Source organism: Miscanthus floridulus, chromosome 9 (genome assembly GCF_019320115.1).
Source record: "Miscanthus floridulus cultivar M001 chromosome 9, ASM1932011v1, whole genome shotgun sequence".
Lineage (NCBI taxonomy): Eukaryota > Viridiplantae > Streptophyta > Magnoliopsida > Poales > Poaceae > Miscanthus > Miscanthus floridulus.
The window spans coordinates 61,280,208-61,352,067 of record NC_089588.1 but is presented as its reverse complement, the minus strand read 5'-3'; the positions used below and the strand labels follow the sequence as shown (position 1 = coordinate 61,352,067).

The 71,860-nt window shown below is 49.6% G+C and overlaps 1 protein-coding gene and 1 pseudogene across 3 annotated transcripts; one reads left to right on the top strand and one right to left on the bottom strand.

Annotated features, from left to right (window-relative positions):
* Positions 1-13,442: 13,442 nt before the first annotated feature.
* LOC136480005 (uncharacterized) lies at positions 13,443-36,539 on the top strand (annotated as a pseudogene).
* Positions 36,540-37,312: 773 nt separating this feature from the next.
* Positions 37,313-59,302, bottom strand: LOC136483748 (putative squamosa promoter-binding-like protein 19). 3 transcript variants are annotated; one of them, XM_066480907.1, is made up of 5 exons: positions 59,023-59,154; positions 58,509-58,906; positions 38,374-38,504; positions 37,951-38,018; positions 37,313-37,884 (listed from the first exon to the last, which is right to left on the bottom strand). In XM_066480907.1, exons 1-5 carry the CDS (start codon positions 59,086-59,088, stop codon positions 37,543-37,545), a joined length of 1,005 nt encoding a protein of 334 aa, XP_066337004.1. In that variant the 5' UTR covers positions 59,089-59,154; the 3' UTR covers positions 37,313-37,542. The 3 variants fall into 3 exon arrangements, with proteins under 3 accessions (XP_066337004.1, XP_066337005.1, XP_066337003.1); XM_066480908.1 differs by lacking the exon at positions 59,023-59,154 and adding an exon at positions 59,168-59,302 and having other exon boundaries at positions 37,313-38,018; XM_066480906.1 differs by having other exon boundaries at positions 37,313-38,018.
* Between the last annotated feature and the right edge of the window lie 12,558 nt (positions 59,303-71,860).

The following is a 71,860-nucleotide window of genomic DNA, read 5'->3' as shown; positions in this document are numbered from 1 at the left end:
TCTCCACTGGTCCTACACTCTTCCTGCTACGCCATACCAAACAGCAATCACAAGGAGCACGAGCACCGAGCTACCACAGACTGCTGTGTTGCGTTCATCGCCGATCGATCGCCAATTCGCCATGGCGGACTGGGGGCCGGTGCTGATCGGGCTGGTGCTCTTCATCCTGCTGTCGCCGGGCCTGCTCTTCCAGATCCCCGGCAAGGGCCGGATCATCGAGTTCGGCAACTTCCAGACCAGCGGCCTCTCCATCCTCATCCACGCCGTCATCTACTTCGCCCTCCTGGCCATCTTCCTCCTCGCCGTCGGCGTCCACATTTACCTCGGCTAGCCGGCCGTCGTCACCGGCGCCGGCGGCGCGGCCGAGCGAGGCTGGCGCGCGGCGGCGTGCATGGCGGCCTAGCTCCTCTTTGACATCTGGTGGGTGGATTAGGAGGTACTGTGGTGGAGTGGTGCGGAGGCATATACATGCATGTTCATCTCGCTGCTTTCTATAGCTGTTGGTTTATTTAGCATACATACATATATATTATATATATATACTGCTGTAGTATGCACGGCATGGGATTGGGAGGCAATGCTATATATGCTGATGTTCTTTGATTTGGGAATCTGTCAGTCTGATCTGCTACTAGATGATTATATATATTCGCTACTATTTCATCAATATCGAGATATAATATAATCCAATTAATCTCTTATATATGAGCATGCTCTACTGCTTCTGATGGCCATTTCACGGGTCGGCAATCTCATGTTTTAAGTTCTGAACCTGTCAGATCAGCTAATAAGGACATTCGATTTGGTCTGCTTTTCATAGTTTGGTTTGTTTTTCTTTTCGAAAAGCCGCTTTTAATTTATTTTCAAAGTTGCATCGGCCCAGCAAGTACACTAGCGTAGCTTCATACAATTTTGTACTGTATGGCATTCTAAAGAAGTTGACGTTTCGCCAAAACTTTTGCCCATTGATTTGATTTGATTTGATTTGACGCCCATATATAGTCATACAGTAATAACGACTGATCGCCATGTTTCTAGCTCTCATCAGTCCTGCAAATCGTCCTCTTTTTATTTGATAAGGTCCTGCAAATCGTCCTGAAAGGCTGAAACGCAATTCGATCTATTTGAAACTCGTTCCAAGCGTATCCGTGGGTGTATACGTACGTGTAGTACGTATTTGCGTACGCACTTAGTAATTTAATGATCATGCCATGCTTTAGGGCATGTTTATTTTAGTTTTTCCCTGACTTCTGTCCGATAAAAGCTGAAATAAATAGACCAGCTGTTGAGCTAGCTTTTAAAAAAGTTTGGAAAGCTCCTTTTTAAGAAAATGAACTAAAAGCTGAAAAGCACGCTAAAATTAGTTTTTTTTTGTCCTGAAAAGCTAAAAATATATTATAAAAATCAATAGCAAGTGGTTAACATCTAGAACCAAAAGCCAGCTACAGCTCAAACAAACAGCCCTTTAAATACTACTAATGAGAATACACAAGTACATGATGCAAGGTACCAATGCTAAGCTAATAATGTGAAAATAAAGAACGTTGACTAGTGGACCAAAGAAAGTGCACGCTTCTTTGATGAGAAAAATAGCTGCAGAACAAGTCGTGTTGGATGGACATGATGGGGTTAGTTGGAGAGAGACAGAGAGTTGTTGGCGTGTCCGTGTTGTACGTGTACCCATCTCCGATCTCCGACTCAGGCACATGCACCTACTCATGCTCTGCCACCCTAATTTCCCATGCTGGCCGTCTCCTGAGTGATCTGAGCCGTCCGGCTCGGCTCGATCCAAGCGTCCAGGATGCGCCAAATCCTTTCGAATGCGAGCATTTTGTTTTCTTCGTTTTTTTAATAAAATAAATTGCTTTGTCTGGATTTCTACGTTCCATATGACCTAGTTGCGTAGTTGGCGTGCTTTGTGTTCTGGTTCTGGCTCGCTAGGATCCCCTGCACTTCACTCCACACAACGGTCGTATGGAGCCACACTGTCCATCTTGGCCTTTTCCTTGTATTTTTTTTTGCCCCCTCCACTAATCCTGTTGGCCCACAAGATCACCGGCTCAGGTGAATGAACCACTCATCAGTCTTGCCAAGCACCCGCTAGTATTACCGAGCACCCACTAACCGTGCCGACCACGAACCAGCGTTGTCCGTCCCCACACACTATGGCTTGAGCTAGAAGAAGAAGGGAGAACAGAGCATGCACACACAATATAAAGACACCAGCGTTGGACGAAGCACTGTCTGAGAGATGGCAAATCTAAACTCTCTTTAGTGAGTTGCCGTGGTAGTCTATTTATACAACTCTATCTATCTAGTCTTAGTACAATCCACATGATGTAACAGTAACTAGATAACATACAGGGCTGACTCTGCGTCGGCCTCTGCATGTGGCTACAATGCGGCAGGTGAGCCGTGCGGCGCCTGCACCTGCAGCGGCTACAGTATCACAGCAGGGGGCCTTTCGGCGCTGCCTTCCCTTGCTGTGTTCACACAAGGAAAGCAGTAGTTTATTCTAACAATTCTTCCCCTAAACCTACTGCTATCCCTTGTACCCCCTCCATGCCGATCATCTCCTTCAGCTCCGTGAGTCGAAGACGTCCGAGCGGCTTGGTGAGGACGTCCGCGAGTTGCCGACCAGTTTCGACGAACTCGATGACGATTTGCCCTCCGTCGACATAGTCCCTGAGAAAGTGGAACTTCACGTCGATGTGTTTGCTCTAGTCATGTAGAACCGGATTCTTCGCGAGGGCGATGGCGGGCTGGTTGTCCACCATCAGTGCTGGTGGGTGAGCTTCCACACCGGTCAGCTCACCCAATAGCCGGCGTAGCCACACAACTTTGCACGCCGCTGTGGCCGCCGCTACGTACTCTGCTTCGCACGTAGATAGCGCTGCCATCTTCTGTTTCAGCGACAGCCATGAAATTGGGGTCGATCCGAGGAAGACGAGCACTCTAGAGGTGTTCCGTCGTCCGTCGATGTCCTCCGCCATGTCTGCATCACTGAACATAGTGAGTTACAACCTACTCCCGCCGGTCTTTGGGAAGATGATCCCATGATCCACCATCTCCTTGACGTAGCGCATTAGCCGCTTTACCGCAACCTAGTGATCCTCTCTGGGATCCTCCATGAAGCGACTGACGTAGCCCACGGCGAACGCAATGTCCGGCCTCGTGTGGACTAGGTAGCGCAGACCATCGACGATGCTCTGGTAGAGTGTTGCATCCACCTTCACCGTAGTGCTGGCCTTCGTCAGCTTCAGCCGCTCCTCCATCGAAGTCACACATGGCTTCCACTCAGCCATACCACTCCTCTCCAACAGCTTGGAGGCATACGCACTCTGACCGAGCGTGAGTTCCTCCTTCCCTGTCTCACCTCGATGCCGAGGTAGTAGGAGAGTGCGCCGAGATCGCTCATTCGAAAACGAGCCACCATCTCACGCTAGAAGCTGTTGATGTCCTCCATGCGCGCGCCAGTGATGATCAAGTCATCCACATACACGCCAACGATGAGCTCCTCCTTCCCCCCGTCATCGCGTGTAGAGCATGTGCTCGTTTGCGCACCGTTGAAACCCAAGCTCGCCCAGCGTGGCATCAAGATTGGCGTTCTAAGCTTGTGGGGCCTACCGTAGACCGTAGAGTGCCTTGCGCAGTCGGAGCACCCTGTGCTCCTCTCCCTTGATGGCGAAACCTAGAGGTTGCCTGACGAAGACCGTCTCCACCAGCTCACCGTTGAGGAAGGCCGATTTAATGTCCAAGTGATGGATGTGCCAGTCCTTTGCTGCTGCCAAGGCTAGTAGCAAACAGACCAACTCCATGCGCACTACTAGCGTAAAGACCTCCTCAAAGTCTATGCCCTCACGCTAAACAAAGCCTCGGGCGATGAGGCACGCCTTGTGCTTGACAATGGCATCGAGCTCGTTCCGTTTGACCTTGTACACCCACTTCTAGCTGATCAGATGACATCCTAGAGGTGGATCAACAAGCTGCCATGTCTCGTTTTCCTCGATCGCCTTCATCTCCTCTAGCATTGCCCATCGCTAGTTTTCGTCCCGCTCAGCTAGCACGAAAGCGGGTGGTTCCTCTGCACTGATAAGCAGCAGCTCTGCATCATTGAGCAGCCGACCAGCCAGTCCTGAGGGTCCTGTGCCGCCAATGATGTCATCCAGCCTGCGGAACCGCACCTCTTCACCTTCATGGTAGGCGTCCATGAACTCAGTGATGTCACTTGGAGGTGAGGTGAACTCGATCAGCGTTGATGGAGTTCCCTGTTCCATTAGAGTGCTCGGCACCCCGGTTGCAGTGCTCAGCACTACTTCTGGACAGCTCATCATAACTCCTGTAGTATTCAGCCACACTGTAGGAGTGCCCAATCTTAGTCTTAGAGTTGTTGGCACCACTACAAGACACCTTGGCTCCGCCATGGGAGTGCTCAGCACCCGTCCTGGAGTGGTCGCCACCACTGCAGAACCTCTTGGCGCCACTCCTAGCGTGCTCGGCATCCCTCCAGGAGTGCTCGGCACTCCTCCCTAAGTGCTCAGCATCCCTCCCGAAGTGCTCGGCACTACCCCAAGAGTGCTCGACTCTACCGCCAGAGTGCTCGGCACTCCTCCAGGAGTGCTCGGCACCTCTTCCCTAGCGTCTCCACCACCGTGGATGACCAAGTGCTCGATGACGAAGGTGTTGGTGAAGCCGCCGGTTTCCCACATGCTCGGACTGCTCTAGTCCCAAGCCGCCTCCTCATCAAACACGATGTCGCGCAAGACAAACACCTTGTCTCCACGTGGGTCATAGAGTCGGTACGCCTTGGTACCCTTCGCGTAGCCCAGGAACACCATGGGCGTGCTCCTGTCCTCCATCTTGGTGAGGTTCGACTTCATCTTCCTGACTTGTCCAATGTAGCTGAATGTCCGGAGGAAGGACACGCTTGGCTTGCGCCCATACCAAGCTTCAAACAGCGTCTTACCGTCAGGGCCTTAGTCAGAGCACGGTTGAGGATGAACCCCGCTGTGGTCACCGCCTCCCCCCAGAACCTTGCTGGCATGCCTTTGGCCTTCATCATAGATCGGTCCATGCCGACCACCATCTGGTTCCGTCGCTCTAGCATGCCATTCTGTTGTGGCGAGTACGGTGTGGTGTGGTGTCGCTCCATACCCTGATCCGCGCAGTACGCAGCGAACTCCACCGAAGTGAATTCGCCGCCACGATCAATCCTCAGCACGTGGAGCTTCTTCCCGCTCTTGGCCTTCGCGCACATCTTGAACTTCTTGATTATCGTCGCTACTTCATCCTTGCTCGTCAAGAGTTGTAGCCACATGTAGCGACTATAATCGTCCATGAGCAGGAGGAAGTACCGTCAACCACTGCATGTAGCTAACATGATCGGCCCATAGAGGTCACCGTGGACGAGCTCAAGAGCGTCCTTCGTGCGATACTTGGCTGCCTTTGGGAATGGTAGCCTCATCTGCTTCCTGGCCAGGTAGCTATCACATAGCTTGTCTCTGTGCTTGATGTGGGGTAGCCCTCGGACCATCTTCTCTAGCCGACCAAGCGCGTCGAAGCTGAGATGTCCAAACTGGGCATGCCACATCCACGGTTGCTCGGAGTGCCTTGCCGCCAGGCACACCAGCTGCTCTACCTTCAGGTCGAGCAGGTGAAAGGTCCTAATATGGCTAGAGGGGGGGTGAATAGCCTATTTAAAAATCTACAAATCAACTAGAGCAATTTTATTAGTATGACAAATAGCGAAATGCAAACTTGCTCTAGCTCTATAAGGGTTGCAAGCCACCTATCCAACAATTCTAGTTGCAATGATTACTAGGCACACAACTTGCAAAGATACTACTCACTAAGAGCTCTCAAACTTCCTACTCTAAAGAGCTCCACTAGATGAACTTAAAATAACAAAGCAAGCTCTCAATTCTAATTACACTAAAGAGCTTGCCACAACTAGTTTGCCAGAATATAAATGAGTGAGTAGGGTGATTATACCGCTGTGTAGAGGGATGAACCAATCACAAGATGAAGATTAAGCCAATCACCGGGAGAATACAAATGACAAGAGATGACCGATTTTCTCCCGAGGTTCACGTGCTTGCCAAGACGCTACATCCCCGTTGTGTTGACCAACACTTGGTGGTTCAGCGGCTAAGAGGTGTTTCACAAGCCTCATCCACATGATTGGACACCATAAGAACCTACCCACAAGTGAGGTAACTCAATGACACGAGCAATTTACTAGAGTTACCTTTCGGCACTCCGCCGGGGAAGGTACAACTCCCCTCACAATCACCGGAGACGGCCACGAACAATCACCAACTCATGTCGATCCTCCACTGCTGCACCAAGCCGTCTAGGTGGTGGCAACCACCAAGAGTTACAAGAAAAATCCACAGCACAATACGAATACCAGGTGCCACTAGATGCAATCACTCAAGCAATGCACTTGGATTCTCTCCCAATCTCACAAAGATGATGAATCAATGATGGAGATGAGTGGGAGTGCTTTGGCTAAGCTCACAAGGTTGCCATGTCAATGAAAATGTGCACGAGAGTGAGCTTGAGCCAACCATGGGGCATAAATAGAAGCCCCCACGAAATAGAGCCATTGTACCCCTTCACTAGGCACTGATCGGGGTGACCGGATGCAGGGCTCAGCGTCCGGTCGCCCGATGGCGGCCACGTGTCATCCTGCGTTCAACAGGAGTTGTCTGATCTCAATGATCATGACATGACCAGACGCTCTATCATAAGTGACCGGACGCTGAACACCCAGAGTCCGGTCATTTACAGTAAGGTCCCAAAGACGACAAAACTTGACCAAACGCGTCCGGTCGACCTTGACCGGACACAACCAGCGTCCGGTCAGTTACCCTGACATTTGTGCAGCTACGTCAGCTCTGACCAGACATAGCCTTCCAGTGTTCAGTCAGTTAGAGGCCCAGCGTCCGGTGACATGACCGACGCCAGGGTATCACTACCACGCCTGACCGGATGCGCCGGTCCTCCCGAGACCAGCGTTCGGTCAGTTGTAAAACAGTAAGACTGACCCTCTATCATCTCTATCTCCTCTACCCTTTCTCAAATGTGCCAACCACCAAGTGTATCACCTTGTGCACATGTGTTAGCATATTTTCACAAAAATTTCCATGGGTGTTAGTACTCCACTAGATCCTAAATGCATATGCAATGAATTAGAGCATCTAGTGGCACTTTGATAACCGTATTTTGATACGAGTTTCACTTCTCTTAATAGTACGGCTATCTATCCTAAATGTGATCACACTCACTAAAACAAAATGGCTCCTACATTTTATACCTTTGCCTTGAGCCTTTTGTTTTTCTCTTTCTTCTTTGCCAAGTTCAAGCCTTTGATCATAACCATGCCATCACCATTGTCATGATCTTCGTCATTGCTTCATCACTTGGAGTAGTGCTACCTATCTCATGATCACTTTGATAAACTAGGTTAGCACTTAGGGTTTCATCAATTAACCAAAACCAAACTAGAGCTTTCAATCTTCCCATTTTTGGTAATTGATGACAACCCTTATACAAAGATATGAAATAAGATTCAATTGAATTCATGTTGCTTGCCCAAGCATATTTACCATGTGTAAAGGATATGGACAAGTTTTATGAACTCAATATGGTAGCAATTGCTCCCCCTACATATGTGCTAAGAGTTTAGATTGTAGCTTTGCACATATGCTTAGATAGAAAATATAGGAGATAATTTCTATCAAATGATGCTAAGGTATAAGAGATGGACCTTTGAAGCGTGATACCAATCAGAGTGCACCATTATATCATCCTTAGCACAATTAGTAACTAGTCATACATAAAAACTAGAATACCTCATGAGATCAATATTACAAGTAAGGGTCTAGTTTCCATATGACGAACATAAGTCTAGTTACTTTAGCTAGATTCCACTTGATAGCTAGATACCACTTGTAAATACTTGGAGATGAAATCATTAGATATTCTATGCATGCTAGTTTTTCATTTTATCATTCAAACTTACACTAGCATACACCACACAAGCATGGATATTGAAATCTAAAACTTGTGCCATGCAAGCAAACATATGAAATGCACATTCAAATGCACCATACAAGTTCATGAGCTTGCTCCCCCTACTTGTGTGCTCAAGATTTTAATTGATCCCCTTCCTTTGTCATATTTTATCTCTCTACACTATTTTTTCCCTTATCACTTATCTTTGTTTCTCTCCCCCTTTGTCATCAATGACCACAAAGGCTTAAAGTATAGATAGGTTCAATATTATAGATAAGTTGGGGTGAAATCATGTGAAATGAGGATCATTTTTCAATTTGGTTCAATCTAGATTACTTGCAAAAGATATTTAACTCGGTTTGATCCAAGAACAAGCTTCTTCACACCTCCAAATAAGGGTTATCTTGTACCATGCTGAGTTAAACACTTATAGCTCATTTTTATAGATCAAACAGTAGGTTTACAAGCCCACAAACATGTCATATGCTACAACTAGATCATTTCAAACATACAAGCAATAGCGGTAACATACAAGCATCAAATTCATTTGATTTTCATGAATGAGCCTATTCAAATGTGGAATATGTCTAGATGCACTAATCATGTCCTTAGCAAGGATGAATGTCATGCCAATCAATTTATACCTTGTATTACTCAAAGGAGAGGCATGTCATATAATGGGGGTGCATCAACACATATTGGTGAAGTCAAGTATGTTCAATTCATTCCTTAGCTTGCAAAACCTCTTCTCATCAAGTGGCTTGGTGAATATGTCGGCAAGTTGATCTTCGGTGCCCACACTCTCTATGCAAATGTCCCCTTTTTGTTGGTGATCTCTTATGAAGTGATGATAGACATCTATATGCTTTGTTCTTGAGTGTTGAACCGGGTTGTTTGTGAGTTTGATGGCACTCTCATTATCACATAGCAATGGCACTTGCTTGATCCTAATTCCAAAATCATTCAAAGTAGCCTTCATCCAAAGTAATTGAGCACAACAACTACTAGCCGAAATGTACTCTGCTTCGGCGGTTGAAAGTGCTACACTATTTTTCTTCTTTGATGACCAAGATACAAGTGATCTTCCCAATAGTTGACATGTGCCCGATGTGCTCTTTCTCTCAACTTTGCATCCCGCATAATCGGAGCCCGAATATCCAATCAACTCAAATCTTGCTCCATTGGGATACCACAATCCAACATTTTGTGTATGCTTTAAGTACCTCAATATTCTCTTTGTTGCTTTCAAATGACTTTCTCTTGATGAGGCTTGAAATCTAGCACACATGCATACACTAAACATCACATCCGGTCTTGATGCGATCACATAGAGTAGGCTTCTAATCATAGACTGATACATCTTTTGATCCACCATGTTGCTACTAGCATCACTATCCAAACTTCCACTTGTCCCCATTGGTGTACTAATAGCTTTAGCATCATCCATTCTAAACTTCTTGAGCATGTCCTTAATATACTCGCCTTGACTCACAAATGTGTCATTCTTCATTTGCTTGATTTGAAGACCAAGGAAGTAACTAAGCTCTCCAATCATAGACATCTCAAACTCACTTGCCATCATCTTGCCAAACTCCTCATAAAAATCTTGATTTGTTGACCTAAATATGATATCATCAACATAGATTTGCATTACAAACAAATCATTTCCAAGCTTCTTGGTGAAGAGAGTGGTGTCAACCTTTCCCATCTTAAATCCCTTAGAGAGTAGGAAATCCCTCAATCTCTCATACCATGCTCTAGGTGCTTGTTTTAATCCATACAAAGCCTTTCTCAACTTATAAACATGGTTGGGTTTCTTTTTATCTTCAAAACTAGGAGGTTGCTCAACATATACTAGCTCATTGATGTACCCATTGAGAAATGCACTTTTCACATCCATTTGGTACAACTTGATGTTGTGGGCACAAGCATAGGCTAACAAGATCCTAATTGCTTCCAACCTTGCAACCGTAGTATATGTTTCTCCAAAGTCAAGACCTTCAACTTGAGTGTAACCTTGAGCCACTAATCTTGCTTTGTTCCTTATTACTATCCCATCTTGATCTTGCTTGTTTTGAAAGACCCACTTGGTTCTAATCACATTATGATCCTTAGGCCTCTCAACTAATTCCCATACTTGGTTTCTTGTGAAGTTGTTTAGCTCTTCATGCATAGCATTGACCCAATAAACATCCCTCAAAGCTTCATCTATCTTTTTAGGTTCAATGGATGACACAAATGAGAAATGCTCACAAAATGAAGCCAATCTTGATCTTGTTTGCACACCTCTTGAAATATCACCAATGATAGTGTCCAATGGATGATCTCTTGCAACATTGGTTGGTTGGAGCACTTGCACTTGATTGCTTGCATTAGATTGATCACTTGGTTGAGATGATGAACTAGCCATTTGTTGATCTTGCACATTGCCATCACTAGTGCTTGTTTAGATTTGATCATGAGAACCACTAGCTTGCACATTTGAGTTAGAGAGCACTTGATTCTTGTCATCTTCAACATCAATCATCACTCTAGGCCTTAACTCACAAATGTCCATGTTTCTCATTGCCTTGACCAATTGAGTTCCTTTCACATAATCTAGATTCTCATCTTCCTCTTGGGAACTATCGACGAAATATGGTCGGCAGTCTACCTAGGGGTATGCCCAAGGTAGTAGATTATCGGCAGACAGATGCGCAAGCCCCAAACAAGACGGTGATGCAAGACAGACATGAGGTTTTATCTAGGTTCGGCCGCCAAGAAGGCGTAATACCTACGTCCTGCGTCTGATTTGTATTGCTGTATGTCAATGAGAGATGTTTTTTAGAGGGGTCCCCTGCCCGCCTTATATAGTCCGGGGGGCAGGGTTACAGATCTAGAAACTCATCCTAGTCAGTTACAATTGCCATATGTGGCCGGATAAGGATTCCTATTCTAACCGACCAGGATCCTGCTTGGTCACCAAATCCGTCTTGATTCCTTGTGCGGGACTCCGATCAGGTTAACTGGGACGCACGTCGTCTTTCGGGTGGACCGAACCCATCAATCCGGGCCAGCCCAAGCCTAGCCGTAAGGGTATAGGGGTTAATACCCCCACAGCTAGTCCCCGAGCATCATGTATTATGCTACGACACGCCATTTTAACCTTCTCCGACAAGTGAGGCTTGAGCCCTTGATGCCTCCGACCACCGTCATCACCGGAGAAGTAGGTTGTCCGAAGAATGTATGGTGCTCTTAAGAAAAAAGAAAAAGATTTCTTGTCCTGAGAAGTGTGCCCACTTGTATTTCTGAAAAGAAATGTAAGTGGTCTTGAAGCATAGCGTCCTTGAACATCAGAAGCGTAGGGGTCGAAAAACAAACACATTCACCGCAAGGTGAAGTGTGCCCACTTAGTCCCCGAGGCTGGTAGTAGGTGACGTAGGCACGTGGTGCCAGGGTCTAAAAAGAATTCCTAGTTTAGTTGAAAACCAAATTGCCGCATAGGCAAAACGAGATGCACCGGCAGGTGCATCGTACCGACGTAGTCCCCAAGCTTGCTGGAAGGCGAAATATGAGCCTTGTAGCAAGGTCTAAAGAAATGTCTCTTAACTGTATTTGAGTACAAATCACATGTAGCCAAGGAGAACCATTATTCAAGCAGTGGTCGGGGCAGTCCCCGAGCATATTATTAATCCTTACAATTATTCAAAGCACAGGGGTCGAGTAGACAAACACATTCACCGCAAGGTGAAGTGTGCCCACTTAGTCCCCGAGCCTGGTAGTAGGTGACGCAGGCACGTGGTGCCAGGGTCTAAAAATAATTTTCACTGACGTTAAAAATCCCATTGCCGCATAGGCAAAACAAGATGCACCGGCAGGTGCATCGTACCGACGTAGTCCCCGAGCTTGCTGGAAGGCGAAGTATGAGCCTTGTAGCAAGGTCTAAAGAAATGTCTCTCAACTGTATGTGAGTACCAATCACATGTAGTCGAGGAGAGCAAACTCCGAATAGTGGTCGGAAGAGTCCCCGAGCACAGCAGTGGTCATAGCATTTACTGAGTACGGTAATGGTTGGAAAAGTCACCGTGGTCGGAGTATTCCCTGAGCAAGGGAGTGGTCTGGTCAGTCCCCGAGCACAGTAGTGGTCTAGGCAATCCCTGAGCACAGTAGTGGTCTGGGCAATCCATTATCGCGTGCGCCGCTTGTACTATTATTTGGTGTATTTCTTTGTCGCCGTACTCTGTCAAGTCCAAATTGACACGTCTGGTCAAAAAAGCAAATAGGTATAGCACGGCATTCTGCCCTCTTACTCTTTCTGGCAAACTGTCGCTTGGCACCTGTATAGAGGTGCGTTAGTGTGGGCCCTCTGACTTTATCAGCGAAGAGGCGCATACACTGTAAACGAAGGGGCGCGTTTATTGGCATAGATCTCGAGGTGGTGTGAACAACCGTCCACTGCGCGTGCGCACGTCTCCCAAGAAACTCGGGCGGACGAAACGATGGAACTCTTTGTTATTTATAATGTAGATCTGGCAAGTTACTGTCACCGTTCCCCATTGTCATTCGCCGCCGCCACCTTTGTCTTCCTCTTGCCAAACCCTATTCCTCCGATAATCATCGCCAAATCCCCTCGCCACCGCATCCACCCCCCTAGAAAGGACAGACTAATGGCGAGGAGAGACGCCCAGAAGAAAGGCGGAATCATGGCGAAGGAGTGGTGGAAGTCGCGGAGCAACGAGCAAACCATCGAAGACCTCGTCGCCATGGGGGTGCTCCACAACAAGGCACTCGCTGGATGGCGCGCGCCGGAAGGAGAAAGCTTCCCCGATCCACAACCAGGTGAGATTGTGGTTTTCGAAGACTTCTTCAAACGGGGTTTTGGGATTCCAGTGCACCCTTTCCTTCAGGGTCTCTGCTTGTATTACGAGATTGGGATTTGCAATCTGCATCCCAACTCGATTCTTCTTGTCTCCACCTTCATCCATCTCTGCGAGGCTTATGGTGGCTTCCAGCCCCATTTTGACCTCTTTCGCCACCTATTCTGTCTTCGGAAGAAAGGGAGTGGTGGCTCGAAGATAGCCGGAGGCGTCTACCTGAACCTGCGTGACGGCATGAAGGCTCAATACTTGCACTGCCCCTAGAACACCTCACTGGACGAGTGGTACAAGAAGTGGTTCTACATCCATGAAGAGCCGAACACCATCACCCTGTGCGACGTGGGGCTGATTCCAGAGAAGAAGAATAGCTAGTCAGAGAAGCCCGAGAACTTGGAGCAGATCGCCGAACTGCTCGGGATGATCCCGTGGGGAAGGCTTGATGGCCCAAGCGTGGTCGGCAATTTCATCAGCCGAAGAATCCAGCCCTGCCAGAAGAGGATTCATCCTGGCTTCGAGTACCAAGGAGGCACTGATCCAACGAGGACCAGGAAGGAGCCGCTCGACAAGATGGAAATCAAGGCCAGGATTGGAGAGCTGTTCAACCTGGCCCATCCCAATTATGTCGGGCTGAACGCCATCGAGCACGCCTTCAAGCTGGCTCGACCTCCCCCAAAGGTAAATGATGCCTCCTTTTAACTGTAGAGTCATGTTGTAGCAAGAAAATAACTGTTTGTCCCCGTTTTGTGTCTCAGTGTAATGGTCGTGACCGGGCAGCAGTGTTCGTGTCGCCTCCCCCCGGTGTAGAATGGTCGCAAGCTACCGGCCCAGCCGCCCAGACCAGCGCCAGGACCGACGACGTTCACTGGGCGGTACTCGAGACTGTAGAGGACGCATCGACCAGAGCCGCTGGCAAACGTCCGGCTGCCAACAAACGATGCCAAGCCATCTTCCCCCTGTCGGACGACGAAGCAGAGGATGCGGACATCTTCCGGCTTGTCCCTCGAAAGAGGAGAAGGCAAATGGGACCGGCGGAGCAGGGTGGCTCCTCTGGGCCAGCAGTGGTCACATCACCGACTACTGCAACACAGAGGATAGACGAAGGAAACGTCAAGCATCATACCCCGACGCCTATATCGGAGGTGGAAAGAGTCCCGTCGGAAACTGCCGAGCAAGCGGAGCAGGGGCGGTCGAGGAGACGTTCCTTCGCCACATCATTCCGCAAGTCGAAGCTGTAAGTATCTATATTTTTTATGTAAGCTTGCATTTTGCATTGGATACTATGATCTTCTGAATTTGTCTCTGATGCATTAGATCGGCATCCACCGAGAGCCCCGACCAGCTAGCTGGGTGCGGCATGTCTTCGCCAACAACGGCGGGACAAACTGCCCAGCAGCCAGCCGTGGAGGAGCCCATAGTAGGAACTCCACCTGGGCCTCAGCAGGCGGACGACCAGACGCCAGTCCCCGAGCAGCTGGTCAAGAAGACAACCAAGCAGAGTACAAGTGCTCCGAGCATGAACCCTGCTGAGGCGGATACCATGGCGCCAAGGGAGCTAGATCTAGCCGAGGAGCAGCAGCCAGAAGTGGCCCAGAGCGTTCTTGCCAACGCGACGGCTCGTGGAAAAGCCCTGGTGGTCGTGGAGTCTGCAAACTCTAGACCAGCGCCGCCTCCCGAATAGGAGGCTGAAGAGGAAGAAGTGGAAGAGGTCCTGGGCCGTCCCCAAGATAGGCGACAACATGTATATGTGTCGCGCTATTGGAACGACGAATGGGTCATGCACGAAGAAATCCCAGAGGTCAAAGAGACCTTAAGAGTCGAACGGGCGGCCAAGCATCTGGTGACAGAAGTCCAGGTATATTTTGCTTGAGTCCTTGACCCTGTTGTGTAGTCGAACTGTCTGACGTAGCTTGTCTGTATGCAGGACTTGATGAAAACTGCAAAATACCGAAAAAGGTGCTTCGGCCAGATTGAAGGAATCACGGCGACCAATAAGGAGCTGGCGGCTGAAGTGGAACGCTTATGGCGCCAACTTGAAGCCGCCGACCAGGAGAGGACAGACCGAGAAGCACAGAACCAAAACCTGGTCGGCCAGCTCAATAACAAAGAGCGGGAGAAAACAAGTAAGTTTTCACCGTATCATAGCAAGTGCAGGACTTGTGTTATTGTGTTCTTGGCAGTAACAGCTGTAATGTAGGTTTAGAAGCTGAAGTGACCCACCTCCAGGGGGAAAATAGCCGTGTAACCGCAGAATGTGGTCGCGTGAAGGAGGACAATGAGAAACTGGCACGCAGCCAGTCTGAACTCCAAGACCACACTACCAAAATGAAGGATGACCTGAAAAGTAAGCATTCCAGATCTCCTTTCTCATCCTGTCGTCCACCTTGCCTTGTCGTGTCATCACATTTGATGTTTTGTACTGCGTTCAGTTTTGAAAGTTAATGCCAAGAGGCACCTAGAGGTCCGTGATCAAGGAGCGCGACGACTGGAAAGCACGATGCCTCAAGGCCACCGAGGAGCGGGATACGTGGAACAAGCGGTGCCAAGAAATGGCAACTGGCATTGTGCCCGTCCTCGACCTTATCGACCCGGCGCTCACAGAGGAAGAGCTAAGGACACCCCAGCTCGGACTGGTCGAGAGATGCAAACAAGCATGGAGATGGTTCCAAGAGTTCGTGAAGGAGGCGGGTGAGTACACGGGTGCCCATGTGCTAAGCATGGTGCGTGCTCACTACCCCCTGATCGATCTCAAACGCCTGGAGGCTGGGTACCTGAAGGAGATAGACCCAGACAAGGCAGAAGAGCTTTGGACTGCCCAGCTGGACTTGTCATCAAAGATAATTGGCGATATTAACCTGTGTGGAGGTGGGACAGCACCTATACAGGGTATGCCATCGACAAGCCAGCTGGAAATGCCATCAGCTGCAAGCCAACCAACGAAGTCTGCGGTCTTGACTAGCCAGGCACCGGCGGGGCCATCCCCTTCAGCTCGACTAGCTCAAGAGTCCCCGAGACTCGAGTAGGGTATCAGAGGCGGCGAGCAGTAAATGCCATGCGCCCCGACCAGCCAATGGAATAGGCTTAGAGCTGTAGAAGGAGGACATAGTTGTGTTATTGTAAACTGGAGCCTCTTCAGGCAAGCTTGTAATAACGTAACTGTATATCATTATAAGCTTGTTTGCTTTATACAAAACATATTTAAGCTTGAAATTTTTTGTTGGTGTAACTAAGTGGGAACGTGTTAACGTTCTGTTTAGTTGTACCGTTTTGCTTGACACATCATCCCGAAGAGTTTGTGCGGCCCTAGTTTGGCATGTGGTCAGAGTGTGAGGTACTATGACCTGTGCACACGTGGACGCAGACAAGTCAAACCAGGGGGGACCTGCCGATCACCCGCAACGTAGAGAGCGGATCCCGTGCACGTGTTGGGAGGAACCGGAGACAGAGTGGTCGGAGAAATCATAATTGCTTTATTAAAGTAAATCGAAAATACAAGTAGAGTACATATCTCAGTAGTTAAGCATAGAAACGTCTAAGCTTGTCGATGTGCCACGAGTTTGGTACGTCCATGCCGTCCAGGTGAGCTAACCTGTAAGACGTTGGACGTGTGACTTCCTTGATCATGAAGGGTCCCTCCCATGGGGTTGTGAGTTTGTGGACACCAGCCTGGTTCGTCTTCCACTTCAGGACTAAGTCCCCGACTGTGAAGAAACGCTCTTTAACGTTCTTGTTGTAGTACCTGCGCAAAACAGCAAGGTATTTGGCCGTGCGTACACAAGAATCGAGCCTTTTCTCCTCTGCGCTGTTGACTTCTAGCTCCCGTACTTCATTGACCTTGCCCTCGTCGAAGTTCTCTACCCATGCTAATCTGAAAGCTATATCTGGTGGGAGGACTGCCTCAGCGCCGTAAACCATAAAGTATGGTGAGACGCCGGTGTTACGACTGGGCTAAGTTCGGAGGCCCCAGACCACGGCTGGTAACTCCTTGAGCCATCTTCCGAGAGCTTTGTCGTTTTCTCTGTATATCCTCTTCTTTAGTGCGTCCAAGATCATGCCATTTGCCCGCTCGACTTGTCCATTAGCCCTAGGGTGCACCACCGAGACGTATTTTACTACTATGCTCCTTTCATCGCAGAAGTCCCAAAAGGCGTTCCCGGTGAACTGAGTACCCAGATCAGTAATGATGCTGTTGGGTATGCCGAAACGATGGATGACCTGGTCGAGGAACGTAATAGCCTTCTCTAAGGATGCCTGTACCAGAGGCATGTATTCTATCCACTTAGAGAATTTGTCAATTAGAACGAAGACGCATGTAAACTTCCCAGGAGCCAGTTTGAAAGGCCCGATCATGTCCAGTCCCCAGCACGCGAAGGGCCAAGAGGCTGGAATCATCTGGATCTCATGTGCTGGTACATGGATTCTCTTGGCGAAGAACTGACAACCCTCACAGCGGCGGACTAGCTTCTCTGCGTCAGCTACTGCTGACGGCCAATAGAACCCTGCTCGGAAAGCCTTACCGACCAGTGTTCTTGAGGCCGCATGGTTGCCACAGGAGCCAGAGTGGATTTGGTCCAGGAGATGCTCACCTTCCTCCTGGGTTATACACTTCATCAAGATTTCCTCCTTTGCGTTTTTGCGCCATAACTTGCCATTGACGAGCAGATACTGCTTACTGCGACGCATCAGTCGTTCGTTTTCTATTCGATCAGTATAACCGCTACCATCTGTTAAGTACTTGATGAAAGGTGTCCTCCAGTCTGGCTCATGAGTGGTCGGAAGCGGCTCGGTTGTGCTTGTTGCCGGAACCGTAGCCACTAATTGCTGGTCTGGAGCTTTGTCGACCGTTGAATCTTCGTCTTCAATGGAAGGCGTGAGCAGGTCTTGGACGAATACGCCATGTGGGATTTTGGCTCGGGATGATCCTAACTTTGACAACGCATCTGCTGCCTGGTTCTTGTCCCGGACCACGTGTATGTACTCGATGCCATAGAACCTACCTTCCAGCTTTCTTATCGATTTGCAGTATGCGTCCATCTTTTCACTGGTCGTGTCCCAGTCCTTGTTGAGTTGGTTGATGACTAGAGCCGAGTCTTCGTAGACATAGAGATGTTTAACACCAAGCTCAACCGCAATGCGTAGACCATGCAGGCATGCTTCATACTCGGTGGCGTTATTAGATGCTGGGAAATAAATCCTGAGGACGTACCGAAGCTGCTCCTTGGATGGTGACATGAAAAGAACTCCTGCTCCCGCACCGTCAATGTTGAGAGAACCATCGAAGTACATCGTCTAATATTCGTCGGATCCCGGAGAGGCAGGCGTGCTTAAGTTTGTCCACTCGACGATGAAATCGACGAGTGCCTGAGACTTGATTGTAGTACGGCTTGCAAATTCCAAGGAAAAGGGGCATAGCTCCATTGCCCATTTGACGATGCGTCCGTTCGCATCCTTATTGCGAATGATGTCCCCAAAGGATACTCGGTCATGACCACCACACGATATCCGTCGAAGTAATGTCTCAACTTTCGGGATGTTATCAGTATGGCGTAGATCAGTTTCTGAATCTGTGGGTACCTGGTCTTGGATTCATTGAGTACCTCACTAATGAAATAAATTGGCCGCTGTACCTTGTAGGCGTGGCTCGGCTCGTCGCGCTCGACCACCATTGTAGTGGAAACCACCCGATCGGTTGCCGCAATGTAAAGTAGGAGAGTTTCGTCTTCTCTGGGAGCAATAAGTACCGGGGGTGATGTGAGGTATTCTTTTAGCTACGTGAAAGCAGCGTCTGCTTCCTCCGACCACTCAAACTTCTCGGATGCTTTGAGCAGTTTGAAGAACGGTAGCCCTTTTTCTCATAATCTTGATATGAAACGGCTTAGAGCGGCCATGCATCTGGTAAGATTCTGGAAATCTTTCACCTTTTTTGGGGGCTTCATGTCTAAGACACTTTGACTTTCTCCGGGTTAGGGCGTATGCCGTCGTAACTGACGACGTTGCCGAGCAGTATGCTAGAAGGAACGCCAAAGATACACTTCTTTGGGTTTAATTTCCATTGGAACGTATTGAGGGCTGCAAAGGTGCGTTCCAGGTTGTCAACAAGGGTACGTGCTTCCTTGGTTTTGACAACTACATCGTCCACATAAGCCTCGACGAGGCCGTCTTTTATCTCGTCGTTGAGGCAGGCCTGTATAGCTCGTTGGTAGGTAGCCCCGGTGTTTTTGAGCCCGAACGACATAGTCGTGTAGTAGTAGGCGCCAAAAGGCGTGATGAAAGATGTCTTGATCTGGTCGTCCTTTTTGAGAGCGATCTGATGATAACCAGAGTAGCAATCGAGAAAGGAAAGCAGCTCGCAACTAGCGGTTGAATCTACGACCTCGTCTATGCGAGGTAAGCCGAAGGGGTCCTTAGGGCAGTGTTTGTTGAGATCAGTGTAATCAATGCACATTCTCCATTCATTATTCTTTTTGCGTACAAGAACTGGGTTGGCTAACCATTCCGGATGATACACTTCTTTGATAAATCTGGCTGCCAAAAGCCGTGTAACTTCTACCCTAATCGCCTCCTTTTTGTCGTGAGCGAACCGTCGTAGCTTCTGCTTGATTGGTTTGGCCTTGCTGTTGACATTTAAGGAGTGCTCAATCAAGTTCCGAGGTACACCGGACATGTCGAAAGGTTTCCATGCAAACACATCCACGTTGCTCCTCAAGAACCTGACGAGCGCGTCTTCCTATTTGGGATCCAGGTTGGCCCCGATGAGGGCCATTTTGCTGGGATCGCCATCGACCAGCTGGATCGTCTTGTGCTCCTTGGACCTGATGTTCTTGCACGGAGCCTTGAGCTTTGGGATCTCCAGGTGGTCGGCTGAGGTCTTCTTAGCGTAGAGCATGGTCTCGGCCATGCGAATAGAGAGGTCGTGGGCCTCTGCTATTTTGAAGCTGTTGTCCTCGCAGGTATAAGCTGCGTATACGTTGCCCCTGAGGGTTAAAACTCCTTTCTCAGTAGGCATCTTGAGCACCAGATACCTGTAATGAGGTATGGCCATGAACTTGGTGAGCAACGGTCGACCAAGAATAGCATGGTAGGTGCCATCGAAGTCAGCGACCACGAAGTTGACGTAGTCGGTGCGGAAGTGGTCCGGAGTCCCAAATTGCACAGGTAGCGTGATCTGCCCGAGAGGTGTGGAGCTCTGTCCGGGGAGAACGCCCCAGAACTGTGCCTCGTACGGCTTCAGGTCCGCCTGGGCTATTTTCAGAGCGGGCAGGCTGTTCTTGAACAGTATATCAATGGAGCTGCCGCCGTCGATCAGTACCCTATCGAACTGAACCTTGTTGATACAAGGATCGAGGACCAGGGGAAAACGCCCTGGCTCAGGTATGGCGGCCCATTGGTCCTTCCTGCTGAAGTAGATTTCACGGTGAGACCATGGAGGAAGCCACGGATCGGTGAGAAGGTTGTCGGTGTTTGCAACGTTCAAGCAAGCACGGGCAAGCAGCTTGCGTTCTCGTTTGGTCTCAATGGACACCTTGCCGCCGATGATGGTGTGCACGCGATCAGTCGGCTTGACGTATTTATGACGAGGGTCTGCATCGTCGTCGTCGTTGTCCTCATTGCGCTGTTCCCCCGCGTCGTTAGGCTTGTCGGACGTATCCGGAGCCTGTTGACGCGTGTAGATAGTCTTGAGGACGTGGCAATTCTCCATGGTGTGGTTCGACTTAGGATGGAGCTGGCAGGGCCCCTTCAATGCTTTGGCGTAGTCGTCCTCATAGTTACGACGTCTGCCGCCCTTTTTCACGGTATTGACCTCGCCGTCGTCTTCCCGAGCACGCTTGCTCCTGTAATCGTCATGGCGGTTGCGCCGCTGATTATGTTGGTCACGGTGGTCGCGGGAGTCGTTGCGCTGGTTGCGGCGGTCAAAATTGTCGTTCCGACCACGATTGCCGTGGTAATCGTCGCGGTGTGGAGGGTGGTCGGAGCGTGGAAGCCTTGCTGCTTCTTCAACGATTATCTTTTTAGCGTCGTCAGCGTCCGCGTATTTCTTAGCGGTGGCCAAGAGCGCTGTGACTGATTCAGGTCTCTTCCGGAGGAGCTTGTCTCTTAGGGCGTCGTGGAAGCGGAGGCCGGTGACGAAAGCCTCGATTGCTTCGTTGTCGGAGATTGATGGGACCTTGATGCGCATCTCCGAGAAACACCGAACGTACTCACGCAGTGGTTTGTCTTTCCGATCTCGGATCCGTTGCAGATCGTACTTGTTGTCGGGTTGTTCACAAGTAGCGATGAAATTGTCGATGAAGGCCTGCTTGAGCTCCTGCCAAGAGTCAAAATAGTTCGGCGGCAAGCTAACCAGCCATTGGTGACCTGCATGACCAACAGCGACTGGGAAGTAGTTAGACATGACGTGCTCGTCAGCCATGGCTGATCGGCACATAGTTTCGTAGAGCATGACCCATAATTTGGGGTTTTCCTTGCCGTCGTACTTCTGAAGTTTCTTGAGCTTGAAATTCTTGGGCCATATGACTTGGCGAAGGTGTGGAGTGAACTGCTTCAGACCCGGCAGACCGTGGGCGGTGTCATACTCCATACGGCGATAGCTTTCATGGGATGCACGATCGTTGGCTCTCTGGTTGATGCGAGCATGCAGATCACGTCCACCGAGGTAATGGCGGAGATCGTTATTGCCATCGCGGCAATCTCGATTGCCATCTGGATTAGCCCTACGACCATGGTTATCACGGCGATCATCACCTCAAACGTCGTGGCAATTATCCTCCCGGCGGCGGTTTTCGTCCCGACCGCCATCATGACCATCGTTTCCACCTTGACGGTTGTCCGATGGGTCGTTGTTGTGCGAGCCACGTCGGTTGAGCGGCTGTGAGCGACTTGAGTATTGGCGGCTGTGGCTTGATTCAACTGAAACGGATAGAGCCCGGGCTTGATTCATCTCTGCGGTCTGAGCCATAGCAGCCGTCAGATAAGCTTGTATGTCATCACGGACTGCTTGGGTCTTGGGAGTGTTGGGCAGCCGCTGCATTGTCGCCATGGCGATGGCTACGTTGGCGCTTGGGGTGTTGAAGACTTGTTTGTCCCCCACCCTGTCGAAAGCATTGTTGAGGTCACGTGGTTGGACCCTTATGCGTCGTGCCTCCTGGTCTGCTTCAGCTTCGATTTGCCGGCGATTAAACCAGTCAGTATTGCGTGCTTCGCGTGCAGTCTTTTCTTGTTCTATTTCGCCGACTGCTGGTGGCTCGTCGTTGCTGACAACATGGATCAAATCCCCTCGTCTTGGCGGGAAAGACGGAAATTGGGGGAAACTCGGGGCGTGGTCTGGTAGATCCAGATCGTATTTGACGCCTTCATCTTCATGACGCTGAAGCTCGATGTGGATAGATGCGTTGGATGCGATGCCGGATGAGGAGCTGGAGTCGCCCTCTCGGACCGTGTGGACGGATCCTTCTTGATAATCTTCAATCCGGACCATGTTGATGATGTTGCATGGCTTCGGCTGAGATCGGTGTATAGGACACAGATCCGAGCAGCGTCGTAGATTGTACGCATAGCTGGAGGCAGCGTTTTGCAGGCCGTAGGGCTGGACCTAGTGGTTCTCCGTCGGGACTTCGTACTCGCAGAGTCGGAGACTCGTCGCGAAGGCTGGCTGGCGACGAGCAAAGCGCCCCTCAGGAGTAGATACGACCACGAGATCTGTTCCAAGTCGCGCAGGACAACTGGTCCGAGCTGGTCGGATAGATCTATTGTGGGGAGCTGTTACCTGCTCATTAGGTTGGCTTTGAATCGTACTTACCAGAGCTAGGGTTTCAGCGAGTTTGATGCCGACCCGATCGATGGAGTCGAGCAGGTCGGTGTTGTCGATCTGCTTCCCTCTGTAGCGGGGAAGCGGATGACGGGTTGTCGGCGTGGTTGTAGGCGTGGTCAGAGCCAGATGTACCATGGTCAGAGCCAGATCCATCATGGTCAGAGCCGTGTTTACCATGGTCAAAGCCGTGTTCACCGTGGTCGGAGCCGTAGCCGATGCAGGTGAAGTAGTCGTCGGCGCAAGTTGGATCCACGCCTCCTCCGTGGTCATGGCGATGGAGTCGTCGGCGCCGGTGGTCCAGGTGATCTGGCCGACGGTGAACGTGAGGCTGTTGGGCGTAGCCATGGAGCCGGAGATGATGACCATCTTGTTTGCCTGGAGAGCAGTACGCACACCCCCTACCTGGCGCACCACTGTCGACGAAATATGGTCGGCAGTCTACCTAGGGGTATGCCCAAGGTAGTAGATTATCGGCAGACAGATGCGCAAGCCCCAAACAAGACGGTGACGCAAGACAGACACGAGGTTTTATCCAGGTTCGGCCGCCAAGAAGGCGTAATACCTACGTCCTGCGTCTGATTTGTATTGCTGTATGTCAATGAGAGATGTTTTTTAGAGGGGTCCCCTGCCCGCCTTATATAGTCCGGGGGGCAGGGTTACAGATCTAGAAACTCATCCTAGTCAGTTACAATTGCCATATATGGCCGGATAAGGATTCCTATTTTAACCGACCAGGATCCTGCTTGGTCACCAAATTCGTCTTGATTCCTTGTGCGGGACTCCGATCAGGTTAACTGGGCCACACGTCGTCTTTCGGGTGGACCGAACCCATCGATCCGGGCCAGCCCAAGCCTAGCCGTAAGGGTATAGGGGTTAATACCCCCACAGGAACCATTTGTTTCATCAAACTCTACATCATGAACCTCCTCAAGAGTACCACTAGCTAAATTCCAAAATCTATAAGCCTTGCTAGTAGTGGAGTAACCAAGCAAGAACCCTTCATCACATTTCTTTTCAAACTTGCTCAATCTAGTGTCTTTCTTCAATATGTAGCATTTACAACCAAAAACCTGAAAGTATGCTATGTTGGGCTTTCTTCCATTCAAAAGTTCATAAGGTGTCTTCTCTATCATGGGGTGACAATAGAGTCAGTTGCTATAATAGCAAGCCACGTTGATTGCTTCGGCCCAAAATGAATGACTCACATTGTATTCACTCAACATTGATCTTGCCATGTCAATCAAAGTTATATTCTTCCTTTCAACTAAGCCATTTGATTGAGGAGTGTACTTGGCCGAGAATTGATGTCTAATTCCAAATTCATCACACAACTCATCAATTCTAGTGTTCTTGAATTCACTACCATTGTCACTTCTAACTTTTTTGATGGTTGTTTCAAACTCATTGTGAATGCCCTTGACAAATGATTTGAATATTGCAAACACATCACTCTTGTCACCAAGAAAGAAGACCCATGTATATCTAGTGAAATCATCCACAATCACAAATCCATATTTGTTTCCTCCAATGCTAGTGTATGTGGTTGGTCCAAACAAGTCCATATGCATTAGCTCAAATGCCTTAGATGTGCTCATCATGCTCTTCTTAGGATGTGTGTTATCAACTTATTTTTCGGCTTGACATGCACTACATACCTTATCTTTCTCAAATGTGACATCTTTCAAGCCTCTAACTAAGTCATGCTTGATTAACTTGTTCAATTATTTTATTCCAACATGACCAAGCCTTCTATGCCATAACCAACCCATGCTAGACTTAGTGATCAAACATATTGTCAATTAAGCTTCTCTAGCATTGAAATCAACTAAGTATAGATTCTCATATCTAAATCCTTTGAATATCAAGTTAGAGCCATCTACACTTATGATCTCTACATCATCCACACCAAAAATGCACTTGAAACCAAGATCACACAATTGAGCTACCGACAAAAGGTTGAAGTTCGAGCTCTCTACTAGTAGCACATTGAAAATGCTCAAGTCATTGGATATTGCAATCTTACCAAGCCCTTTGACCTTGCCTTTTCCATTGTCACCAAATGTGATACTATCAAACCCATTGCTTGTGTTTTCATTGATTGAATTGAACATTCTTTGATCACCGGTCATGTGTTGTGTGCACCCACTATCAAGCACCCAATGCCTTCCTTCGGCTTTATAATTTACCTATAAAAGAAGATCAATTCTTTTTAGGTACCCAAACTTGCTTGGGTCCTTGTAGGTTAGTTACCAAGGTCTTTAGTACCCATATGGCCTTCTTCTTTGGGCCACAATTGGTGTACCAATGAACTTAGCATTCACACCGTTGGCACCCTTATAAAGCATGTAACAAGAATCAAATTTAATTGAGGATACATTAGGTAGCTTATTCTTGTTAGTCTTGCAATTTTGCTCTGTATGCCCAACTTGCTTGCATCTATTGCAAAACCGACCATTGCCCTTCACAAAGCTAGCTTTGGAAGTGACAAAGGCCGCCTTGCCTTTCTTGGGGGTATAGCCTAATCCCTCTTTATTGAGAGAAAACCTTTGGCTACCCAAGCACTTTAGCAAGTGGGCTTCTCCACCATAGGCATTGCCTAAGGCACGAGTGAGCTCATTCACCTCCTTCTTGAGGGTCTTATTTTCCACCATTAGTGAGGTTTCACAAGTGAGACCGTCACTCAAAGGTGAAGTAGAGGGGATAGTGCTACAAGAAGTATTAGTGGGAGCAACAAAAATAGATTCACCAATAAGATCACATGTTAGTCCCACATCATGATATGATCACTTGCTCCTTCTTGGCTTCCTCCACTTTGACTTGCTCAATGAGAGAGAAATGAGCCTTTTCAAGCTTAGAGTGAGCTTTGCCAAGCTTCTCATGAGCTTCCATTAGCCTCTCATGAGTGGCATTGAGCTCATCAAAGGATTGCTCAAGAAGTTTTACTTTCTTGCGTAATTCTTTGTACTCTTTTCTCTTCATCTCATTGCAAGCGTGCACTTGCTCACACATGTCCAAGAGCTCCTCCTTAGTGTACTCCTCATCCTCATCATCATCATCATTTTCATTCCTACAAGAGTCACTTTCACATTCATCATCATCACTTTCATCATATTTTACCTTGGTAGGCTTTGCCATGAGGCATGTTGATGGAGTGTCGAAGATGGAGAGTTTCTTGTTGATGGCGATACTTGCTAGTGCTCTCTTGATAGATTTCTTGTCATCATCACTAGAGCTATCACCATCCAAAGAACCATCACTATCCCAAGTGACTACATAGCCTCCACCTTTCTTCTTCTTTTGGAATGTCATTCTCTTCTCCTTCTTCTCCTTCTTTTCATTTTTATCTTTCTTGTGCTTCTTCTTCTCATCTTCATCATTGTCACTATTATAGGGACAATTTGCTACAACATGATCAGGGCTCTTGCAATTGTAGCATCTTCTCACATACTCTTTGCTCTTGGTGTGATCTCTTCTCTTTCTTGCACCATAGCCCTTCTTCTTCATGAATTTGCCCATCTTGCGCACAAATAGGGCCATGGCTTCATCATCAATGTCACTAAGATCACCATCATCACTTGATTCTTTCTTGGACTTGCCCTTGTTCTTGGATGACGATGAGCTAGCTTTGAATGCTATACTCTTCTTCTTCTTCTTGTCTTCTTCTTCCTTCTTGTCATCCTTATCATCCCCTCCCTTTCCACACGGTATATCTCTTGTGTCATGACATCACCTAATACTTGGTTGGGGGTAATTTCCTTTAATCCTCCTCTTATGATAAGCAATCTCAACATTTCAAATCTTGGTGGTAGGCACATCAAGAACCGATGAGAGACATCATCATCCTTGATCTTCTCTCCCAATGCCTTCAAATCATTGATAATGACTTGCAATCGATGGAACATCTCTGGAATGCTCTCATCATCCTTCATCTTGAAACTTGTCAACTTGTCCTTGAGGATATACAACTTGGCACTCTTCAACGCCGGTGTGCCCTCATATGTTTCTTCTAATCTTTTCCACACCTCATTTGCTCTTTCACAATCCTTGATTTGCTCAAACACCTTGGAATCAATAGCATTGTATATGGTGTTGAGAGCCATTGTATTGCATTGCTTGTTGATCTTGTCTTGGTTGGTGGGATCATCGGGATTGATGATGGCATAGTCATTCTCAGTCACTTCCCATACTTGATCATTGATTGAACCAAGATACATCCTCATCTTTCTCTTCCAATAATCATAGCATGTGCCATCAAAGAACGGTGGTTTGCCCCCCACATAGTTGAACACAACTTGAGCCATAATTTAACACCGAGGTTGTTAAGCCTTCAATCAAACAGTGACCATGGCTCTGATACCACTTGAAAGGTCCTAATATGGCTAGAGAGGGGGTGAATAGCCTATTTAAAAATCTACAAATCAACTAGAGCAATTTTATTAGTATGACAAATAGCGAAATGCAAACTTGCTCTAGCTCTACAAGGGTTGCAAGCCACCTATCCAACAATTCTAGTTGCAATGATTACTAGGCACACAACTTCCAAAGATACTACTCACTAAGAGCTCTCAAACTTCCTACTCTAAAGAGCTCCACTAGATGAACTTAAAATAACAAAGCAAGCTCTCAATTCTAATTACACTAAAGAGCTTGCCACAACTAGTTTGCCAGAATATAAATGAGTGAATAGGGTGATTATACCACCGTGTAGAGGGGTGAACCAATCACAAGATGAAGATTAAGCTAATCACCGAGAGAATACAAATGACAAGAGACGACCAATTTTCTCCCAAGGTTCACGTGCTTGCCAACACGCTACGTCCCCGTTGTGTCGACCAACACTTGGTGGTTCGACGACTAAGAGGTGTTTCACAAACCTCGTCCACACGATTGGACATCACAAGAACCTACCCACAAGTGAGGTAACTCAATGACAAGAGCAATTTACTAGAGTTACCTTTCAGCACTCCGTTGGGGAAGGTACAACTCCCCTCACAATCACCGGAGATGGCCACAAACAATCACCAACTCATACCGATCCTCCACCGCTACACCAAGCCGTCTAGGTGGTGGCAACCACCAAGAGTAATAAGTGAAATCCGCAGCGCAACACGAATACCAAGTGCCTCTAGATGCAATCACTCAAGTAATGCACTTGGATTCTCTCCCAATCTCACAAAGATGATGAATCAATGATGGAGATGAGTGGGAGTGCTTTGGCTAAGCTCACAAGGTTGCTATGTCAATGAAAATGTGCAAGAGAGTGAGCTTGAGCCAGCCATGGGGCTTAAATAGAAGCCCCCATGAAATAGAGCCGTTGTACCCCTTCACTGGGCACTGATCGGGGTGACCGGACGCTCTGGTCCTATTGATCGGACGTAGGGCTCAACGTTCGGTCGCCCGATGGTAGCCACATGTCATCCTGCATTCAATAGGAGTTGTCTGATCTCAACGGTCATGACATGACCGGACGCTCTATCATAAGTGACCGGACGCCGAACACCCAGACTCCAGTCATTTACAGTAAGGTCCCAAAGACAGCAAAACTTGACCGGACGCGTCCGATCGACCTTGACCGAACACAACCAGTGTCCGGTCAGTTACCCTGACATTTGTGCAGCTACGTCAGCTCTGACCAGATGCAGCCTTCTAGTGTCCGGTCAGTCAGAGGCCCAGCGTCCGGTCACATGACCGACGATAGGGTATCACTGCCACGCCTGACCGGACGCGCCGGTTCCCCCGAGACCAATGTCCGGTCAGTTGTAAAATAGTAAGACTGGCCCTCTATCATCTCTATCTCCTCCACCCTTGCTCAAATGTGCCAACCACCAAGTGTATCACCTTGTGAACATGTGTTAGCATATTTTCACAAATATTTCCAAGGGTGTTAGTACTCCACTAGATCCTAAATGCATATGCAATGGATTAGAGCATCTAGTGGCACTTTGATAACCGCATTTCGATACGAGTTTCACTCCTCTTAATAGTACGGCTATCTATCCTAAATGTGATCACACTCACTAATTGTCTTGATCACTAAAATAAAATGGCTCCTACATTTTATACCTTTGTCTTGAGCCTTTTATTTTTCTCTTTCTTCTTTTCCAAGTTCAAGCCTTTGATCATAACCATGCCATCACCATTGTCATGATTTTCGTCATTGCTTCATCACTTGGAGTAGTGCTACCTATCTCATGATCACTTTGATAAACTAGGTTAGCACTTAGGGTTTCATCAATTAATCAAAACCAAACTAGAGCTTTCAGTAGGTACAACCAGTTCAGGGACCTCTTTTCCTTGGCAAGAAGTCGCTGCTCCCAGCCCCTGATCCTAAGGACTTCGTCCTTGATCAATACCTCGCTACCATACTCATCCAGCTGACCAATGCTGGAACGCAGCTGTGGGATGTAATATAGATTCGTTAGCACGTGGTGCTCCCCGTTCTAGCACCTGAAGATGATGGTGCCACGCCCTTAGATTGCCACCCATGAGCCATCACCAAACTTAACCGTACCGGTAACATCATCGCGAGCTCAGAGAAGGATGCCTTGGAGCCTGTCATATGGTTGTTGGCACCAGAGTCCAGATACCACCGCTGCTCCGAGGTGGACTTGGGCGCATGGTTCGTCGAGGTTGACGGTCTTTAGGGCCTTCCTAGGTCCTTCCACCGTTGTCGCCTCTTCTCTCTTCTCGGCCTTGACATCGTGTAGTGCATAGAACATCGCCATCAAGATAGTGGCCTCATCCTCATCATCAGCTTGCGCCAGATGAGCCTCAGCCTTCTTTTCCTGCTTGCGATTTGGGCAGTCCCGTGCCCAATGGCCCATCTTCCCGCAGCGCCGACAGGCGTTGGGGTCGACCTACTTCTTCTTGTCCAAAGAAGCCTTACCGCGGCGCTTGCCATCGCCACCGCGGTTGGAGGAGGCTGTCTTCCCAGAGTTCCTCCGAGCAGCCCACTCCTCTTCCGTCAGCAGTAGTTTGCTGCTCTCCTTCGTTGCTGTCACCTGCTCCAGGTGCTCGTCCACCGCCCATAGATGGCCTGTCACATCCTCAATGGTGAGGGTGGACAAGTCCAGCATCATCTCTATGGAGAGAGCGATCTGGATGTACTTTGCCGGCACAGAGTGGAGGTACTTGGAGACCACCTCCTCTTCGTCGATGGTGATGCCGTGGCTGTTTAGCTTGCCAATGAGCATCTGTAGGCAGAGGAAGAAGTCCTCCACCATTTCACCATCCTTGAACTTGAGGTTGGCGTACTCTTGCTTCAAAAGCTAGGCCGTCACCTTCTTTGTGCAGTCAGAACCGACGCGCATCGCCGCAATAGCCTCCCACGCCTCCTTAGTAGAGCTCTTCATCCCCAAGGCTCCCTATACTCTGCCGGTACAGCAGCGATGATAGCCTCCAACGCTGACATGTCATCCTTCTTATTGTCGGTTCCCTTGTCAACAGCATTCCAGAGCCGTCGGGCTCTGAGCTTGACCTTCATGGTCACCGACCACTCTCCATAGTTGGTGCGAATCAGTGTCGGCCAACTGGTGCCGCTGACCACCCGCACCGTGCGAACAACGACCTCCGGTCGTGACTGGGTAGCCACAGCAGTGCCACTGCTGTCCCCCATCTCCGAACCGCCTGTCATCGTCAGCGGTTAGTCTGGCGAAGGCGCTTGTACGGCTCCGATACCACTTGTTGGCCTACAGGATTACCGGCTCAGGTGAATGAACCACTCACCAGTCTTGCCAAGCACCCGCTAGTGTTGCCGAGCACCCACTAGCCGTGTCGACGAACAAGCGTTGTCCGCCCCCACGCACTATGGCTTGAGCTAGAAGAAAAAGGAAGAACAGAGCATGCACACACAGTATAAGACACCAGCATTGGCCGAAGCCCTGTCCGAGAGATGATAAATCTGAACTCTCTTTACTGAGTTGTCGTGGTAGTCTATTTATACAACTCTATCTATCTAGTTCCAGTACAACCCACATGCTGTAACAGTAACTAGATAACATAAAGGCTGACTCTACGCCGGCCTCTGGATGTGGCTATAGTGCTGCATGTGAGCCGTGCGGGGCCTGCACCTACAGCGCCTATAATATCATAGCAGGAGGCTTTTCGGCGTCGCCTTCCCTGGCTGTGTTCATACAAGAAAAACAGTAGTTTATTCTAACAAATCCTTGGACGTTTGCACCCAATGTTTGAAATTTGAGGGCCATTGGGATCATAGAAACACTTGGTTCTGAGTGTTCGTCTCAGTAGATATATTCTCCCCCCACTCTATTGTAGCTTTAACTTTGCAGCTTAAAATTCGGCCAACTATTTTTAGCAACTCATTTTCCATCTCTGAGTATACCAGAAAAACTGGTGATGCGCCCTGTTTGGAGACTGCTCGTGTATGAACTGATATATTTTTATTTTATATTTCAGAGATATTATTATCTTACGAGGGTTAATTTATAGATCATGGTAACATGAGTGATATTGTATTGAGCAGAGATTCTTAATTTAAAAACCAAGATTTTTGCTTCGTGTCCCTACGTAGAAGTGCATCATTTGAGAATTGCATAGTGACAACTTGTCGTTGTTTGAATGTGGTAGAAAATAATATGATGCCCAATAATAAATAAATGTCCTATGGTACAACTGATGCAACTATCGCCAAGTTTCACTACTGAAAAATGTCATTATTATTCAAACATGGGGAAGTTTCGACAAGGTGGCCCACACTCTGTACTGTGCCGCGCTCGCGTTGACAGGCGGATGAATCGAGAGAGCCCGGAAGATTTCGGGTCCGGTGAAGAAGCGGACCGTCCATGTCATGAGCTTGCCTGATCTTACACTAAATGGATTAGCAGGCAACGTGGGCCGATCTGTTGGCCCATTTCCACGAGTTAGGCGTCGATCTTGAGTCAACTCAAAGGACACGTGGCCGGGTGACGAGCTAGAGACGTGGCTGAGACGCGATTTTTTTTTTGGAACAAAAACTTTATTAATAATTAAGACAAGAGACAAAACAAACTCAGAAAAAGAAGCAAAAAATGCCTCACTACGACCCGACCTAATTGCAAAATGAGTAAGTTCATGCGCTACACTATTTTGACTCCTACCAATTTTAACGATGTCTAAACTACTCAACTCCTCCACAGCAATCTGCGCTTCAAGCACCAGAGACCAGCCCACCGAGCGGTCTTGATCAGTGTTCTTCAACTTTGCGGCCACCACAGCACAATCAGTTCCCAACACCATATGAGTCTCCGGCCACCGCGTAGCAAGTGTAATCCCTTCGCGGCATGCAGCAGCTTTCGCCTCCTCAGCATCCCTGCAATATGAAAGCACACGCCATGATGCCAATTTTGCTTGACATGCATGATCTCTGATCACCACACCCACAGCAGCGGCCCCCGCGCTAGGGATGAAGGTGCCATCAACATTAATCTTCAAGGAACCCGCGTGGCGGAGGGATCCACCGTTTTTTGAACCTGTCAATCAGTTGCAGAGGGGCGCCTGTTCCCCACAAGTGTACACTGGTTCCCCTTAGTATCATGTTGCGAGCTTCCCTGACGGCATTGTAGAAGAGAGTCCATATATCGTGTCAAGAAAACGATGGACCCCTCCACAGAAACCTTTTGTCCGACGTGCAGGACGCTGTTGCGTACACTCCAAACCCTCCATAAGAGCATAAGCAAGTTTGCATTCACCCCAGCCGTGAATCTGCTCATGAGGACTAACAACCAATCGGGTCCAGTAAACACTAGGTCCTCCTGAGCCGGCAGTGCCCAATGCTCCCACATAGCATGACGCAAGGCAACAGCGTGAGGGCATTGCACATAAGCATGGAAACAATCTTCACTCCAGTGACCGCACATCTCATAGGTAGCTTGGGGAGCAATATGTCGATAACACTTATTAGCTTGAGTAGGAATCCCATTGTTGGCAATTGTCCACGCGGAAACTTTGATTTTTTCAGGGACATTAAGAGACCATAAGGTCTTCCACACCTTTTCCCATCAGCAGGACTAGAACTGCCGCCGATCTCCCCTTCACCATGCCCCCTTCTCATAGCCAGTCTATATGCACTTCTCACAGAAAAAAGATACCGGTCTTTTCAAAATTCCAAGCCACCTGACTCGAACAAGCATTGCGGGGAATTTTAATCTTCAGTATTTCCTCGGCATCACAAGCATAGAGATGAGACGCGAGATTTATTGGTGCAAGATTCGTCCTTTAAAAGATAGCATTCTAATACTGCTTCCATTTCACATTGGTAGTTTATCATGCCCAACTACATCATGAATTTATGTTTTGAGATTGAGTTAAAAGCATCAGTGGCCCTCGAACTTGTAGGGGTGTGTCACTTAGATCCACGAACTCTCAAAATACATTTCTAGGTCCCTTATCTTGATTTTTGGTTCACCTTATGTCCATATCGCTTTGTCAGCAATATTTTGCTTACGTAGCATGCCAACATGTAGTCATTTTTACATCTAACCCCTTAGATTTACTTTTCTCTAAATAAATAAACCCTATCTCTTCTTGCAGACCACGCTCTTCATCTTTTCCATTCCATACACCAGCCATGTGCCACGGCTGCCCACCCACCCCATCAGCTTTAGCTCCAACACCAAGCTTAGGTCTAACATCCCTCAGGCTGTCACGTCCATAGCTCGTGACCCATGGATGAGAGCCCTATGATTCGCAGGGACTGGGTATGGGTACGGTGCACTCGCGCAGCAGGAGCAGCGGCAGGCAAGAGAGCGAGGACAACGAACATGCCATGGCCATGTTGTCATCGTCCAGCGAGGAGGGAACGAGCAGCTCCATGGGAACGGGGCAAGGCCACCGGCGGTACGCAAGCTCGCAGCAGCCGCCGAGGCCATGGCGGTGCAGGCAAGGCATTGGGTCCAGGGGACAGGCGTGGCACACGGCGGGTACAAGCCTCTCTAGTGGCACCCAACGCCATTCTTCTATACTCATGACGCTGCTGTACAACCCATCCAGCTCCACCACGTTCAGCGTCCTCCATGCAATAACCAAGGGCCTTGGCTACCGATTTATTTTACATTTTAGCCCTTTTTTTGAAAGTTTCTCACAAATAGACCCCTGGACAAAAGATTTCAGAATATGGACCCTTAGCTCGGTGCCATTGATGCTGGCACCGAGCTAATACGTCTCGGCGCCAGCATCCCTGGCGGCGAGCTCCTGGGCTCGAAGCGAACATGGGAGGTGACATGGCAGGGAGCTCGGCGCCAGTCACTCTGGCGCCGAGCTCCTTGCCATTTAACCCCGGCCCAACCTTTCTCCCCGAGCGTTCTTCCTCTTCTTTCTCCTCCCTCTTCGGTTTTTTCTCTCCCCACTTAATCCTACCTCACGAATCGGCATATTGGACCTTGGAAACTTTGATTTGATCCGTAGATCTTCGAGAGCAAGGTATCCTCGCTCCCCTTCTAGTTTTTTCGCATCGATTCAGTATATATTAGTTAGATTTTTGAACGTAATAATCGTCATCACTTAGGGTTTTATTCTATCCATCAATATATGTATTATACAACCGTAGGATGATGCCAAGGCGTGGAAAATCTAGCAAACCTAGGCGCATGTAGTTATGTTATGGGTTCATTGTTGTGCATCAAATGGGAAACCCTAGGTTTAGGGTTTAATGTTAACTGCTTTCGGTTCTTAGAACGAAATTGGTTGTATTGTAGTTATGATTCTCATTGACATTTATTTGTGATGTTTTGATTTATGTTTGTTAAATTACATCCGTTTTGTTAGATGCAAGAAATATTTCAGGAGGAGTTTTGACGAAAACGGGGTCGTCCTCGAGAATTATACCCCGACGCGTCTAGCAAAGATCCCCCATCCCTCCTGACCTCCCTGTCCCTAACTGTGACTGTGGTTTCTCGGCCCATGTTTTTCAATCAAAACATCCGGACACCGCGGCGCGTTGCTTCAACACATGCAGTCGTTTTAATGTAAGAAATTGTTTCCACTATCCTTTTTCTTTATTTGTGTAAGTATGCTACTAATATTTTGTTAGAATCTCATTGTGTAGGACCATGAGAGGTGCTTTTTCTTTCAGTGAATCGACGGTGCAGACAAGTTTGATCCTAGGTACCTTGTTTCAGTGGATCGATTGGTTTAGAGGGAGACATCCACGCAAGCACTTCAAGCAGTGGGTTCCACCCTCCCTAACCCTCCGCCAATGACGGCTAAGGAGAAGCACCTAGCCACAGTTAGACGACTCGAGGAACCTCCTCTGTGCGATTGTAGAGATCGAGCTGTGATAAACCCTGAGAATACGTTGGAGTTTGTGTGTCCAAATAAGCATGAAGTAAGTGCAAAGTGTATGTGTTGAAATGTTGAGCTATATGTGTTCATGTACCTTATTTAGGTGTTTTCAATGGCGAAGTGTCGTTTCAAGGAGTGGTTGTATGGTCCTAAGAACCAATGGCCGGAAGAACCGCGAAAGGTTAAGGAAAAGAAGAAAGAAATGGTAATTTACAAATCCGACTAATATATACCGAATCGATGCGAAACAAACTAGAAGGGGAGCGAGGATACCTTGCTCTCGAAGATCTACGGATCAAATCAAAGTTTCCAAGGTCCAATATGTCGATTCGTGAGGTAGGGTTAAGTGGGGAGAGAAAAAACCGAAGAGGGAGGAGAAAGAAGAGGAGAACGCTCGGGGAGAAAGGTTGGGCCAGGGTTAAATGGCAGGGAGCTCGGTGCCAGTCACTCTGGCGCCGAGCTCGGCGCCAAGATCTACGGCGCCGAGCTCGGCGCCAAAGTGACTAGCGCCGAGCTCCCTGCCATGTCACCTCCCACGTCCGCTTCGAGCCCAGGAGCTCGGCGCCAGGGACGCTGGCGTCGAGACGTGTTAGCTCGCCGCCAGCATCAATGGCGCCGAGCTAAAGGTCCATATTCTGAAATCTTTCGTCCAGGGGTCTATTTGTGAGAAACTTTCAAAAAAAGGCTAAAATGTAAAAAATTCGGCCCTGGCTATAGCTCGCTGAGCATATAGGGCTGTGGACGACGCGCAACGAGCGTAGGTGTGAGGTTAGGTGCGGAGGCAGTGTGTCGCCGGCGTGGTGCGACATCGGCTTCTGGTGCCCGCGGGCACAAGCTCGAGTCGCCACTGCAGGAGCCGCCGCTCCCGCTCGTGGCACGCCCAGCGGCGGGGACGTCCATGGCGGTGGCGCCCGCCGACGGCTACCCAGGAAAAGGGGATGCGGCGGCCACAACTGAGGCGGAGCGACTCATTGCGTGCATGCCTTGTTGTTATTCATGGTGTCCTCCTCACTGGGTGCCCAAGTCGTCGCGCGACTATGCCGTGTGCCAGAGCGCGTTTCGCGACGACGACGAACTCCGCCTCTTGCCCACCTACCGGCACGCCTTCCACTCCCGCTACATGAACCCGTGGCTTCACGCGAACCCAGATCCTACCCATTGTACCGCGCCTCCATCGCGCTGCCCCACCCGCCGCTCACGGACCTCCTCCATGCGAAGCTCGACAGCGTTAGCAGCGGCCGCTCCAACCCAGATGCAGCGGCCGCCGCCGTCCATGAGTACCCGCTCCGCGATGGCCTCCCAAACTCGGCGTCATCGGAGTACCTCGTCGAGGAGGAGCTCCAGGTCGTGCTCAAACCGAGCCCGCTCGCCGCGCTGCCGGGTCCAACGACACACCAACCCAGCAGTCACATCAATAACAGTAGCACGAGCTTGCCTCGGTGGAGGGCGGGCAGCCGTCGTTGTCGTCATCGTCCGTGGACCTGACCCCTACGGCATCGTTCAGGTCGATGGCGTAGCAGTGGAGCAACCGGTGGAGCAGCCGAACACGCCGGTGGAGCAGCCAATACGATGCTGATCCGTGACGGCCGGCAGTGCCACATGGGCGTGATCTCGGCCACCAGCCACGCATGGCATGTGAGCTCTGTCGCTGGCACAGCCACCGTGGGTATGGCCTAGCCACGCCACCACGCCTTGGGTGGGTGAGGGGCCGACGCGCTTTGTGTGCATTCGTGTGGAAGAAAAAAAAGGAGAAGCAAAATGAATTTGAGGGGTTAAATGTAAAAATGACCGTTTGCATGGCAAAATACTGCTGACAAAGTGATATGAACCTGCGGTAAACCAAAAATCAAGATAAAGGACAGCTGATGCATTTAACTCTTTCAGATTTACCATGATAAATAATTTCACAGTATGTTGTTAAACTATACAAATTTATAAGTTGGACAAAGGTAAAATTTTTGGTTTAAGACAAAGCTAGAAACATTGTGAAATGGAGGGAGTAGTACTTATTTTGCCTAAAAAATCCGACTATCCTTTTCTAAATCATAGTTCACTTTAGCTTTATCCTAAGTAAAATTCCTCAAATTTTTCCATATTTTAGAAAAAAAATATGTTGGCATCTATCAGTTAATGCACTGTCAAAAATCATTGTTGAATTTGATAAAGCTAATTTGGTATTAGAAATATGTATGTATTCTTCTACAAATCTGATTTAAATTAGAAAATTGACTTAGAACAAAACTAAGTAAACTAAAAAACTTAAGACGAAAAATAGAGCGCGATATAATTTGAAAAAGGAAATATGTTCCAAGTTACGCAACAAAATGATTTTAAAAGTATATGTTATTCGCCAAAATGTACAAAATTTTGAACAAGACCCATTTGAACTTATCGACTAAACAATCTGCACAACAGCCACCACCTCCTTCCTTCCAAAGGACAGCACTTGTCCTGTCACTTGTTTAAACCTCCGATCACACCCTGAGTCTGCGACTGCAAGTGCACAGGTGCTCCCAAATCCCAGTCATCAGCACTACCATCAATTGAGAACCCAGCCGCAGCACATAAAAACAGGGCAATTTAATTCTACTGCCAAGAGAATGGCAGTGCCTGTGAAGGATCCTCAAACATAGCATTAGGAACAAACACATGGTGGCCAACACCGGCCGCGAATGCAGTGGTCATAGCTGTTGTTGCAGCCTGCGACACAGCAGCCATCCGAGAGAGTGAAGAGGCAACCTGGGGTTGGCCAGCGGTGGGGATGCCAGCAGTGGAGGGGCGATGCAGCGACGATGACAGAAGAGAGAAAGCACACTCAGGGCCCAGAGTGCCAGAGAGAGCGTTGTTGCATGTGCTACTTCCACTGTGGCTGCTACGTTCAGCCAAAAGAAGACCAGGGCGTGCTGCATGGAGCACGCTACCGCCGCCCTGTGGGAAAGGGAACTGATTTGGTGTTCTTGCGAACGATATGGAGAAGGGCTGCTGACAACCCACCAAGTGCATGGCGTCAGAATTCTGGCTGACTGTTGGAATTGTTCGTTGATAGACCTCAAATTGATTCACTGCAGGATGATAACAACATTTGTCATCTAGTTTGTTGTTTCTGTATATGCAAATTGGGTAAAGCTTGCTTAAAAAATAAATTTATTACATCAGAAATGAAAACTTTGTCAATCAACCAATCATAGAAGGAACAGTTTATAGAAAATATTGAAGACACTCTGCTCACCTCAAAAAGGTGATTAGACAATCTAATAGATTTTTCTTTCTTCTATCATTGATAAATTGATCCATCACTTGATAAAAGCTAAATATATAGAAATTTTAGTGCTCTATCTAAACTGGATTAACAGACTCCTAGGAATAGGATTGTCAGAATACCAAGGCTTCAACATATGTAAGCTCAAATGTAAAGACCTTGGTGGTATGGAAAGAAACCCCCTAGATTCGTCAGATCATGCTGTGGCTTTCTTCGACGCCTATTATGGCCATCCAAACGCTTCCGACAACTTCTTTTTCCCTCATCAAACTCAGACAACATGTGAAACCTACAAATTTGAGAACAATGAACCACCTTCAGCACAAACATTTTCAAACAAGCACCACAAATTCAACTTCAGATGATAACCTAGGCTTCTTGGATAGTAACGCGATGTATGATTTACATAAGTATTTCACAAAAGCTTATGAAACAACCAAAATCTAAATTTGAATGAGCATAAGAGAAGTATATCTGTGACTTCTTGCGTTGCTGCTTGGTCTGCTATGCGTGCCACCTTCGTTAGGCTTCAACAAGGAAAGTATTTGTTAGGATTTAACAAGCAAATAATATCTGTGGCCAGGTTCCAAGAGTGACAGAAGATGGAAACACGATTATTTAGCATAGGTTTAGTGATACATAAGCTATATCTCGTGTAAAGTCAGATAAAGCCACCGTGCAACATGGAGGTGAGGTAAAATGTTCCAGGTTCCTCAAAAATTGCTGCGCTTCAAGATGTTTTTCACTTGCCAGTTGTTTTCAGAACAAGGCTACAATACAAAAACTCAGTTACTTGTTTTATTGAAGTCTCAAATGGAAAAGGCATCCATGGATCCCAAGCGCACCATCCGCTCCATTATTCTCGATAGACTCACATTTACCATTGAACTGGCATCCACGGAACACGAATGCACATAACTCTGGTTCTTGGGTAAGATAGCGAGCACCGGCTCACAGGGTGACATTGACCAAGGGCTCACAACACGATGGACAGCACAGGATTGACAGGGTTAGAAGGGAAAATTGAACGTATAAGAATGCGAAATCAAAGCAATACATTCTTTTGCTGCAACCTTTAATGTATTTGGGAAATGCGAGATGGTAGATAAAAACAAGAGATGCATGAGAGAATGTGATAAGGTTCATATGGACAGGGCCACTCGAAGCAAAAGTCTAGCATGATTTGGTGACAACCCTTTGCCATGCATAAGGATCACATTGTGTCAACATAGAAGAAAAGTAGATGGTACCATCAAAATAAGAATTTCGAACCTCCGCACCCCACGGGTCCTTTGCCAAATTGGTGCCATCAATTGTTACCTTGTATTTGGCTATTCACCTAAAAGATAAATCTGTCAGCTAACTTAGGATTCCTAGGCATAGATTGGCAGCCACCTCATCTAGATGTGCTCGCCTGGACTTGGTCTCCAAACAGTACGATCTCCGGTGTCATCATGGTTGTCCACCTTCACTTTCTCTAAACCTTGGTGTGGGTCTCGAGCGTCACAAAAAGCAGTCTGTCCAACCTCTCTGTTGTGTACTTGGTGGATTATTTAAGATGCCCCAGTGCTCCGAATGAGCTGGGAAGTCATCGTAGATTCGTAGTTGACCATGGAGGTCGATGACAACCCTGACAATAATACCAAATTGTCAAGAGGGGCTAGATCATAGGAAGCAAGTAGTGGAGGTTATAGACGAAGGAGGTGGAGCGCTGGGGAACTAGGAGTCACTTGCAGCCCATTGTCAAAGGCATAGCCAGTTGTGGTGGCTGGCAGCCAGAATAGAAGGGGTCAACGCTTAGGCAGGATTAGTGCAAGGGAGGCCAGAGTGGGTCAACACAGGGAGGCAAAGGGAAAGGAGAGGAAGTCCTCTATTCCTCGCTTGATCTAAACAATTACATATCCTCTTGTTTTATACTGACTCATGACTTGATACCTAAGACAAGTACATAATCCTTATAGATTGGATCCATCTTACAACTCAATCTCAAATCAATCTCTTAGGGTGTGTTTGGTTTGAGATCAAGCTTGGATGGGATAGGACCATCAATGTTGCTTGTTTGGTTAGATGGATGGGACCATATAATGATACAATCATATCACAAATATAATGATTTGCAATAAATATAATGATACAATCATATCGCAAATTAGATAAGTAGTTTGTGAGATAAAATCATTTGAAGATTGCTAACAGAAAGGGAAAAGCAATTAATGCATGGACCACCATGAGCAGCAGGGCATGGACAAGCTCATGTGGCCAATTTCTAGGGGCACGCTCATCCAACATATTTAGGAGTATTCCTCATTGGTGGCTGCCCTTATCCACATCACCCGCGAACCAAACACCTCCCATTCATGGACCGTCATCTCCCATACATAGATATCTACCAAAACAAACACACCCTTAATTCTATCTCAACCTCTGTTAAACAAATTCAATCTCTAATTTCCCTTAACTCAGCCAAGGATAGAGGGTTGCTTCATTTGCCAATAAACTTACAACACAATCAAGACTTTCCAATTCTCCAATATGCAGATGACACTCTGATTTTTATGCAGGGAGATGCTAGACAGCTTTTTTTCTCGAAGCCATTCTTCAAAACTTTACAGAATCTACTGGTTTGAAGGCTAACTATTCAAAGTCTATGATGATTCCAATCAATGTTGCAGAAGACAAATTTGAACTTTTAGCACAAAGTTTTGGTTGTTCAAAAGGCTCCCTACCTTTTACCTACCTTGGGCTACCCCTCAGCCTGTATAAACCAACTGTTGCAGATTTCTGGCCTCTAGTAAATAGATGTGAAAGGAGGTGGTAAGCACCTCTAACTTCTTGAGTGAAGCTAGAAGGCTAGAACCTAGAACTTGTTAATGCTGTTTTCAGTGCCTTACCAACCTTTGCAATGTGCACTTTCTTACTTCCAAAGACAGTCATCAGGCAAATAGACCGGTTTAGGAAGCACTGTCTCTGGAGTGGATCAGATATTAACAGCAAAAAACTTCTTAAAGAAGCCTGGAAGATGGTATGTGACTCTAAGGACAATGGTGGCTTAGGGGTCTTAAATCTCAGAACTCAAAAATGAAAATCTCCTCCTTAAAAACTTGCACAAGTTCTATAATAAAGCTGATCTGCCATGGGTACAATTAATCTGGAACCAATATTATTCTCATGGCCATCTCCCCATTATTGGTTCTAGAAGAGGCTCCTTTTGGTGGAGAGACTCTCTAACTCTTTTGGACACTTATAAGGGTTTGGCTTCTGCAAATGTAAGAAAAATGGCCACTCTACGCTGCTGTGGTTGGATGTCTGGGATAATCATTTTCTTCCAATACAGTGGCCGGAGCTCTACTCTTTTGTCAGAAACAAGAACATAACGACCTCCCAAGCAGCCCACAGTTCCTCTGTCCAGGATCTCTTTCATCTACCACTGTCTAAGAAAGCCTTTGAACAGTACCAAGACTTCAGTGTCCTAGTTGCTGGTCTTCAGTTGCAAGAAGATTCAGACATCTTGGGGGTCATAGGTTTTTGCACCAAGGGAAGCATATGCTCATCTCATTGGAGACCGGCCGGTCCACAGAGCCTTTAATGGTTGTGGAAATCATGTTGTCAGAACAAAAGAAAGATCATTTTCTGTCTATTGCTCAAAAACCGTTTAAACACCAGATCTCTCCTCAGGAGCAAAAATATGGTGCTGGAAGACTATAAATGTGTTTTATGTAGCCATCAGACTGAAGAAACTCTGGAACACCTCTTTCTAATCTGTCCTTTTGCAGAAGTTTGTTGGGCTACTCTTGGAATTTATATCCCACAGCATGATGACATCTTTGCAGTCTTGGACAATGTCAAAGTTATGTTGAATATGTCTTATATGGAAATCATTATCACCATGGCTTGGTCAATCTGGGAAGTTAGAAATGATGCGATCTTCAGAGGTATTGCGCCATCAGTTCAGAATTGCAAGAGAATCTTTAAAAGAGAATTTGCTTGGGTTATCCTTCGAGCAAGAGCAAGCTACCACCCTTTCATTTCTAAATGGCTAGAAGCTTATGTGTAATCTGTATGATCTTTTTTGTTTCATTATTCGTCTCATGAGACGTCTTTGTAAACATTTTAGTTCGTTGTTTAACAAAGTCCAGTAGGGGGCAACCCCTACTGTTTCACTCAAAAAAATCTCTAATTTTCCTAAAACGCCGATGGCACTAGCATGACTGGCAGGGGCAAGGGGTGTGCATGTCAACGTGATTGGTGGGGCCAGGGCATCAACCACTCTGGTGTGACCATCTTCCATGGCTAGGATGAGCCGAGCCATAAAATGAGATCTATTCAGTCAATTGCCATGGGTCTAAACGCGTCCGAGGGGTGGGCCCAACATGCCACAGAGGAGAGGCAGGGGCCTGGCCGAGCACCTGCGAGGAGTCTGCATCCAACTCCAATTAGAATAAATTCAGTTTAGGAAATAAAGATTGTTTAGGAAAAGAAGAGTCCAAATCTATAAGGACTCTAGCCCTAGATTGCTTAGGGGTCAAGTCACAGGGAGTATAAATAAAGGGGCCATGTACTCATAATATTTGAGAAAAGAAATAAATGATTCAATCCTCAAAGATTTCACAGCACTCTCACCCGTGTGTCCACCCCCTTTCCCCTAGTGCTGCTACGCCCCCTTTGCCGCTAGCCACCCTCGTCGTACGGGCAGCCATGAACTTCCATCTCTCCTCCATCCCTCATCCTCCTCCCTCCTTTCCTTACAATGTAAATCCACCCCAACCAATCTAGGCCCATCACATCTAGTATCCAGAGACTAGGAATCCAATGCCGACAGCAACAATAACACCTCCATCATTGTCATCGAGATCTGTTTTTTGAGAACAATTGTCATCGAGATCTAGGCATGGCTCAAGATGCTCTCGGTCCACATCAGCACCCACATGGATAAGGTGGAGCAGCACCTCGACAACGTCGAAGACATCCTTATCGTCATAGAGCAAGGTGGCAACAAGGGAAGGATGACGCCGATGCCACCGCTGCCGCAAAGAACTGGGGGCCCAAACTAGGTGCATCATGGAGGACAACACCTGCGCCTTCCTCCAAGAGAAAGCAAACAACTCGTTGTCCTCAGGCATCTAGGAAATCGACCAGAGATGACAAACACTCTATTCGCCACAACGCTAAAGACCCACCCAACTGCAAAGGTCGAGGTATCCCTTCCAACGAAAGATTCATCTGCACCGATCTCCTTCCCCGTATTCCAACAGTGCTACCACAAGTTTCCTTCCCAACCTTCAACGGCAAGGGCCCGCTACCATGATTGAATCGTTGCGAGCAGTTCTTAAAGGGTTAGTGGATCCCCGACAATGAAAAGGTGTGGTATGCATCTTTTCATCTAACAGGCGCAACAGTGGTATATGCGCCTCGCACAAGAGAAGGTGATCAAGGGCCGGGACTACTCTTATTGTGTCAACAAGCGATTTGGTCCTCCTTCACCAAGCACTTCCTCGCATGTGGCATGTCTGAGACCCCTTGATGAGCTCCTGCAAGTGAACATCTACACAACAGGACTGATGTAACTGTTGAAGACAGACATCGAGCTACAAAACCCCAATGACATGAAGACATCAATGTCCATGGCTAGGGCATACCAGCGCCACGCCAACATCGTCGCTGACCTCGCCATGTTAACATCTCCAGCAACAAGAATGGCGCCCCAACCTCAACTTGCGCCTAAGCCGACACCTGCTATCGCGCCAGACCATCAACCTTAACAACAACTATAGCAGCCCCGGTCAATGGTACGACATCTCCAGCTGGTCAATAGTTTAGCGCGTGGACACACATTGAAAGGCAAAAGTGGAGGGATTCCATGGGTCTAAACGGGCCCGAGGTGGTGAGCCCAGTATGGCCTAGAGGAGAGCTAGGGTTGGTTGTTAGGCGCATGAGGAAGGGACCCTGAGGAGGGGGGGCGCTCTCCTGGCCAGCCGGTCCCTCCCCCAAGGAAGAGTCCAAATCCAACTCCAATTAGAAATATGATAAGAATAAATTCAGTATAGGAAATAGAGATTGTTTAGGAAAAGTAGAGTCCAAATCTATAAGGACTCTAGCCCTAGAATGCTTAGGGGTCAAGTCATATGGAGTACAAATGAAGGGGTCATATACTCATAATATTCAAGAAAAGAAATAGAGGATTCAATCCTCAAAGCTTTCAGCTCTCCAACCCCTATGCCCTATGCTGTCCCCTCTTCCCTAGCGGCCCCTACCTGCGTTGCTGTCATCCCTTGCACTAGCCTATGTCGCCGGCCACCCTCGGCGTACGGGCGACCATGGGCTTTCGTCTCTCTTCCATCCCTCTTCTCCTCCCTCCTTTCCTTACAATCTACTCAATCCACCTCCAACCAATCCAGGCCCATCACACAACAAACATTAACTTCATTTGGACAGTCCATGTTTCATTTTTCTCATCATTAAGAGCATACCCACTCAACCTTAATGATTGTTGTAATATACTTCCTAAACTGATCTACTACTAGGATCATATTGTTCAATGGATAAGGCACGTGAGACATACTTCCAATAATTTGTACATGCCTCTTGGTCATATTGCACATGGATTGCATGAGACTTTGGAATCCACGATTCATGGTGAAAAGAATCCATGTGATAGGATTTCTGATCCTACCAGGAACACTACGAAGCCTGTAGGGGTGAGAGGGAGGAAGAGCTGGCTTGGGGCCTCGCTGCCGGCGAGCAGGCGCCGTGGCGAGGTTTGTGCGCGCGTGATCAGCCGAGCAGAGGTGGCTAGGGCAAACTCCCGGCTCCCTGAGGAAGCCGGAAACAATATATTGTTTCTGCTTAATCTTCAATCGTTTTACAATTCATCTATATATAGTTCTTCTAAAAATAGGAAACTGACTCGGCAATAGCCAATAATTCTAATATAGATAATTATTCTGGGCCCTAAGCCCATGGACCACACGCCCAGGTCAGCCACCCGTGGCCCTTCTCCTTGCATACTGGATTCCGGTCATAACATCTCTCCCCGCCTGCAAAAACAACTCGTCCTCGAGCTGGAAGTCAGGGTAGTCCGCATGAAAGTCGTCGAGGATCTCCCACGTCGCGTCATCTTCAGGAAGGCCATTCCACTTGATCAAAACGCGCCAGACCCCACGGCGCAGATGGGCGCGCAAGGCACGCTCCGGAGCCAGCAGCACCCGACCGTCGTGTACTGGAGGAAGATCGCCTGGAGTTGGTGGAGGGTCGCCGCGATGCTGCTTCAGGAGGCCAACATGGAAGACGTCGTGGATGCGAGCGCCCTCCGGCAGCTGGAGACGGTAGGCGACACGACCGATGCGTTCGAGAACGCGGAAAGGCCCGGCCCAACGGGGCCCCAACTTGCGCTTGGCGCGCGGGTCGAGGGACTGCGTGGTGCGGTGGAGAAGACGCAGCCAGACCCACGAGCCCACCTCGAACTCCACGTGCCTGTGGTTGGCGTCGTAGTGCTTCTTGGACAGTTGCTGAGCTTGAAGGAGCCGCTGACGAACCTCGGCAAGCATCTCGTCACGGCTGCGGAGGAGTATCGGCGGCCTCCGTGCGGGCCGTCCCCGGTCTGTAGGGCAGAATGGGCGGTGGAGGACGGCCGTAGACGACCTCGAAGGGCGTAGCGCGGAGGGTGGTATGGAAGGAAGTATTATAGCAATACTCCGCCCACGACAGCCAGTCCACCCACGCCCGAGGCCGGTCACCTGTCACACAGCGCAAATACATAGCTATCACCTTGTTGACCACCTCGGACTGGCCGTCCGTCTGAGGATGAAAAGCGGTACTCATGCGGAGCTGCACGCCCGCCATCTTGAAAAGGTCCCGCCACACATGGCCGGTGAACACGGGGTCCCGGTCGCTGACGATGGAGAGGGGGAACCCGTGTAGGCGCACAATGCCGTCGAAGAAGGCACGGGCGACCGAGGTGGCAGTGTAGGGGTGGCCGAGTGCAATAAAATGCGCGTACTTGGAGAAACGGTCGACGACGGTGAGGATGACTGACTTGCCCGCAACCTTCGGCAGCCCCTCGATGAAGTCCATGGAGATATCCGCCCACACTTGGGAGGGCACGTCGAGGGGCTGTAGTAGTCCCACCGGCTGCAGCGTCTCCGTCTTGTTGCGCTGGCACGTGGTACAGGAACGCACCAAGTCCTGAACCAGCACCTTGTCCCGCGGAACGTAGAAGTCGGCACGGAGGCGATGCAGCGTCTTATGGATGCCCTCATGGCCGGCCGCATGGGCCAGCATGAGCACCTGGTGGCCGAGATCCTCATGGTCCGGCACGTAAACGCGAGATCCATGGAGGAGGAGCCCGTGGTCGAGATGCCACGACTCGCCGAGCTCGCCGGCCTGCAGCTGCTGCAGCAGCCGTTGGCCGTCCGGCGCTAACGACGTCGCGCGCCGAATGTCCTCCAGGAGGGAGAACGAGGGCCCTGACACGGCCATAGCAGCCCCGGGCGCTCTCGGTGCTGAAGCGGACGCGCCGTCCTCAACATCGCGGCGGGACAAGGCGTCTGCCACGGTATTCAGACGTCCCGGGCGGTACTCCACCGTGAAGTCGAAGCCGAAAAGTTTACTGATCCACTGGTGCTGAGGAACGGTGGACAAACGCTGGTCAAGCAAAAATTTGAGACTATAATGATCAGTGCGAACAAGGAAGGGCCGCCCCATAGATAAGGGCGCCAATGGCGCACCGCCTGCACCAATCCGATCAGCTCGCGTTCGTAGGCGGCGAGCTTGAGATGCCGAACTGCAAAGGGCCGGCTGAAGTAGGCGAGGGGTCCCGCGCCCTGGTGGAGGACGGCGCCGAACCCCGCACCCGACGCGTCGCAATCGACCACAAAGGTCGCGTCGAAGTCCGGCATCTGCAGGACGGGCCCTGTGGTTAAGGCGCGCTTGAGCGCCTCGAAAGCTGTCGTCGCGTTGTCGTCCCACAGGAACGCGTCTCGCCACAAGAGACGCGTCAGCGGGGCAGCGATGATGCCGAAGTCCTTGATAAATTTCCGATAGTATCCCGCCAGGCCCAAGAAGCCGCGGAGGGCCCGGGCGGAGCGGGGAAGCGGCCATGCTGCCACAGCGGCGACCTTGTCGGCGTCCATGGCGACACCGCCCTCGTCGATTACATGGCCCAGATAAGCCACGGACGGCGCCCCAAAGGAGCACTTGGAGCGCTTCAGATGTAGTTGGTGCACTTGCAGGGCGTTGAGGACGATGTTGACATGCTGCAAGTGCTCGGCCCACGACGAGCTGTAGATAAGTATGTCATCGAAAAATACCAGCACAAACCTCCGGAGGTAGGGGCGGAGGACGTCGTTCATCAGGGCCTGGAAAGTGGCCGAGGCATTGGAGAGCCCAAACGGCATGACCAAGAACTCGAAGTGGCCATGGTGGGTGCGGAACGCCGTCTTGGCGATGTCGTCGGGGTGCATCCGCACCTGGTGGTACCCGGAGCGGAGATCAAGCTTGGTGAAGAACCTCGCCCCGTGCAACTCATCCAGCAGTTCGTCGACCACCGGGATCGGGAACTTGTCCTTAGAGGTCTTGGCGTTGAGAGCGCGGTAGTCGATGCAGAAACGCCAAGACTGATCCGCCTTCCGCACCAAGAGAACGGGCGTGGAGAACGGCGACGTGGTGGGCCGGATGATGCCCTGCGCCAGCATAACTGCGCACTGCCGTTCCAGCTCGTCCTTCTGCAGCTGGGGGTAGCGGTAGGGGCGCACCGCCACAGGGGCGGTATCGGGCAGCAGGTGGATGCGGTGGTCGTAGGGACGCGCCGGCGGGAGCCCCGTGGGCTCCGCGAAGACGGCGGCGTGCTGCTGAAGAAGGGCGTCCAGCAAGGGCAGCCGGCAGTCCGGTGCCATCGCGGCGAACAGCTGGGCAGAGGCGGCCGGTTGAGGTGCAGACGCACCGGCCACCCCCTGCCAGGTGATGCGTCGGCCGTTCCTCCAGAACGATAGCGTGAGGGCCTCGCAGTCCCATAGGATGGGGCCTAAGGTCCGGATGAAGTCGAAGCCGATGATGAAGCCGAAACCGCCCAAGTTGAGGCCAACGCAGGTGACGGCGAAGTCCTCGTCGTAGATGCGGATGGGCACGTTGCGAGCGATACCCTCGGAGGGCATGCGGTCACCATTTGCCACCGTGATCCGCAGGTGGTCACCACCGGCCGGAACGAGGCCGAGGCGACGCATGGTCTCCCCGGCCACGAAATTGTGCGTCGACCCGGTATCGAGTAGGGCGAGGAAGCGTTCCCCCTGGATGGTGACGGGCAGCAGCATGGAATTAGCCGCCCGAATCCCTGCAACAGCCTAAAGGGAAACCACGAGGGCGTTAGCGGTGGGCGGCGCGTGGGCGTCCTGGTCGACCGGTAGGCCATCCTGGGCGTCGGCTGCCGGCTCGTCGTCGAGGTAGTCTTCGCCCTCCAGGTAGAAGAGCCGCGGGAACACATGGCCGCGAACGTAGGGCTCGTCGCAGTTGAAGCACAACCCCTGACGGCGACGTTCCTGCTGCTCGGCAGGAGACAGGCGACGAAACTAGCGCACGGGCGGGGCTGCGACGGCCCCCTGGGCCGGTGGAGACACGGCCCCGGCCGCGGCAAGGGCGACGTTAGGGAGGCGTTGCTGCTGTTGTGCCCAGGCCGACCGCTGTGGTGGTCGGGCGCCGCGAGCGGGTGGTGGAGGCGCCGGCGTAGACGTGCAGTCCTCAAAGGCCCGCGCCAGGTACATGGCGGATTGGAGGTCCGGCGGCGCACGCATCTGTACCTGCTTCCTGATGTGGTCCGGGAGGCCGCCCACGTACAAATCCGCCTTTTGGCGAGCGGATAGGTCGCGGGCATGGCAGAGCACGGCGTTGTAGCGCTCTGAGTAGTCCTGCACCGTAGAGACGAAGGGGAGACGGGCGAGCTCCGCCAAACGGGTACCCAGAACTGGCGGTCCGAAGCGGAGTGAGCAGAGGGCCCGAAAGCGCTCCCATGGTGGCATCCCCTCGTCATTCTCCAGGGCATAATACCATGTCTGAGCTGCACCACGCAAGTGGTAGGACGCAAGCCAAGTCCTAGACGAGGCCGGCGTCTGCTGTCCCCTGAAGAACTGCTCGCACTGGTTCAACCAGTTGAGGGGGTCCATCGAGCCATCGAATGTCGGAAACTCCAACTTGTAGAATTTGGGCCCGGCTTGGGCGCCACCCAAAGCGAACGCCGCAGCAAGGCCGGGGTCGACCACCCCTGTGTACTGGTCGGCCGAGGGTGGAGGTGCTCCCTGGAACAGCGGTCCATCTACCCCCCCATAGAAGATGTCGCTGGCGGGGGCAGGGAAGAGGCCACGATCGTCGAGGACGGAGCCGAAGTCGCTGGCGTAGAGGAGACGGCTGTCGAGTAGATCGGCGCGGAGGCCGCCATCTGGGCCTGCAGCCAGGCGGGCAGCGGCGACGGCGAGTTCGGCCACTGCAGCTGATGGAGGGGAACGCTGGACCCCGAGTGCGGCATGCCATAGGGGTAGGACGCCGCCGGAGCAGACGGCGTTGGTGTGGAAGATGCGGGCGGCGGCGGATGGGGAGGAGCCGGGAACGGCGGCAGCTGCGGTTGCTGGACGAGCCCGTTCCAGGCAGCCCTCATCTCCCGCATCTCGCACTGGATGTCGAGGACGACGGAGGCCAACGCATGCAGCGTGAGGGGCGCCCCGGAAGAAACCGTTGCATCGGAGATCCCAGAGTTCACGGAGGACGGCGGCGTGGTGGGGGTGACGGGCGGCTGCGTGGTGGCTGTAGGCAAGGGAAGCGACATCGTAGCCTGGCAAGCTGATACCAGATTGATTGGATTTCTGATCCTACCAGGAACACTACGAAGCCTGTAGGGGTGAGAGGGAGGAAGAGCTGGCTTGGGGCCTCGCTGCTAGCGAGCAGGCGCTGTGGCGAGGTTTGTGCGCGCGTGATCAGCCGAGCAGAGGTGGCTAGGGCAAACTCCCGGCTCCCTGAGGAAGCCGGAAACAATATATTGTTTCTGCTTAATCTTCAATCGTTTTACAATTGATCTATATATAGTTCTTCTAAAAATAGGAAACTGACTCGGCAATAGCCAATAATTCTAATATAGATAATTATCCTGGGCCCTAAGCCCATGGACCAGGCAGGCGCCCAGGTCAGCCACCCGTGGCCCTTCTCCTTGCATACTGGATTCCGGTCATAACACCATGATATAATGATTATTTGTAGATCAAACATGTGAACTGCATGAGACTTTGGAACACCAACTTTCTGCTAAGGTGTTAAACAAAAGTACAAAACAACAGCTTTCCCTTTGATTTGTCACTTACAGTTCCTATGTTAGTCGCTGAATTCTCATCCTTGGTAGTAGCTGAATTCTTACTCTCATTGAGAGAGGATGACACTAGGAGTTGAGGCAATTTTCTGGTTTATTTCTCATACAACTCATACAAATGCCATACCAACCTGAGGGGTTGGGGATACATATTTATAGGCTGCTAGCCAGCCGAGCATATACTAAGATGCTAGTCTAAGATGCTAAGATGCTGTCCTAAGATGCTTCTAATATGCTGTCCTAAGATGCAGTCCAGTCAAGATACTGCTGTCCTCCAGTCCCTGCTGTCCTCCAGTCAAGGATGCTGGGCAGCAAGACCACCATGCTGTTGCAGCTCCACAAAGACTGCTACAGCCCCACAAAGACCACAGAGACTTATCCCATCATTCTCCCCCTAAGTCTTGTGTGTCGTCTTGTGGGAAAGTTGAACCATCCCGGTCCTGGAGCAGAGCTCAAGGAACTTGATTCTTCCAAGAGGCTTGGTGAGCAGGTCCGCAAGCTGGTCCATGGTGTTGATGTAGCTCACATTGATGCTGCCTTCCTCCAAACAGCCTCGAATGAAGTGGTACCTCACTCGGATGTGCTTGCAGCGTTCATGGAAGACGAGGTTCTTTGCCAGGGCCAGAGCGGACTTGCTGTCCACCCTGAGCTCCACCGCTCTAGTGTCTCTGCCGAGGAGATCACCAAGCAGTCGAGCGAGCCAGAGCGCCTGAGTCGAAGCGGTGGAGGCCGCTATGTACTCGGCCTCGCAGCTGGACAGGGCCACCACCTGCTGCTTGACCGACTGCGAGCTCACGAGGCACTTGCCGATGAAGAAGAGGATCCCGCTCGTGCTCTTGCTAGTGTCGATGTCACCGGCGTGGTCGCTGTTGCTGTACCCGACGAAGTGTGCCGCCCCAAGGCACCTAGGGTAGTAGAGGCCGTGATCGAGAGTCCCCGCAACGTAGCGGATGATCCTCTTCACAGCCTGCTGGTGCTCCGTCGTCGGTCGCTGCATGAACCGACTAACGTAGCCGACGGAGAATGCCAAGTCCGGCCATGTGTGGGCGAGGAGGTAGCGAAGGCTCCCCACAAGACGCCGGTACTGCGTAGCGTCCACCTCCGTCGTGCTGTCACGGCTCAGCTTCAGCCTCTCCTCCATCGGAGTGAGAGCTGGGTTGCAGTCGGTGAGCCCAGCTAGCTCAACGACGCTCTTGACGTAGGCGGTCTGTCGAAGCGTGATCCCGGAGTCATCCTGGTGCACCTCGATTCCCAGGTAGGAGAGAGGCCCCAGATCACTCATCTGGAAGGTGGCCTTCATCTCTTCCTTTAATGCCGCCACCTCCGCATCCTTGGTGCCGGTGATCACCAAGTCGTCGACGTAGACACCCACGAGCAGAGCATTTCCTGCACTACCCCGTCGGTAGATGGCCGCCTCGTGCGGGCTTTGCTCGAAGCCCATCCCCTTTAGCGTGGAATCCAGCTTGGCATTCCACGCCCTCGGTGCCTGTCGCAAGCCATAGAGGGCCTTGCGCAGGCGGAGCACCTTGCCCTCCTTGCTGGGGATCGCAAATCCCAACGGCTGGTGCACGTAGACCTCCTCCTTCAAGTCGCCGTTAAGGAACGCCGACTTGACGTCCATGTGATGAACACGCCAGCCCTCCTGGGCAGCTAGCGCAAGGAGGAGTCGCACGGACTCCATCCGTGCCACGGGAGCAAAGGCGTCATCGAAGTCGACCCCCTCCTACTGCACGAAACCTCGTGCCACCAAGCGAGCCTTGTCCTTGACGATGGCGCCGACTTCATCCCTCTTCAGCTTGTACACCCACTTAAGGGTGATCGCGCGGTGACCACGAGGAAGGTCAGCAAGCTCCCAGGTGCGGTTGTTCTCAACCGCATCCATCTCCAACTGCATCGCGGCGCGCCATGCCGTGTGTCTCTCGGCCTCTGCAAACGACTGAGGCTCGCCGTCGTCACACGCAAGGTGCAACTGCGCCTCCAGGTCGTGAGGCACCGGTCCCGGCACCGGCTGGTCGCCGAGAAGGTTCTCCATCATACAGTACCGCAACGGCTCACCATCGTGGTACGCGTCGATGCGCTCCTCGTCGTGAGAGAGCGGAGTAGCGAGCTCAACCGGGCTGTGCTCGACACGAACTGGTGTTGGAGTAGACGTGCCCGGAGAGGTGCCTATCGGTGCTGGAGTGCGTGGCGATGCCGGCTGTGGTGGAGCCGGCGAAAGACTCATCGCAGCCGAGGTCCTGGCTGGAGAGCGTGGTGCTGTCGGAGTAACAGGCGCCGGGGTTGGTGGAGGCTCGGGGACTGGGGTAGACGCGCTCGCCGAAGAAGAGTTGCCTACTCCCCCAGCTCCCTCGATGTGGACGTACTCGATAGTGAAGTCGTCGTACGTCGGAGCCGAGCCGTCGTCCACCGCCTTGTCCCACGCCCATCCTCGCCATTCGTCGAACACAACGTCGCGCGCCGTGCGCACACGCTGTCTTCGGGTCAAGGATGCGGTAGGCCTTCGAGCCCTCCGCATAGCCGATGAACACTCCTGGAGTGCTCCTGTCGTCGAGCTTGCTGATGTGGCCAAGCTCCTTGGCGAACGCGAGGCAGCCGAAGACCCGCAAGTGGGAGACCGCGGGCTTACGCCCATGCCAAGCCTCGTACGGCGTCCTGCCATCGAACGCCTTGGTAGGTGAGCGGTTGAGGATATAGACGGCCGACACCACCGCCTCTCCCAAGAAGATAGCCGGCATCCCCCTCTGCTTGAGAAGGGCCCGAGCCATCCCCACAACCGTCTAGTTGCGCCGCTCGACGACGCCATTCTGCTGTGGGCTGTACGGCACAGAGTAGTGGCGCTGAATGCCCTCATCAGCGCAGTATGACGCGAATTCAGCCGCCGTGAATTCGCCGCCGTTGTCGGTGCGCAGCACGCGCAGCTTGCGTCCGCACTCCGCCTCCGCAGCAGCATGCGAGCGCCTGATGGCGTCCGCAGCCTCTCCCTTGCTGCCGAGGACCATCACCCACATGTAGCGGGAGAGGTCGTCAACGAGCAGCAGGAAATAGCGTCGTCCTCCCGGTGTGGCCGGTGTCACCGGACCACACAAGTCCCCGTGCACAAGCTCGAGCCTCTCCTTGGCTCGAAAGCTCGCCCGCTAGGGAAAGGGAAGTCGCCTCTGCTTCGTCAACACGCAGACGTCGCAGTGCTGCTCCACATGGTCGAGGCACGGCAAGCCTCGCACCATCTTCGTGGCACTGAGCCGCTTCAGGGCCTCGAAGTGAAGGTGCCCGAAACGCTCGTGCCACTGCCACGCCTCATCGTCCCAACGAGCAGCGAGACAGAGGGGTTGTGCCACCTGCACGTTAAGGACGTAGAGTCGATTTGCGCTTCTGGATACCTTGGCGAGAAGGCGGCGACGGCGATCCCAAATCCTCATGACTCCATCCTCAACCACCACGCGCGAACTGTTCTCATCCAGCTGTCCCAAGCTGATGATGGAGTTCCTCAACGCGGGGATGTAGTAGACTCCGGTGAGCAGCCTATGCTCACCAGACACGGTGGTGAAGATGACGGAGCCGACGCCCTTGATCTCCACGCTGGAGGCATCCCCAAACTTGACGGAGCCTCGGACGCCAGAGTCAAGCTCGGTGAAGAACTCCCGTCGACCGGTCATGTGATGGGTGGCGCCGGTGTCGAGGCACCGCCCGTCAGTCTTGTCGTTGCCGGAGCCGTCGCCGAGGAGGGCTTGTGCTTTTGGCTCGTCAAGGTGGAGGAGAGCCGCTGCGGCCGGTGCCGCTGGAGGTAGCTCGATGCTTGCATGTGCCATGAACAGAGCCGGCTCCTCCTCCTCCGCCTGTGCGACGTGGACCTGGCCGCATCGTGGCTGTCGACAGTCCTTGGCCCAATGGCCAAGCTGGCCGCAGTTGCGGCAGGCGTCGTCTCGTGCTGGCTTGTGCCTGCCGGCGGCGCCTCCGCGGGCATCACCCTCGGCACGTCCTCGCGCCCCGGCCTGGGCGTCTCTGCGCGTCTTGCGTGGCTTGCCACACTTGTGGCCGCCTGTCGCGGAAGAAGGCTCCCCCTTCTTCCGGTCACCTTGGCTGGCAAGCCACTGCTCCGAGTGAGAAGAAGCTTCCCGCCAGTGGTGATGGGCCCCGAGAGAGCCTGTGGCTCATCGCTGTCGACGACCTTGAGGCGACCTATCGCCTCCTCGATCGACATTGTGGAGAGATCCAGTAGGGACTCGATCGAGCGAGCCATCTGCTTGTACTTCTCGGGGACGCAGCGGAAGAGCTTTTCGACAGCTCTCTCCTCGCCGTAGGTGTCATCGCCGAACTGCACCATCTTCTGCAACAGAGTGTTGAGACGGAGAGCAAAGTCATCAACGTCCTCACCTGGCTTGAAGGCCAGGTTCTCCCACTCCTTGCGAAGTGCCTGCAGTGTGGACTTGCGGGCGCGGTCGCTGCCGATGCGTGCCGCAGCGATGGCGTCCTAAGCCTCATTGGCAGTCCACTTGTTGGTAAGCAAGAACTGCATCTCGGGCGGGACTGCAGCGATGAGGGCGTCCAGCGCCCGTCGATCTTGGTCGTAGTCGACGTCGCCGTACCGGACTACCTCCCACATGTGCCGCACCTGGAGCTTTACCCTCATCACCGCAGCCCACTCGACGGAGTTGGTCTTGGTGAGGGTAGGCCACCCACCGCCGGGGCCGACGTCCCTGACAACAGCCTGGAAACCGTGGTAACCATGGAACCGATCCGGGGAGAGAGAGTCACGCTGCCTGTGAAGGTCGCGCTCTCCATCGACCCGTCCGCCACCGTTGTCGTGCACACCTCCTCCAGGAGCGCCACCGCCGTGCGTGCCTCCTCCAGGAGCGCCGCCGGCGCGTCCGCGCCTGTCTGGGCTGCCGCCGCGCTCGTGGGCGTGCGCGGCTCCTCCAGGAGCGCCACCACCGTGCGCGCCTAATCCAGGAAAGCCGCCAGCGCGTCCGCGCCTGTCTGGGCTGCCGCCACGCTCGTGGGCGTGCGCGGCTGCCCCAGGAGCGCCACCGCCGTGCGCGCCTCCTCCAGGAGCGCCGCCAACGTGTCCGCGCCTGTTTGGGCTGCCGCCACGCTCATGGGCGTGCGCGGCTGCCCACTGTGCCGCCCACGCTCGCGCTGCCTCCCACTCTAGCAGCTCGAGGTCCGCGTCAGCGGTGTTGTCAGCGGAAATGGAGCTGCCGATGCTGCCGCGTAGAGCCTCGACCTCCGCTGCCACCGCACGCGCTGCATCCGCTGCCGCCGCTGCTTCCGCCTCCGCTCTGGCTGCTGCCAGCTCCGCCGCTGCCAACCTCGACGCCCTTGCCGCCGCCGCAGCGGTCTCTGCCGCCGCTCGCTCGCGTTCCTCTGCCGCGGCAAGTTCGGCCTCCTGCCGACGCCGTGTGCTCGAGGCGACCAAGCGTTGAGACTGCCCTACGGACATGACGCGCTATCGGGGGGCTGCTGCGTGGGGAGAGGGCTGCTTCAGACGCGCAGAGGGAGAGGAGTGAACAGGAGCGGCCGGAGGAGCTGCTGCTGCCAACAGCTGGGGCTGTTGTAGGGCTGGGAGAGATGAGCAAGAGATGCTTATGCTACAGGATAATACGGCTCCGATACCAGTTGTTAGTCGCTGAATTCTCAACCTTGGTAGTAGCAGAATTCTTACTCTCATCGAGAGAGGATGACACTAGGAGTTGGGGCAATTTTCTGGTTTATTTCTCATACAACTCATACAAATGCCATACCAACCTAAGGGGTTGGGGATACATATTTATAGGCTGATAGCCAGCCGAGCATATGCCAAGATGCTAGTCTAAGATGCTAATATGCTGTCCTCTAAGATGCTGTCCTAAGATGCCTCTAATATGCTGTCCTAAGATGCTGTCCAGTCAAGATGCTGCTGTGCTCCAGTCAAGGATGCTGGGCAGCAAGACCACCATGCTGTTGCAGCCCCACAAAGACCACGGAGACTTATCCCATCATCCTATATTTCATTTCCATTGACTAATGGCATTGATAGTTCTATTGTGGAAGATAGTACAAAAATCTCAAATACACAGCTACAGAAGTGAAACATCCAAATGGAAATCTCTTCTGGATCAGGATTGCACTTAGAATTCCATGTTCTTGGTTAATTTAGAGATTAAAGGAATAAATCAAATAACATAGATTGTTTTACTTATTCACCAATAAGTCAGCTTGCAAACATTAGTGAGACTTCACTTTGAGATCCAGTTCAAAATCACCAGTGCATGCTATCAAGGATATTTTCAGAGTAACAGACAATCCTGGTGCCATTGAAGGATTAATGTCTACTACTTTAAGGAAAAATATGTCTTCTTAATATATAAAGTTTCCTACTTGAAAAGGAAACAAAGCTTCACATGTTCTGAGAAAACCCGGCTACACCTATTCTTTTTTTTTAACATGAAATACAGCAGGGGAGGCGCCCACTGTATGATTTTATTAAAAAAACTGAGCTGTACAGAAAAACCTCCAAAGGGAGGAGAAACAACAGAGGAAAAGAAAAACCCAGGGGAGGGACAGCAGAAAACTAAACTAAGGAAGCTATACAATCTAGGAAAACAGGACGCTTAAACTCACTAAATCTATGAGCTTGTAATTTGGCCTCAACACAGAAAGAGCTCTTCTAGGAAACAAAGGAAGGCCGGCCTCTATTGAAGATAAAATTGTTTATTTGCTTCCAAATTTCCCATTCCGCAATAGTGAAAATCTCCATGAAGAAGGTGCTTTGATATTGAAGCTTCGCCTGATGCATCATTTGAAAGAATTCCAAAGAGAAATCCCAGCTAATTCCAAGATGCTGCCAACAAGACTGACTGAAAGGGCAGCTGAAGAACAAATGGAAAGCAGATTCTGCAGTATTGTTGTTGCAGAGCACACAATTATAGTTGTCTCCTTGGAGTTTTTGATTTTTTCTTCTAAGAATATTTCTAGTGTTAAGCCTATCCATGAGTAGCCACCAAGAGAAGACTCTAAGCTTATTACAGCATTTGGAGTTCCAGATCCAAAGAAAAGGAGCTGGGGGTTGAGAGTTCTTGTAGGGCAGGTTGTAGCATTTAGATGAGGAGTAATTCTTGTTTCCCCAAATGTATTCCCAAGAGTCTGATGTATTTGAATCAATCTGTAAAGCTTGTTACACCTATTCTCAGTTCAAGTTTTGTTTGCTACTCATGTATGTAACAACGAAAAAAGAAGAAGAAATACACATTCAGAGACAGGAGGAAAATTAAATCAACCAAACCAAATGCTATGGACTGATTTCAATTCATGATGATGGGCTTGCCTAAAGGAATGACCCATGAAATAACGTCTATGCTAGTTTGAAGCCTCCTTTTTATCACCATCAGTAATAATAAGCAATAAACTTGATTAGACCTTACGAAATGGTTTCATATTTGGTTGCTGGGAAACAGCAATGTTCTGCAAAGTTGCATCTTATTACAGTAAGAGCTCGAACTGAGGATGCAGTTGAAGAAACTTCAAAACTCATCAATCATGAGAAAGATTCTGCAGGATGCTGAATATCCCATAGAAAAAACAAACCCTACCCAAGGGAGTCAGTTGTCCACACCACCAACATTCTTTAAATAGTACCAACGGCACTAAATTAATGGGGTCACAAGACCCTAAACAACACCAAGTTACCAACCCAACCCAATAGTTTAATGGGTGACGCATCCCACGCGTGAGATTAAATTATCAGCACGCCATCAGATCCTAAACGCCACCAAATTACCAACCCAGTTGTTTAGATTGCCAGGTTGGGACCAAACTAGACCTGATGTTTTTGCCCCTAAATTTGCCCCAAAGTAAGCAAGTAGATGGGGACCAATACACACAGAATTATTAACTAATGACCACATCAGCACAAGCATTGCTGAATAATAGGATCAGTACACTGCCTGGTGCGAGGATTGGATGAGACGGTGCCCTTACCGGCTGCATTGCTGGCAGAAGCGCTGCTCCTGGCCGCCGACGACCACCACCGGCGTCTTGGAGTGCGCCTCACAGACCTTATGCCGCCGGTGGTACTCACGGCACCGGCTGAGATCAGAGCGGCAGCCGTCGACGGAGCACGCCTCCGCGCCAGCACTTCCCCCTGCCACGCGGGACCTCCTCCCGGCTCCCGCCGCCCCCGCCGACCGCGCGCTCTGGGCGAGACCCGCGGCGAAATCCTGGAGCCGCACCTCGGCGTCGGCGGCGGGGGAGGTGGAGGAGGACGGACCCGCGAAGGACAGCATGGTCGGGCCGGGGTCCGTCGCCGCCGCGCCCCACGACGGAGCCCCGGAAGCCGCTGCCCAGTCCATGCCGCCGGCCAAAGAAACCCCTCCGCCCTGCTCCCAACCAAGAAACCGTCAAGACAGCGGGGACAATTCCAGGAAAAATTCCTCTGCAACTGCAAGAAACAAACAACTAGCCAAGAAAAGAGCATTCACGCAAGAAGGCCCACAAGATGTCCAAGAACGCCACCGATTCTTGCACTCCCAAGGCAAAAAAAAACGCAAGAGCTGCGCATGGCGCGAAAGCGAAGGCGGCTATTCAAGTGCAGGCAAAACAGAAGGGGATGAGGCAGACAGGAGGAGCTCGGCACATACGATCGGAGAAAGACGACTCGGCAGCGGCAGCGGCACCGCCTCAGCAGCAGCCAGCAGCACTGTAGAGAGCGGCGGGTGGAGGTGAGGACTAGGGAGCGCGCGAACAGTGCGGGCGCGTGCTTGCGTGTGTGCAGCTCGGGAAAGTATACCTGCAAAGGGTGCGGTTCGGTGCCGGGTATATATGGGCAGAAAGGGCAGTCTACAGCATGTTGGAAAGAGGCAGAGTGATTTGGACGTCCTGTACAATTTTTTTTCCTCTTGTTTTGACCTACACTGTTCACTGATCCCTAGCTTTAGTAAGCCTTAGGTTTTCCATGTTAGTCCTTATGTTTGTCCAAAACTCTGAAGCCCAACTAGGAGAATGTTGAAAACCTGAGCAGTTATCGTGTAGGGAGTGAGGTAAAGGATCCAAAGTTCATTGAAGAAGTAAAAAAATATGGATTTGGTCATGTACAAAATTGAATATTTAGGACTTCAATTGTTGCGTTTCCCAGTTTGACATTTGTAACGTTGATTTTGCAAAAATAGATCTCCAAATATGTGACACTTGATTTACATACATTATGTGTATTTCCTCTCTTTTTAATCTCTCTATATGTATTTGGAACCAAAAAAAGACTCTTTTGTCCTTGTGGCCTTACGTACAGGTGCTGGTCTCGGTTTGGCTTGTTGGGCAGGTTGTTTGGCCGCTGATGGCTGGGTAGGAAGGCCATGTTGGTTGGGCAATCATTTTTTTAATAACATGTGTCAGGTGTTTTGAAAACTGATGAGTAAATTTAGCGTTGCACTGCTCAAGAGAATCGATGGCTAGCACTCGAGACACTAGGAAATTATACTGGCTCGGGATGAAGCCTTACGTCCAGTGCCGGAGACTTTCCTCAAGTTCAAGTGCTCCAAACGCTTACAACAGGGGGTATGCAAGCTAGGGGTCTACATGTAAAAGAGATTCGAGGCACGGGAATTCGATCCTCTAGGAAGAAGGCCTAGCTCCCCTTATATAACAGCGGGGGGCAGGTTATATGCATGAGTGTAGGGTTCTCCCGACCTGAGTGGTCAGGAGCTCGAGGGAGGGAGAAGCTAGCAAGCTTGGTCAGCAATCCTTCTGCTCTTGTCAGCACATCCAGGCACGGTCGTCGAGGGCGTGCTCCCTACGCCAAATTATGGCATACGGTGGTGGCACTGTGCCGACCGTGACGGCGTCGTGGGAGTGGTGGTTGTTCACCAACTTCCCTGCATGGTATGGGCTCGTTGTAGGCGTCGTGGCCTCCGTCCTAGTGTCCGTTTCTTTAGGGGGGAGTCGTGATGTCACCGTACGGAGAGAGTGGCTGTCTATCATGGGCTGCCTACTCTCTTGGTCACGGCCCCGTTGCCCCCAACTTCTCCCGGTCAGGTCGGGGGCATTGGATGCAGCCGATTTGATAGGATCTGGCTCCTGGTCATGATTCACATACCGTAGCGGGTGAGATCGTATGCCCATCCATCAGGTTGGATGGGATTTGGGCGGTGCAGAGCCACGCGAGGTGACGTAGCCAAGTCTTGGTATTGTCTTGTTTGGCAGTGGAGTGCTGCCAAGATTACGCTTTGTCTCGGGGCCTGATGATCAGGAGGGTGGTTGTCCTTCTCGTACCCGATGGAGTGCGCGTGTACGCGTCCTGTCCGGGCAGGTGCATTTAATGCGTTCACCCGCCTCTTGTCCTTTCCTTAGCAGCTACGGTAGGAGGTGGTTGAGGGCACCACGTGGTGCATGGTCAAGAGGTGGGAGAGGTCGAGGCAGGCCTTGTACGGCTCGAGGGACGAGAGGCCGAGACAGGCCATGATTTCGCTGGGTTGCGGCCGGCTTGAATGTCCTGAGTGTCTCTATAACTGTGCTTTGGGGTCCCCTAGTTATATAACCCTAACAGTAGCCCCCGAGTGTCTTTAAGATTAGAAATAATCATGAAGGCACTCTCTCTTCGGGTGGCGTTTGAGTGGTCAAGGCGTTTAGTGCGGGTCGTAGGCGCTGTGTGTCTGTTTTGTTGGCTGCGTCTCGGGGCACGGTGCATACGCGCTTGTCAGTTGTCGTCTGTCTGAGGCGCCTACCGTTCTTTATTTTGATGGGACTAGTAGACTAGCGTGCACTGAGTCTGGTGGCTCGGCCTCCCATGTGTGGTCTAATATATGCTAGTCTCTATGCTACGAGCTTTGAGTGCCTTAGGGGATCTTTGAGTCATAGGCCTGTGCGTAGGCTTTATTTCAGCCATCTCGCATCATGCCACATGGCGTGTTACTCACATGCTGCACAATCACATGCGGGCCTATAAAACGAGGGCTTTCCCCATCGGTGTTGAGCTATCCTTATTAAGTATCTAGCCACGCTCGGGTGTTCTAAGCTCATAGGACTAGGATGCAGCCTTCTAGGGGTCGGTTATGCCGACTAGATGTTGGCGGCATGTCTCCCAACATTTGGTGCTAGAAGAATGCTTGTGAGCAGCTAGGGGAGAGATGGCACAATCGCCGGGTCTATGGCCTTGTGACCTCCTCGTTCCTCGAACTCTGGTGGTTTGGGTGTTCGAAGTGGATGCTGGACGAGGATGACTTCGACTTCTTTCGGGAATCTCTTGGCTGACTGATGGTCTGTCGCGGCCTCGGTGAGTGTTCACGCGACGACTATCAAAAGTGGCACGAGATACGAAGAGGGGGACAAATGGTTTAGCACTATCATGTCATCCTCATCGTATAGGACATGATAGCTATTGATAGTAGTTAGTGTCAATCATGAACCATCAATATATCCTGCATATATGATTAAAATGAATCACCAGCATAGGTATAGGGTTTTTAACTAATGAGTTCCACAAGTTTTGGTGATTTTGTGACTGCAGGAGGATTTATTTAGAAAACTAGCAATGTGGACCCAATCTTCAAAGCAAATCATGATCATCTGCGACAAATCTGACTTGGAAGAGTCCCAAATCATCATAGAAGAGAAATCACTAAGACTCGACCCTAGATGTCAGAGTGTTGAGCTGGTCGGCCCCACCTATAGGCCGATCGGCCATGTGGCCCCACCTGGCAGCCTCTCCTTCGTACGTCGGTTTCCCACTGCCTCTAAGATTCAATCTACGTTGTTGCTCAAGGTTAGTTCATCTCGAGGGTCTAGATGAAGCGTTGCCATGGATTCATGGGCCCATAGGACTCCTGGTGCCCCATATGAAAGGCTCCCCATACCTCCCCTTCTAGGGGCATGTAAGCAATCAAGAGAAAAATAAGTCCTCCACGTTAGGATCTACCTTTTTGTAAATAGAGAATAGTGAGATAGAGAGTGAGGGAAGAGTTTGGAGTAAGTGTCGTTTGTCGATGCTCTCTCTATGGCTTGTACCTTAGAGGATTCAAGTTCAACTTGAGCTTGCTTCTGAGATATCTCTGGTAATCAACTTCTGATTCTAGTAAGTATTGTGTTTATATTGTTCATCAGGTTTGCGACTCTTTTGAGTACTTTAATCCTTGTAGCTCTTGGGTTAAAGTAGTAACCGTAGTGTAAGCATGGTGCTTAGACTAGGTTACTCATGGATGCACCCTGCATTTTGGATCTATGGTAGATCACGAGGGTGATAGCCTCATTGAGTCCTTTATAGTCCATCTCCCATTTATAGGCCATGTAGGACCCGGTTACTACGGAATAGCATACTTTGTTTGTGCCTTTCCTTAGTAATGTCCCCAGTTGAATACTAGAAGACATAGCTTGCCCAAGTTAGAAGAAGAGAACCTTCATAATCCTCTCTATGTTCCTATTTATCCTTAGCCTTGTTCCTACCCCTGGTTAAGTTAGACTTAGTTAAATCTCTCACATGTTTCCTTGAGTTCGATATTCTGGAATACTTCGGATGAAGTGCTACATTGGTATCCATATGCTTGTGGATTAATCTGTGTGCTTCTAAACTGTACCAACAATAGCATCGTCCTGGCGCCCCAGAAGCCGGCCGACTCTTGTGGCTATGCCCATTTCCTTCACCCTATGTGTCCCAGCGGCCGCAATGCAAGAAGAAAGGTTGTGAGGTATTCTCCCCACTTTGACCTTCTTGCATGTGTAGTTGGTGCCTCTAGGTTTTCTGCGATACCGTCATTATGGCAGTATCGAGTTTTTTTGTGTCTTGTAAGCGGCTTGGCCACACTTGCTTTTGTTTATCCCAAATGAATAAAGATTAATTGTTTTGTGGCATGATCCGTTCATTTGAGAGGCTAGGACAAACCCCCAAGCCATTTGGTCGAGGTTTGGCCTCGTTCCTATGTTTCTTGGCCTGAGCCTAGTTCCTAGTCTTAAGGTTAAGTGCGGCGGCTGTGTTTCGAGCCGAGGTCAAATGGTTTAGTTAGGGAAAAATAGATTGAGGCATTACCTTTGTGGTCAAGGAATTAGGCCCTTGGGAGAGGTGACTTGGTAGCTTGGCCCTAACTTGGTTGGGGTCAGCAATCCTTGTTTCTGCTCTCCTGAGGCTTCCTTGTGAACTTGGAGAGGTCAGGGACCTTTCGTGTGAGCTGTTTTTTTGCCCCACGTGGGGTGAGACTATCCACTATAACCCCACCAATTGAGCAGTGTGCCTCATCGTGTATCCATGGGTAGTCTGAGTGAGACCCGATTGTCGTCCAATAGTTGATGTGGAGTTCGGCTATACCTCACTGGGAGACGTCTCGTAAATTGTCGACTACCTATCCCGTTGGTCCCTGATGGCCTCAGTAGCAATTAGAGGGAAAGATACCTCACCAGGAGGGGATTAACCTAGGCTAGCTTCGAAGCCAACAACTCAAACACAGGGTGAGATGGTCATGAGACTCATCATCTCCTAGTCTAGGCCACTAGGGGCCCATCTCCCATGCCCCTAACTCTTTTGCGGGCCTCAAACCCTTCAATGGGCTTGCCATCTTGGAAGATGGATTCACTATCGTGTGAAGCATGGTCGTGAAGCTAGAGGGGCGCTCTGCACGTGGACCGATGAGAATGATAGGTTTGCCCGGTCACATCATGTGATTAATGGCACTAGCTCGCATGCGTTCGTGCAGCACATAGGCACGTGTTTCAAGGGGAAGTGGGAGCATTGCTTGTGGGTTTCTTGTGGGTGTGGTTTGCCTTCCTGGCCGCCACATAAATAGCATCATCCCTGAATTGTTTCTAATCTCTTGCTTTTGCCTTCCCTATCATCTACTGCAAACGAGGGAAGGTAGAGAGGGGAGAAGTCTAGCTCGAAGCCTACCTTGCGCTTGTCACTATTCATAGTCTTCTCGCATAGCCACTGTCCTAACCTCCTCAACGCCGACATTGTTTGTTATTTCTTCTATCATCGCCTCCTCGCACACCTTGCCCTGCTAGATGAGACAGTGGGTGCCATCATCAGTGATGGAGGTGAAGCTATTGTAGCTTGTGGAGAAGGGCGTCCTTCCTCCCAAGGAATTGGTGAGGTGGAGGGCCATTGCTGTAATAGAACCGACCAATTATACGAAATTAAGTAAGAAAATCACCCGCCAGAGCAGACGATTTAGCCAACTTAAGCCCGTATAACCCGGTAGTCCGTGAAATCACGAAGGATTTCAAACCAACTCATATACCAGCCAAGATCGTAATAAGTTTAGCGGTCACCATCACATATTACATAAAAGTTCGCACCATCGGTACATCAGAGTTTAAACATAGTTATTACAAACCGAGTTCAAATAAAAGTAGTGGAAGCCATTTGTTCAAACCACACACACTCACACGGAGTTCAAGTACAGTGTCAGCTAATGATCATCTCCAACAAAAGCATTAGACGAGACATAAGGAATGACCATGCCTATGGTCCTAAGCATCACCCATCGCAGGATAAAGGCAGTTGATACAGTAGCCGTAATACATCTACCCATCTGCAACAAGTGGGAACAAAATCCTGAGTACGAGAAGGTACTCAGCTAGACTTACCCAACATAACCGAAAATAAAGTGACACCAAGGATTATGAAGGGCTTTATAGTAGGGTAGCTGACTCGTTTGCAAAAAGGCATTTTTAGCATTTTAAGAACCTTTCCAAAAGCATTATTATCAAGTTAATTATTATTCACCCGTCGACTACATTTGCACCTATACTAGAGCAAGCATTTGATTAAGCAAATAATGATAACCAATGATCATTAACAACTTCCATAATGTCATATCCATTATAACTATCCAAGTGTTCCATCAACATTACTACGATGAAGTAACTCAAGTCAAGTGTTCACTATCCAGTGAACGATGGTGATTCGAATCGATTATTAACCAGCTGGTAATTTATTCCTTACACAAACCTCACTCACCCGCTAAAGTGAGGTATCGGTCACTGAGTCAACTATCTAGGAAAAATCTCGAGTTTGCCAGGAACCACATGTACCCGGGGGCCGACCGACTGCCTTTCTGTCTTATCATCGCACCCCCGTGTCCTACCACACCTGCTCCAGTATAGTGCACTGCGGGAAATCTACTTGGCCCGAATAATCTCCTAGCTTCACGGTCGAAAGGTGCGTTATTCGGCCAGCTAAATGTAAGGCATGCGTTCAACATGACCTGAGGCCCAACAACAGTCGGTCCTTAATCGACACAGACGGAAAGCACTACAGTTCAAAACCCTGTAAGTCTCCATCCGGTCTCAACTTCAAATTAACACTTAGTTATACCATGACTACATAGTTATCCAAGCCGATCTAGGTAACCACCTATAGCTCATAGGTGACAAGAAATCACCCGACTTCTACCGGTCTAAGCCAGCTAAGCATTGACTCGACTATGGATACCAAGGTAACAAGGATATAGTATAACAAAGGTAGACAAGGTATAATGCAGCAACGGTTGTAAACAATTCCTGAACGTAATGCATTAATTAAAGTAAAGCATTAATTAATAATCGCAAACCAGGGAGAAAAATGCTCCGGGGCTTGCCTCTCTCGAAGGAGCTCGGGCGGTGATCGGGGCACTCCGGAAGTTCCTCAACGTCCTCCTCGTCTACTTCGGTCACTTCTTGCGGCTGCACCTCGAGCTACTCCTCGGGATCCTCGGGTATGACGACCGGGCTCTCGATTTGCGATCCTGTATAATGCAGGTGCGTAAGTGCTTATGCAAAGGTGCATCAGATGAAATGAACACAATGAATATGTTTGCATGCAAGGTAGTCAACATCATCTAAGAACATGTACTACAAGCACATGTTATCTACTGCATTCTCTTCTACTACTAATATGCTAAGTCAACACACCTCATTAAATGCTTCAAAGATACACCAAAGCTTCACTAATTTCTTAATCATGCATAAAGCAACATTTGATTAAACCCTAATTAATAATAGGTTTGAATAGCAACATCTATTTTTGTAGCATAGAAAAATCTTAGAACATTACCATAGCATAGTACTACCCTAAGTAGTCTACCATCAAATTTTTATGGCATTTGGATAAGTGGATTAGCCTACACAAAAATGACAAGCTTGGACCTAAATATGAGCATGAAAATACTTTGTATTATGAAAAGTGTCAAACAACAGATTTAGTATTTTTCCTAGGTTCTAAATAGTAAGTAATCACTGTACAAAAATTATCACATGCATGTTTTATACAAATTTTGCTCTCTAGCAAAAATAACAAAAATCAGCCATTAAAGGCACTTGAACTACTCCTCATAATTTTTCTACAGGACATGCATGGCATATATTTTTCCTAGAAAGTACATTACACAAGAAGAGTAACAAACTTGGAAATCATATTTTTCTGATCTTTCTATGATTTATTATGCCTTTCTCAAGAAAACAACAATTTCAATGATTAAATAAAACTCCACAGAAAAGTGTCACCAAACTGACATGGAATATTTTTAAACCCTAGATCTAGTCATGAGGATCACAACAAAATTTATTTCACCATTTTTGGAGCAAAAATGAGTACACAAACATTTTCCAAAGTATTTCTTTTCCTAAATAATAAAAGAAAAACCAAAAACATCTTTCCTATTACTACTAGGCCGGCCCATGAGAACGACTGGCCCATGGCCGCTTTCGGCCTAAGTAACCGAGAGGAGGGAAGGGGCTCCGGCCCGGCTCGGGGCTCCGGCCCAAGGCCGACCTGGCCCAGCAAGGGCCGAGGGGAGATGGCCATGCCACGCTGGCGTTCCACGCGCCATGGCAGTGCGGCAGCTGCCAGCGGGCCGATGGCCGTTGCCGGCCATGACCGGGCAAGAAGGAGCACGCGCTGGGTCCATGAGAAGATGGCAAACATGAGAAGGTGACTCAAGGGGATAGAGAAGGAACGGGGAAGCCCTTTCCACGGCGAGGTCAAGTGCGGCGGCGCCATGACCGACGGCGGTGAAACCGCTCAAGGTAGCTTTACCTTGCTCAAACGGTGACCCTCCAGCGAGCACCGGGTGTCGAAGAGCAAGGCGGAGTGACGTGCGTGCGATTGTGGGCGACGGTGGACCACCGGCGGCCAATTTCACCGGCAGAGCTGCGGTGGCGAGGGCGGCGTGAGCAGAGCTCGGTGCGGGGCGAGGAAGAGATGCAACGCGGGAGAGGAAAATGGGGAATGCTGGGAGAAGCGGAGCTGTTGGGGCTTGAAAATGGGCGAGGCGCATGCTCGCGGGGGCCACGGGACGCCACCCGGCCAGCGTCGCCGGCATGCGCTCGCCATGCGGCGTGACATGCCTGACGTAGTCGGACGCGTCCGCGCGCGCGGGGGGGGGAGGGGTGGGGGGGGGAAGGAGATAGCGCGCGGGCGTGGGCTGGGTTGTGGCGAGCGAGCTGGGCCGAGGTGAAGGCGCGATGAGGAGCGCTGGGCCGGCTTCAGCTGATGGGCCAGAAGTGAGGCGGCGGCCCATTAAAAGAGAAACAATTTTTCCAATTCCATTTTCAATGAATTTTCAAATATCAGTTTTCAATTACCATTTTGAGCAAGAAAATGACTTCTTTTGAAAATGGCCCAAAAATAAAAGTTGCTTAGAATTTAATCCTCTACAACTTTGCTTTAGGGACCAACTAAAAATTTTTTGCACAGATTTTGAATTGGGAAGTAAAAGCTAAATAGAGAGGATTTTTTACCCTTTTCAATAATAATTTCAAAAGCATATTTTGTCAAAAGTTTGAATACAAACTTTGCTCTAAAAATTGTGCTAAATAATTCTAGATGATTTACAATTATAGCCAAACATGTTTTATTAACCTAGCAAGCATAATTAGGGCAAAAATAACTCTAAACAAGTGTATGCAATATTCATGTTTCACGAGCATGTTTCATATGTTTCAAAGCATTGTTTCAGTTATTATTTACATGATTAGGCGTGTATGATTAGGATGCTTGATGATGCATAATATGTATGATTTGCAGTGCCTAAATGCTTGCATAACACTGGGGTGTTACAGCCCTCCCTCCTTATAAAAATCTCGTCCCGAGATTTGGGTTACGAACCATTTGTTATAAAAATCTTCATAAGCTTTTTATAGATATTCTCCCGTTTCCCAAGTTGCATCCCCCTCATCATGATGATTCCACTGTATCTTGTATGTTTTCACCACACTATTCCGAGTAGCATGTTCTTTAGTGTCTAACACACGGACCGGTTGCTCACGATACACCAAATCTGATTTGAGTTTGATGCCTCGAGGTTCTATTCTTTCCTCCGAAACACGCAAACACTTCTTGAGTTGTGATACATGGAAAACTGGAAATACGGTACGCATTGTCTCAGGTAACTCTATCTTATAAGCTACTAGACCCCTTCTTTCCAAGATCTTGTATGGTCTTATGAATCTAGCGGCAAGCTTTCTTCGGACTCCAAACCATTTCTTCTTTCATTGGCGTGACCTTCAGATAAACATAGTCACCAACTTCAAACACAAGGGGTCTCCTTATTCTATTTGCATAACTTTTCTGACGTGATTGTGCTGCCTTCATATTTTGTTGAATAATATGAACTTTCTTCTCGGCCTCTTCTACAAAGTCAATACCATAATACCTTCTTTCTCCTGGCTCGACCCAATTCAGTGGTGTTCTATATTTTCTGCCATACAAAGCTTCAATTGGAGCCATCTTGATGCTTTCTTGATAAATGTTATTGTAAGCAAACTCAGCTAAAGGTAACCATGACTCCCATGAACCCCTAGAAGACAACACATAGGCTCTTAACATATCCTCTAGAACAACATTCACTCGTTCAGTCTGACAATCTGTCTGAGGATGATAAGCGGTACTACGAATCAAACTAGTTCCCAAGCCTTTGTGCAAATGTTCCCAAAAGTAAGCCATGAACTGTGGCCCTCTATCAGATACTATAGTCTTTGGTATACCATGCAACCTCACAATTTCTGCAATATACTTCTCGGCATATTGAGGTGGTCGATAATCTGTCTTGACAGGTAAGAAATGAGCAGTCTTGGTAAGACGATCCACAATCACCCAAATCGAATCATGTCCCTTTTGAGTAGTGGGCAAACCCGAGATAAAATCCATACTTATATCATCCCACTTCCAACTAGGTACGGACAAAGGTTGCAACAAACTATTAGGTTTCATATGAATAGCTTTCACTCTACAACACGTGTCACATCTGGCAACATAGGCTGTAACTTCTTTCTTCATCTCGGTCCACCAATAACGAGGTCTCAGTTCTTGATACATCTTACTACTTCCCGGATGGATAGATAGCTTAGAAAGGTGAGCTTCATCCATGAGTTTATTCTTAAGCTCTCGATCCTTGGGAACCACAAGACGGTTGTCAAACCACAACACGCCCTGTTCATCCACTCTAAAGTGCTTAGACGGCTCTTCTTTTATTTTCTCTTTGATGTGAAATATTCCCTTGTCTATTTTCTGGCCTTCTATTATCTTACTATCCAACGAGCAACTAATATGAGTACTATGTAACATAGTAGGATGCATCAGATCGAACCCATCTTCAAGTAATGGCTGCACATTCAAGCAATGTGACTTTCTACTCAAAGCATCTGCCACTACATTGTCCTTTCCAGGATGATACTACACATTCAAGTTGTAATCTTTGATCAATTCTAACCATCTTCGCTGTCTTATGTTTAGCTCTGGTTGGGTAAGGATGTACTTAAGACTCTTGTGATCTGTGAAAATGTTGCACACATTACCAAGTAGATAATGTCTCTAAATTTTTAGGGCATGCACAACTGCAGCAAGTTCAAGATCATGTCTTAGATAGTTGACCTCGTGCTTTCTCAACTGACGTGAGGCATAAGCAATGACTCTTCCTTCTTGCATAAGAACACAGCCCAATCTAGTTTTCGATGCATCACAAAACACATCAAATGGTTTCTCAATGTCCGGTTGTGCTAGAACAGGAGCAGTGGTCAACAGTTTCCGCAAGGTGTGGAAAGCTGCTTCACACTCCTCTGTCCACACGAACTTGTGATCTTTCTGTAGCAGACTTGTCATTGGCTTGGCAATCTTTGAGAAGTCCGGTATAAAATGACGATAGTAACCGGCTAATCCTAAGAAACTCCTAACCTCAGGAACTGTGGTCGGTGCCTTCCAATCCATAACCTCTTGCACCTTACTTGGATCGACTAAAACTCCATTTTCTAACAGAATGTGACCAAGGAAAGGAACTTTCTTCAACCAAAATTCGCACTTGCTAAACTTAGCATACAGCTTATGATCTCTAAGTCTGGTCAAGACAATTCTCAGATGCTCTTCATGATCCTTCTCGTTCTCGGAGTACACCAGAATGTCATCAATGAACACAACCACGAACTTATCCAATTCTGGCATGAAAACTGTATTCATCAAAAACATAAAGTATGCAGGAGCATTTGTCAAGCCAAAGGACATGACAAGATACTCATACAACCCATATCTGGTGGAAAATGCGGTTTTCGGTATATCTTATGGCCTAATCTTGATCTGATGGTAACCGGATCTCAAATCTATCTTGGAGAACACCTTAGCCTTAGCTAACTGGTCAAACAAAACATCAATATGAGGCAAGGGATACTTATTCTTGATGGTTACAGCGTTAAGTGGCCTGTAATCCACGCACATTCTCAACATGCCCTCTTTCTTCTTCTTCACAAACAAGGCGAGACATCCCCATTCAGACTTGCTTGGCTAGATAAACCCCTTTTTCGATAACTCTTCTAGTTGCTTCTTCAGCTCAACTAATTCATCCGGAGGCATCCGATAGGGTCTCCTTGAAATCGGAGCTGTCCCGGGGATTAACTCAATTTCAAACTCAATATCCCTATCTGGCGGAAGACCAAGTAACTCATCTAGGAATACATCCGGAAACTCACACACTACCAAAATCTGATGAATAGGAATAACTTCAGTAGCACATGTCACACTTATAAGGTCTGTTCTTGAGGCAATAGTACTTGGAAAGTACCCTCACCCAGGGGATCCTTAAGGGTAAGTACCCGACTTCCTGTATCTATAACTGCTCCCCAATCCTTCATCCAATTCATCCCTATAATGACATCTAGAACTAGTCCAGGCATAACTATCAAGTTCACTCGAAACTTTCTGCTACCTAATTCAAGGGTTGCCCCTCAAACCATCCAATTGGTCAAAACATCAGCCCCCGCTGAACTTATACGGTAACCATAACCCAATTCTATGCATAGTTGTTCATGTTTCCGTGCAAATGCTTGACTCATAAAAGAATGCGATGATCCAGAATCAAATAGAACAACTATAGGGTGTTGGTTGATAG

Bases quoted from the DNA above. Each gene is read 5' to 3' on its own strand.
- LOC136483748 (XM_066480906.1), bottom strand. From the start codon at position 59,088: ATGCGCAGCTCTTGCGTTTTTTTTTGCCTTGGGAGTGCAAGAATCGGT. The intron at 58,907-59,022 runs GTGGGCCTTCTT...GGTTGGGAGCAG, and splicing joins GTGGCGTTCTTGGACATCTT to GGCGGAGGGGTTTCTTTGGC. The intron at 38,505-58,508 runs GTAAGGGCACCG...TCAAATTTGTAG, and splicing joins TTCTGCCAGCAATGCAGCCG to GTTTCACATGTTGTCTGAGT.